We start from the raw sequence: 72,089 nt of genomic DNA on the forward strand, positions 1-72,089 counted from the left end.
TCCCCGAGCCGACTAGGTGAAAAATCTGCCGATGTGCCCTTGAGCATGGCACTTAACCCTAATTGCTCTGGATAAGAGCGTCTGCTAAATGACTAAAATGTAAATGAAGCCAAGCCAGTAAAAAATTGCCATATTACAACCTATGTGTTGTGATAATTGCATTGTTTGCTCAATAAATCCTTTTAGTTCATATGCCTTGCCACCGTGACATATACAGCGCATTCGGAAAGTATTCAGATTCAGACTCCTTGACTTTTTCCAAATTTTGTTACGTTACAGCCTTATTCTAAAATGGATTCAATTGTTTTTTTCCTTCATCAATCTACACACAGTACCCCATAATGACAAAGAAAAAAATGGTTTTTAGACATTTTAGCAAATGTATTAAAAACAAAAAACTGAAATATCACATTTACGTAAGTATTCAGACCCTTTACTCAGTACTTTGTTGAAGCACCTTTGGCAGCGATTACAGCTTCAAGTCTTCTTGGGTATGATGCTACAAGCTTGGCATACCTGTATTTGAGGAGTTTCTCCCATCCTTCATTGCAGTTCCTCTCAAGCTCTGCCAGGTTGGATGGGGAGCGTCACTGCACAGCTATTTTCAGGTCTCTCCAGAGATGCTCGATTGGGTTCAAGTCCAGGGCTCTGGCTGGGCCACTCAAGGACATTCAGAGACTTGTCCCGAAGCCACTCCTGCGTTGTCTTGGCTGTGTGCTTAGGGTCGGAGTCCTGTTGGAAGGTGAACCTTCGCCCCAGTCTGAGGTCCTGAGCAATCTGGAGTAGGTTTTCATCAAGGATCTCTCTGTACTTTGCTCCGTTCATCTTTCCCTCGATCCTGACTAGTCTCCCAGTCCCTGCTGCTGAAAAAAATCCCCACATGTTTAACAGTCAGAAGGCCGCAGGCCCAGACGGATTACCAGGACGCGTACTCCGAGCATGCGCTGACCAGCTGGCAAGTGTCTTCACTGACATTTTCAACCTCTCCCTGACCCAGTCTGTAATACCTACGTGTTTCAAGCAGACCACCATATTCCCTGTTCACAAGAACGCCAAGGTAACCTGTCTAAATGACTATCGCCCTGTAGCGCTCACATCTGTGGCCATGAAATGCTTTGAAAGGCTGGTCATGGCTCACATCAACACCATCATCCCAGACACCCTGAACCCACTCCAATTTTCATACCTCCCCAACAGATCCACAGATGACGCAATCTCTACTGTACTCCACACTGTCCTTTCCCACAAAAGGAACACCTATGTGAGAATACTGTTCATTGACTACAGCTCAGCGTTCAACACCATAGTGCCCTCCAAGCTTAACCACTAAGATAAGAACCCTGGGACTGAACATCTTCCTCTGCAACTGGATTCTGGACTTCATGACAGGCCGCCCCCAGGTAGTGAGGGTTGGCAACAAGACATCAGCCACACTGACCCTCAACACGGGGGCCTCTCTGGGGTGCTTGCTTAGTCCCCTCCTGTACCCCCTGTTCAACCACGACTGCGTAGCCGCGCACAACTCAAACACCATTAAGTTTGCCAATGGTGGTAGGCCTGATACCTGAAAGCACTGAGACAGCCTATAGGGATGAAGTCAGAGACCTGACAGTGTGGTGCCAGGACAACAACCTCACCCTCAACGTCAGCAAGACAAAGGAGCTGATCATGGACTATAGGAAATGGAGGGCCGATCACACTCACATTCACATCAACGAGGCTGTAGTGGAGTGGGTCGAGAACTTCAAGTTCCTCTGTGTCGACATCACTAAGGATCTATCATGGTCCAAACACACCAACACAGTCGTGAAGAGGGCACGACAATGACTCTTCCCTCGCCGGATGCTAAAGAGATTTGGCATGGACCCTCAGATCCTCAAAAGGTTATTCAGCCGCACCATTGAGAGCATATTGACTGGCTGCATCACCGCTTGGTAGGGCAACTGCTTGGCATCTGACTGCAAGGCGCTACAGAGGGTAGTGTGGATGGCCCAGTACATCACTGGTGCTAAACTACCTTCCATCCACGACCTCTATACCAGGTGGTGTCAGAAGAAGGCCCTAAAAAATGGCCAAAGACTCGAGCCACCCAAGTCATAGACTGTTCTTTCTGCTACCGCACGGCAAGTGCTACCGACGCACCAAGTCTGGAACCAACAGGACCCTTAAAAGCTTCTACCCCCAAGCCATAAGTCTGTTAAATAGTTTGTTAAATAGTTAACCAAATAGCTACCCGGACTACCTGCATTGACCGTTTTTGCACTAACTTTTTTGACTCATCACATACGCTGCTGCTATTGTTTACCATCTGTCACTTTATTCCTAGTTATGTATATGTACACTACCGGTCAAAAGTTTTAGAATGCCTACACATTCAATGGTTTTTCTTAATTTTTTACTATTTTCTACATTGTAGAATAATAGTGAAGACATCAAAACTATGAAACAACACATGAAATCATGTAGCAACCAAAAAAGTGTTAAACAAATCAACATATATTTTATATTCTCCAAATAGCCACCCTTTGCCTTGATGACAGCTTTGCACACTCTTGGCATTCTCTCAACCAGCTTAACCTGGAATCCTGTTCCAACAGTCTTGAAGGAGTTCCCACATATGCTTAGCACTTGTTTACATTTACATTTTACATTTTAGTCATTTAGCAGACGCTCTTATCCAGAGCGACTTACAGGAGCAATTAGGGTTAAGTGCCTTGCTCAAGGGCACATCGACAGATTTTTCACCTAGTCGGCTCGGGGATTAGAACCAGCGACTTTTCGGTTACTGGCACAATGCTCTTAACCACTAAGCTACCTGCCTCCCCACTTTTTGGCTGCTTTTCCTTCACTCTGTGGTCCGACTCATCCCAAACCATCTCAATTTGGTTGAGGTCGGGGGATTGTGGAGGCCAGGTCATCTGATGCAGCACTCCATCACTCTCCTTCTTGGTAAAATAGCCCTTCCATTGCCTGGAGGTGTGTTGGGTCATTGTCCTGTTGAAAAACAAATGATAGTCCCACTAAGCCCAAACCAGATGGGATGGCGTATCGCTGCAGAATGCTGTGGGACTACCATGCTGGTTAAGTGTGCCTTGAATTCTAAATAAATCACAGACCGTGTCACCAGCAAAGAACCCCCACACCATAACACCTCCTCCTCCATGCTTTACGGTGGGAAATACACATGCGGAGATTATCCGTTTACCCACACCGCGTCTAACAAAGACACAGCGGTTGGAACCAAAAATCTCCAATTTGGACTCCAGACCAAATGACACATTTCCACCGGTCTAATGTCCATTGCTCGTGTTTCTTGGCCCAAGCAAGTCTCTTCTTCTTATTGGTGTCCTTTAGTAGTGGTTTCTTTACAGCAATTCGACCAAGAAGGCCTGATTCACACAGTCTCCTCTGAACAGTTGATGTTGAGATGTTTCTGTTATTTGAACTCTGTGAAGCATTTATTTGGGCTGCAATTTCTGAGGCTGGTAACTCTAATGAACGTATCCTCTGCAGCAGAGGTAACTCTGGGTCTTCCATTCCTGTGGCGGTCCTCATGAGAGCCAGTTTCATCATAGCGCTTGATGGTTTTTGCGACTACACTTGAAGAAACTTTCAAAGTTCTTGACATTTTCCAGATTGACTGACCTTCATGCTTGTCTTAAAGTAATGATGGACTGTTGTTTCTCTTTGCTTATTTGAGCTGTTCTTGCCATAATATGGACTTGGTCTTTTACCAAATAGGGCTATCTTCTATATACCCCCCACTACTGTCACGCCCTGGCTCTGGGGACTCTAGTATGTTGAGCCAGGGTGTGAGTTTTCATTTGTTTTTCGTGTCTAGTTGTTGTATTTCTATGTTGGCCAGAATGGTTCTCAATCAGAGGCAACGAGTGTCAGCTGTGGCTGGTTGTCTCTGATTGGGAACCATATTTAGACAGCCTGTTTTCCCACAGTGGTTGTGGGATCTTGTTCCAGTGTGGTTTGTGTTTGACTGAGGACATCACGTTATCGTTTGTTGTTTTTGTTCGTGTTTTAATTATTTAATAAATATGTTCACCTTTCACGCTGCGCCTTGGTCCTCTGTACCCGACGATCGTGACAGAAGATCCCACCAACACTGGACCAAGCAGCGTGTCCAGGAGCCAGCGCCAGAGGTATCACTAAAGGACATCAACCTCGGCTGGGCCTGGCCCACGGGGAGGAGAGACCCCCAGAAAATGTTTAGGGGGGGGCTCACGCCGTGGACGACGGGGCAGCAGGAGGCCGCTATAGAGCGGTCCAGCGGGGTTGCAGAGGAGGCCGCCAGGTTAAGGGGGCCACTGGTCACAGAGGAGAGGGAAAGTGTAGAGGCACGGCGAGAGGTACTGGGGTGTGTTACCAGTCCGGTCCGGCCCGTTCCTGATCCCTGCGTAGGGCCAGTGGTGTGTGTCCCCAGTACGGTCCGGCCTGTTCCTGTTCCTCGCATCGAGCCTGTGGTGCGCGTCGTCAGCCCGGCCCGGCCTGTTCCTGCTCCACGCACCAAGCCTATGGTGCGCATCGTCAGCCCGGTCCGGCCCGCTCCTGCTCCCCGCACCAAGTCAGTGGTGCGCTTCGTCAGCCCGGTCTGGCCCGCTCCTGCTCCCCGCACCAAGTCAGTGGTGCGCTTCGTCAGCCCGGTCCGGCCCGCTCCTGCTCCCCGCACCAAGTCAGGGGTGCGTTTCGTCAGCCCGGCTCGGCCCGTTCCTGCTCCCCACACCAAGCCAGTGGTGTGCGTCGTCAGTCCGGCACAGCCCGTGCCTGTTCCACCGGTGCCTGGTTCGGCACGGGTCAGCTGCTTCACGCCGGAGCTAGAGCAATCCGCTCCACCAGTGTGCAGTCCAGCTCCGGTCAGCAGGGCCAGACCGGACCAGGGGTACTTTGGGGAGTTAGAGAGGGAGTGGGGATCATGCCCGGAGCCGGATCCGCCGCCAAGGCGGAGTGCCCACCCGGTCCCTCCACTGTGGTCTTTGGTTGGCGCAGTCGGAGTCCGCGCCTTTGGGGGGGGGGGGGTACTGTCACGCCCTGGCTCTGGGGACTCTAGTATGTTGAGCCAGGGTGTGAGTTTTCATTTGTTTTTCATGTCTAGTTGTTGTATTTCTATGTTGGCCAGAATGGTTCTCAATCAGAGGCAACGAGTGTCAGCTGTGGCTGGTTGTCTCTGATTGGGAACCATATTTAGACAGCCTGTTTTCCCACAGTGGTTGTGGGATCTTGTTCCAGTGTGGTTTGTGTTTGACTGAGGACGTCACGTTATCGTTTGTTGTTTTTGTTCGTGTTTTAATTATTTAATAAGTATGTTCACCTTTCACGCGGCGCCTTGGTCCTCTGTACCCGACGATCGTGACAACTACCTTGTCACAACACAACTGATTGTCTCAAACGCATTAAGAAGGAAAGAAATTCAGCAAATTAACTTCTATGAAGGCCCACCTGTTAATTGAAATGAATTCCAGGTGACTACCTAATGAAGCTGGTTGAGAGAATGCCAAAAGTGTGCAAAGCTGTCATCAAGGCAAAGGGTGGCTATTTGAAGAATCTCAAATATAACATATATTTTCATTTGTTTAACACTTGTTTGGTTACTACATGATTCCATATGTGTTATTTCATAGTTTTGATGTCTTCACTATGTAGAAAATAGTAAAAATAAAGAAAAACCCTTTGACCGTTAGTGTACATATCTACCTCAATTACCTCATACCCCTGCACATCGACTCAGTACTGGTACCCCGTGTATATAGCCAAGTTATCCTTACTCATTTTGTGTGTATTATTACGTGTTAAACTTTTTTATTATTTCTCTATTTTCTTTCTCACTGCATTGTTGGGAAGAGCTGGCTCGTAAGTAAGCATTTCACTGTTAGTCTACATCTGTTGTTTACGAAGCATGTGACAAATAACATTTGATTTTATACTACACTGAGTGTACAAAACAGTACGGACACCTACTCTTTCCATGACATAGACTGACCAGGTGAATCCAGGTGAAAGCTATGATCCCTTATTGATGTCACTTGTTAAATCCACTTCAATCAGTGTAGATGAGGAGGCAGGTTAAAGAAGGATTTTTAAGCCTTGAAACAATTGAGACATGGATTGTGTATGTGTGCCATTCAGAGTGTGAATGGGCAAGACAAAAGATTTAAGTGCCTTTAAACGGGGTATGGTATTAGGTGCTAAGCACACCGTTTTGTGTCAAGAACTGCAACGCTACTGGGTTTTTCACACTCAAAAGTTTCCCATGTGTATCAAGAATGGTCCACCACACAAACGACATCCAGCCAACTTGACACAAGTGTGCGGAAGCATTGGCGTCAACATGGGCCAGCATCCCTGTGGAACACTTTTGACACCTTGTAGATTCCATGCCCTGACGAATTGAGGCTGTTCTGAGGGCAAAAGAGGGCGGGTGCAATTTAATATTAGGAAGGTGTTCTTAATGTTTTGTATACTCAGTGCATATGCACACAATAACAATCCGCCCAAACCCCTTCACAAACATACACACACATAATTACACCCCCTTCCCCCAATATAGACACACACACACACTCCCCCCGCCCCATACATACACACCCTGCCCCCAACAACACACACACACACACACTAATATCCCAACCAGGCTGTTACTGTTACAATTATACAACGTTTTTCAGCCTTAATTACCATTTCAATTAGCACGGCTGTGAGAAGGAATAATCTGACAGCATATGGCTGAGGGCACAGAAACATAATCCCAATGACTGCTTTTATTTATTCCCTCTCTGTTCTGTCGCTGATGACAAGCTAGTCTAATTACTATTGTAGGGGGTTTGGGAGGGGGGCAAAACAATAGCAGTGCTAATGCTAGAAGATGCTAAGATAATTCTTCTCAGTGTTCATGTTGCCACTGGGGTGTTGTTCAATGGGCAGAAGTCATATTACAATACTCACTGAGGGAGACTAGCAGAGAGGGAACAGATGAACATGAGTGGCTACAACACAAAAGACAAGCTGAGAGACGTTTTTCTTGTATTTATTGAAAACTGAACTGAGACATCTGGTGTCTGTGGAGACTGATTATGCTCCATCTTTCTGCCATTCAGATAAGAGATTAAAACAAAACAAAATCCACACTTGTTTGTGGAGAAAGAGAGGAGACAGAGTCGTTAGCTTTCTTAAACAATGTTATTCTTTATTGCATGTGTCTATAAAGAATCAATACAGTCTAAAGCCATGGCAACTACACTAGGTTTAAATTATCATCTCTCAGTAGCATTTCAATAAGTAATGAGATATGAAGTATTTACAATGGAAGACACAGCAAGTTAAGCTAGGTCGTCATAGCATCGTAACCTTTAGACACTAAATAAAAACCCAACAGGAACGTTATCCAAATGCAAAAAAAACACTGGTCAAATCACCAATAGGCTCTATTAGCAAAAACAAACAGAACACTTTCCATTATATAAATTGGCAGAAAAAAAATTAAGAGCAAAAAAATAATGTTTTAAGGTTTAACAAACATTTAACATAGTAGTTATACATTTGGTACCGCTCTATAAACTAATTTCTTTAAAATGTAAATATTGCATGTGCCATTCGTGAAATGTACTTAAGTAGCAAGAATAAACTTGTACGTCAAGTATTAATTAATGATTTGTTCTCTTAAAGTATTTCTCGGAATTACAGCATTAGAAAAAGTCCTTGTAGAGGCAATCATTTCACAAGTCCATCCTGTAATAATAATTTAAAAATCCAGGCCAAACATTGTTGCTTGGTATATAACTTAATAATTAGTGCTTTCATTGTTTCCGGGAATTAACTCCAAACACATAAACAGTACAAACAGCATAATTTATCATCTTTAACTTAAAATTTCTCTCAAACAAAGGTTCAGCTTGCGCTCACTTCTATTCTCTGTATTTGTACATTTTTACAGTATATAGGTGAACGTTGAGTACCAATGAACTCATACAGACAAAGTAAGCAACACTCTTCGTCTTTACTCCGTTTTTCGTTCATTACGTTTCTGTCTGTTTCTTTTGTCTTATTCTGCATGTTGTAGCAGTAGTAGTAGATATTATTGTTGTGGTATTTCTTCTTGTTGTCAAGGTGGTTACATTCCCCAAGAGGAAAACATGGAATAGACTACATTCAAGTGTCTTGTGTTTACAATCTAGGGAGTTTGTAAGTGCAAGACCGTGCAGCGTTAGCTATGGTGTGTCTCCTCCTTACTTTCTGTCTCACAGCCCAAAGCTGCAGCCATGGCTTCAAGCATGTCAAAACCTTTCTGAAAAAACAGTCAAGTCTGCCCACCAGCACACCTCTGTGTCAAATAGCCTATCACAGCTAACCACAGGCTCCGTGCTGAGGCTTCAGGTGAGAAAAACATGTCACAGGTGGGTCGTTGTGAGTGAACTAGCTAATCTATTAAAGTATATAAAGGCTTTGTCTCTATTATGGTGTTCTAGGCATTAACAACAGACCACCAGCCCAGGTGAAGCTGGGACATGCGGATGTGTGTGTTTATGATGATGTGTGTCCTACTCCAGAAAACTCAACCTGGATCCCATACCTGGATCCCATACAGCTTCTTCTAGTAAACTTTGTATGCAATGATAAATATATTACTATGGCATATTAATATATAGTAGCTATATGTGAACGAACTGTAACAATCTCAAGAATCTTTGATAGCAGAGGGAAAGAGGTCAGACAGACATTTCTTCCTCTCCGGCTGTTCAGACAAACATTCTGTCTCCATGGCAAAGGATTTAAGTCTTTGATTTTCTGCGTGTTTATAGGTCCAAACTAAATGTCCGTCAGAAATGGCAGACAGGAGAGTAGTAAGGCTTTGGATTGGTGTTCATAAAAACATTCACCTCTGAAAATAAATAAATATATCTCCATATATATTTCTGGTGTGTAAATAAGTACTAACCTGGTTTGCTCTGAGGTAGGGGTTTTAAGCAACTGCTAACTCACTACGTTGTTGAATATATTCGTAAATGCCACCTCTCTTCAGTACAAATTCAGTGTACACATCCACACACACACACACACACACACACACACACACACACACACACACATATATACACCACTAAGTGCACATATATAAATAAATAAATATGTGATGTGTATGTATGTATAACGTGTGTTTCGCATATCTTGAGGTTTAGTTCAACGTGAGGTTAACTGGCCCTGTCTGCCAAAGCCAAAAGAAAACCAGTGGAATAATAATAATAATAATAATAAAAGTGATAATAATGATAATAATGATATAATTTTGCAGAAGTAACTTTGAATGTACATAGAACATCATTTTTAGTTGTCTAGATAGCAGCAGCGACAGCCCCTCAATGTTTGGGTGCCGAGAGGGGGGAGTGAGGACAGGAGACTTGGGGGGGCTGGGTCAAGTGTCCACGTTGCCGTGACGGCGGCGGTCCTGTTGACCCCTAGGGGAGGGGATGGTGGAGGTTAAAGGTCGTCTACTGCAGCACATGGTCCAGCTGTCGGCGTGGTGACCTCGTCACTAGGCTGCGGCGTTTTCCCTCGTTCACAGCCAGGAGAGACAGAGAGAGAGGGGAACAGGGGGTACAGGAGGGGGTGGTCCCATCAGAGTTCAGTCTGAATGGAGAGAAAGAGAAACGGAGAGGGTAGGGGTTTGATTAATTAGGTTGCCATATTATTTACAAGCAAATCACAAATAAAAATGCATTCCCACTATGCTCTCATTATCTCTTCCATTGAAAATTGTGTGTGTGTGCGTGAGTGTGTGTGTGTGTGTACTCGTCAGCTGGGAGACAATGAAGTGGCAGGGGAAAAACACAGCGACGTTTAGCACTATGCAGCTGATGGAGTACAGTCTCCAATGACGACAAACACTGACCCACACACACATTGAAAAACATATAGAAGCATACGCAGCAGCACAGAAAATAAAACACACCTAAGCATACAGCACTCCAAGAGGAACAGAAAACACTGAAAAACACTGAAATAAACAGCCTAGGCAAACAAACACACACAAAAACACACACACTGACAAACAAACACACACACACACACTTACAGTAAGTTTACACACACACAGTGTGTGTTTTTCCGGCCTTGTGTAAACACTGTGAGTAGAGTCTCTCTCTCTCTCAGAGGAACAGTGATGTGACCCTTGCTCCTGTGTACTTGTTTGTGCAGTGTGATTTGCATGCAGTGCTGGCATGGCAGTGGAAGTCTCAGCTAACAGCACACTGCACTTCCCCTCTATGTCTCCCTTTCTCCCTCTCCCGCTCACTCACTACCTCTTCTCCCTCTCTCTCTCTTTTTCCAGTGGTGGAAAAAGTACCCAATTGTCATACTTGAGTCAAAGTAAAGATACCTTAACAGAAAATGACTCAAGTAAAAGTGAAAGTCACCCAGTAAAATATTACTTGTAAAAGTCTAAAAGTATTTGATTTTAAATATATTTAAGTATAAAAAATAAATGTAATTTCAAAAATATACTTAAGTATCAAATGTAAAAGTATAAATCATTTCAAATTCCTTATATTAAGCAAACCAGATGGCACCATTTTCTTTTGTTTTCTTTTTCACAGATAGTCAGGGGCACGCTACAACACATCATTTACAAATGAAGCATTTGTGTTTAGTGAGTCCGCCAAATCAGAGGCAGTAGGGATGAGCAGGGATGTTCTCTTGATATGTGCATGAATTTGACAATTTTCCTGTCCTGTGAAGCATTCAAAATGTAACGAGTACTTTTGAATGTCAGGGAAAATGTATGGAGTAAAAAGTACATTCTTTTCTTTAGGAATGTAGTGAAGTAAAAGTTGTCAAAAATATAAACAGATACCCCAAAAAACGACTTCAGTAGTACTTTAAAATTTTACTTAAGTACTTTACACCACTGTCTTTTTCCAGCAGAGAACAAGAGGTGTTTTCACAGAGCTGGACGTGATCGCCACTCTTAAACAAACCCCTGATTCAGAACCCTCAGTGTTAGAAAAGAAACACACACACAGACACATAAATGACATAACACCAGAACTTGAAACAAAATGTCAGACCAAAACACTATAATACTGGTACTTTCCCAGACTACTGATCCTCTATACCCACCTACTAGGTGAAACCCCTAGTGATTCACCCTGCGCTACTCACAATCACTCACAGGAGGCTGATTAGAGTCTCTATTATCTTGCTAATCATATTAGAGGGGCTACCCACTTCCACAGACACAGTGTCACCCTGTGCCGTGCTCTGTCTGAGACAGACAACCAGGAACCAGGACCTAGGCTGGTAATGGGAACCATACCTCATGGCTGACCAACCTCACCATAAAACCACACCTAATGGCTGACCAACCTCACCATAAAACCACACCTCGTGGCTGACCAACCTCACCATAAAACCACACCTCGTGGCTGACCAACCTCACCATAAAACCACACCTCGTGGCTGACCAACCTCACCATAAAACCACACCTCATGGCTGACCAACCTCACCATAAAACCACACCTCATGGCTGACCAACCTCACCATAAAACCACACCTCGTGGCTGACCAACCTCACCATAAAACCACACCTCGTGGCTGACCAACCTCACCATAAAACCACACCTCGTGGCTGACCAACCTCACCATAAAACCACACCTCGTGGCTGACCAACCTCACCATAAAACCACACCTCATGGCTGACCAACCTCACCATAAAACCACACCTCGTGGCTGACCAACCTCACCATAAAACCACACCTCGTGGCTGACCAACCTCACCATAAAACCACACCTCGTGGCTGACCAACCTCACCATAAAACCACACCTCGTGGCTGACCAACCTCACCATAAAACCACACCTCATGGCTGACCAACCTCACCATAAAACCACACCTGATAAAATACCTTCTGACTTCTGTGTTCACACACACAATTGACCACTCAGAGTGGTGTGTGTGACGGCAGAGTTCACAGAAGTAGTTTGAATTTCACAGGGCCAATTACACCCAGGGTCCAGTCACTCCATTCAGGGAGAGGGTTGGACAACCAGAGTAACACAGTCAACCTGACATGGGAATGTGGTGAGGACATGGGACAGTCGTGTGTGTGTGTGTGTGTGTGTGTGTGTGTGTGGCCCAGCAGGGCCGGTCCAGACCAGTTGGTTGCAGACACAGGGGTGTGAGGGAGTGGGGATGAGGGAGAGTTGCCGAGAATCAGAGCTTAATCATCTCACACACACAGCCCAGTTTTCTAAACACACACCCCTGGTTACCAATCACACACTCCTGCCCAGCCATCACAATCCCCTTTTATCAGTGGAGACTGAACAAGCCCTGCTCAGTGTGTCAGCTGAGAGAGACTACCTCCCCTAATACAGCTAATCTTACACACGCTGATCACAGAGGGAGAGAGTGAGGGGGTAAAGGGAGGGATAAACAAACCCGTTACCCCCTACCCATCCCCCTTGCAGCCACGCCACACACACCCCTCTACCTCTCCCTGGAAGGTGCCCCTCCCCCCTTCCACACTGCTCTCCACATTATGTATTTATTTCTCACTGGCTATACATAGACCTGCTGCTCTCAGGCCAGGAACACTCTACATCACACTCACACTCCACAGGCATATACAAAAGAGAAGACATGCTACCGTAGTTTAAAGCACAAAGTATAAAGTTGTAGCAGTAGCATAGCTCAGACAACAGGTCTGTAGTTCTCCTAGCATAGCTCAGACTATCAACATTATTTTTTGTTGGGGCACAGGGTTGTGTTAATAAACCACATGTGAACATTTCAATTTGAATTTGAGAGAGGAAGAGGGAGGGAAAGAGAGTGAACCAAAGAAAAATGGAGCGAGATGAGAAGGAATGGGTGAGGCGACCTCGTATCAATGGCTTGGCTACGGCCCAATAAGCAGACAGCAGGGGGACTAAACGAGGTTGGACAATAACGATCACTACTATTACAGGCAATTCCTCTGATTGTAAGTCATATTTCATACTCACTCACACACGTTTCGGGACACAGATTAAACCTCATCACAAATGGCCAACATAACGTAACATAACACACTAATCTAACCATGTCTCAGAGGACTACTCACACACCTACAGCTGACTGACTGGCACACAGACATACACATTGTTCTGAGGCGAGGAGAGGAGTTATGAAAGCTGTGTTATGATGTAACTTTAGTATTTGGATGAGGTAGTGAAGCCTGTTCCCGAGAAGTCAGGAGAACATGAGCTCAATGAGGCTTAAGTGATCCTAACTGCAACTCACCTCAGTGTTTGGGAAACCTGTGTGTGTGTGTGTGTGTGTGTTCTCCCTTCCACTAAATCTAACTCAAAACAAAACAAAATACTCAACAATGTCTAATACTGAACAGAATGTAATACTCCTTAACTCCCAGCTAAATGGAGGGAACGTTAACAGAGTTTTTATCTATCCATGGAACATCCCGCCCTAGTTTCTGTATCAGACAGAGAAGAGGAGGGAGGGAGGTGAGGTGAGAGAGGGGTGAAAGACAGAGAGAGGGCAGGGAGTGAGGACAGGTCAGAGAGGGGTGAAAGACAGAGAGAGGGCAGGGAGTGAGGACAGGTGAGAGAGGGGTGAAAGACAGAGAGAGGCCAGGGAGTGAGGACAGGTGAGAGAGGGGTGAAAGACAGAGAGAGGCCAGGGAGTGAGGACAGGTGAGAGAGGGGTGAAAGACAGAGAGAGGCCAGGGAGTGAGGACAGGTGAGAGAGGGGTGAAAGACAGAGAGAGGCCAGGGAGTGAGGACAGGTGAGAGAGGGGTGAAAGACAGAGAGAGGCCAGGGAGTGAGGACAGGTGAGAGAGGGGTGAAAGACAGAGAGAGGGCAGGGAGTGAGGACAGGTGAAAGACAGAGAGAGGCCAGGGAGTGAGGACAGGTGAGAGAGGGGTGAAAGACAGAGAGAGGCCAGGGAGTGAGGACAGGTGAGAGAGGGGTGAAAGACAGAGAGAGGGCAGGGAGTGAGGACAGGTGAAAGACAGAGAGAGGCCAGGGAGTGAGGACAGGTGAGAGAGGGGTGAAAGACAGAGAGAGGCCAGGGAGTGAGGACAGGTGAGAGAGGGGTGAAAGACAGAGAGAGGCCAGGGAGTGAGGACAGGTGAGAGAGGGGTGAAAGACAGAGAGAGGCCAGGGAGTGAGGACAGGTGAGAGAGGGGTGAAAGACAGAGAGAGGCCAGGGAGTGAGGACAGGTGAGAGAGGGGTGAAAGACAGAGAGAGGGCAGGGAGTGAGGACAGGTGAGAGAGGGGTGAAAGACAGAGAGAGGGCAGGGAGTGAGGACAGGTGAGAGAGGGGTGAAAGACAGAGAGAGGGCAGGGAGTGAGGACAGGTGAGAGAGGGGTGAAAGACAGAGAGAGGCCAGGGAGTGAGGCCAGGGAGTGAGGACAGGTGAGAGAGGGGTGAAAGACAGAGAGAGGCCAGGGAGTGAGGACAGGTGAGAGAGGGGTGAAAGACAGAGAGAGGCCAGGGAGTGAGGACAGGTGAGAGAGGGGTGAAAGACAGAGAGAGGGCAGGGAGTGAGGACAGGTGAAAGACAGAGAGAGGCCAGGGAGTGAGGACAGGTGAGAGAGGGGTGAAAGACAGAGAGAGGCCAGGGAGTGAGGACAGGTGAGAGAGGGGTGAAAGACAGAGAGAGGGCAGGGAGTGAGGACAGGTGAAAGACAGAGCGAGGCCAGGGAGTGAGGACAGGTGAGAGAGGGGTGAAAGACAGAGAGAGGCCAGGGAGTGAGGACAGGTGAGAGAGGGGTGAAAGACAGAGAGAGGGCAGGGAGTGAGGACAGGTGAGAGAGGGGTGAAAGACAGAGAGAGGGCAGGGAGTGAGGACAGGTGAGAGAGGGGTGAAAGACAGAGAGAGGGCAGGGAGTGAGGACAGGTGAGAGAGGGGTGAAAGACAGAGAGAGGCCAGGGAGTGAGGACAGGTGAGAGAGGGGTGAAAGACAGAGAGAGGCCAGGGAGTGAGGACAGGTGAGAGAGGGGTGAAAGACAGAGAGAGGCCAGGGAGTGAGGACAGGTGAGAGAGGGGTGAAAGACAGAGAGAGGCCAGGGAGTGAGGACAGGTGAGAGAGGGGTGAAAGACAGAGAGAGGGCAGGGAGTGAGGACAGGTGAGAGAGGGGTGAAAGACAGAGAGAGGGCAGGGAGTGAGGACAGGTGAGAGAGGGGTGAAAGACAGAGAGAGGCCAGGGAGTGAGGACAGGTGAGAGAGGGGTGAAAGACAGAGAGAGGCCAGGGAGTGAGGACAGGTGAGAGAGGGGTGAAAGACAGAGAGAGGGCAGGGAGGGAGGACAGGTGAGAGAGGGGTGAAAGACAGAGAGAGGCCAGGGAGTGAGGACAGGTGAGAGAGGGGTGAAAGACAGAGAGAGGAAAGGGAGTGAGGACAGGTGAGAGAGGGGTGAAAGACAGAGAGAGGGCAGGGAGTGAGGACAGGTGAAAGACAGAGAGAGGGCAGGGAGTGAGGACAGGTGAGGACAAAAGTTATTCGAAATACGCCACTATGTCTAGGTATTATTATAGGATGTATCTATAATTAACCACACACAGCAGCTGACAAGTCAATCAGCCTTTTTTCAGCACTGCTATGCTATCCTCTCAAATCACACCACCTCAGTGAAGTTCATTTAGTTAACTAATTCAGTTAAAAAGTCCATAAAACAGGAGGCAATTCAAGGAATTCCTGTAATGGGGCTATTTAGCTATCTAATTTACAAATTGTTTAATTAGTTGTTAAACAAACCTCCATGGCCTGTTCTTAAAGCCAACCAGAGGCCCTCAGCTGGAACTAGGAGCTATAGACAGAGGGCTCTCTGGGAGGAGAGAGAGAGGAGGGCATAGACCAACTGACTGGGACACTCAATCACATGACTTACATAAACATAAACTAATGCTAGAAAGAGAGTGAGAGAAATAAAGAAAGAGGAGAGAGAGAGAAAGAGAGAGAGGGAGGGACAGAGAGAGCAAGAGAGAGAGAGAGAGAAAGAGAAAAAAGTGAGTGAGTGAAAGAGAGCGAGAGAAAAGAGAGAGATAGAGTGAGGGTAGGGGGTTAGAGTGATAGTTGGTCTCTCTCTCTCTCTCGCAGATGGTGCTCAGTCATTGCCTCTGAAGGGCCAGATAACCAGTGAGCACTGCTGGGAGGGGCAGGTGCAAGACCCCGGCCCCCACCATCTGCTAACATACACACACACACTGAGGTAGAGAGGGAAACAAAAGGGGGGAAGAGGTCAGAGCTCCCAAATAAAAACATGGATAGAATGAGTGTCTCTATCAAACACCTGACAGCCCAAAAGAGAGAGAGAGAGCTCTCCTAAAAAAGAGGAAGACGTGAAGAAAGAGGAGAGAGGAATGATAAGAAAGAGCTTCAGAGAAAAACACAGAGAGAGAGAGAGAGAGAGAAAGAGAGAGAGAGAGAGAGAGAGAGAGAGAGAGAGTGAGTCAGGTTCTTGTCCAGTTCTGGCATTTAAGTCGCCACAGACTAGTACATGTCCCTGGGCCTGGAAATGGTTGATCTCCCCCTCTAGGATGGAGAAGCGGTCATTGTTAAAGTAAAGGACTTTCATCTAATCAAAGAAATAGCTCAGCAGGAGAGGCTCTCCTTGAGAGCGGGTCAGACCAGAGCGGGTCAGACCAGACCTCTTCATTAAATAACCCCACAGAATAACCCCAAGCGGAATGTCAACTTCCCAGCACAGAGTACTACTCCCTCATTGAAATGAAGGACAAATTCACCCAGCTGGGGGTAAGGCAGGTGGAGCTGGAACAGCAGGGGAACACACTCCAGTCAGCACAGACCCAGACAACAGTCCAGCACAACAACACCCCCTTAACTAGACCTGGAGAGCTGGATGTAGAGAGAGACATATCTGCACTCTGGACTTTGGTGAGACAACATCAACAGGCGAAAGAGCAGGAGCAGGAGGAGAACAGAGCACTAGAGGAGAGGATCAGAGTGCTGGAGGAGAGGGTGAGAATGATGACGGGTGACAGAGAACAACCCATTAGTGAGCTGGCCACCCCCGCAGAGAAGCCAGCAGAACAGCCCACCTCAGATCCTGGCCAAAGTCTCGACACCGAACCAGAACAGTACACCCTAGACCCTGACCATAGCCTCGACATCACAGCAAGACAAACAAATGAAGAACCCCAAGCCCAGGGGATTCCAACCCCTCTGAGCATCCCCCCCTGTCAGCCACCCTGATAGCCCTCATGATGACCCCCCCACACTCACTGAGGACATACACAAGCCACAGATAGTACTCCTTATGGACTCTAACGGGAAATACATACAAGAAAATAAAAATAAATCCCAAACACACAGTGTCCAAACCCTCAGCGCGCCCTAGACCTTCTGTCTGAGGGCCAACTAGGATCACCCAGCCACATAATAATTCACACAGGCACAAACGACCTGAGAACACAGCAGGAAAGGGTGGCCACAGCACTCAAGGGAGTGATAGAAAAAGCTTATTCTACTTTCCCCAACGCACAAGTGGTTATCTCAACCCTGCTACCACGAAAATACTTCCACCCTGCTACCATACAGCAGGTAAACGCAAGTATTTCCCGTGACTGTGCATCAAAACCAAATGTCTACCTGAAGATTTCTGGCTCCCAGGTGTCTTTTATACAGGTAACTCTTAAAGGGAGTGCTCCTAATCTCAGCTTGTTACCTGTATAAAAGACACCTGTCCACAGAAGCAATCAATCAATCAGATTCCAAACTCTCCACCATGGCCAAGACCAAAGAGCTCTCCAAGGATGTCAGGGACAAGATTGTAGACCTACACAAGGCTGGAATGGACTACAAGACCATCGCCAAGCAGCTTGGTCAGAAGGTGACAACAGTTGGTGCGATTATTCGCAAATGGAAGAAACACAAAATAACTGTCAATCTCCCTCGGCCTGGGGCTCCATGCAAGATCTCACCTCGTGGAGTTGCAATTATCATGAGAACGGTGAGGAATCAGCCCAGAACTACACGGGAGGATCTTGTCAATGATCTCAAGGAAGCTGGGACCATAGTCACCAAGAAAACAATTGGTAACACACTACGCCGTGAAGGACTGAAATCCTGCAGCGCCCGCAAGGTCCCCCTGCTCAAGAAGCACATATACATGCCCGTCTGAAGTTTGCCAATGAACATCTGAATGATTCAGAGGAGAACTGGGTGAAAGTGTTGTGGTCAGATGAGACCAAAATCGAGCTCTTTGGCATCAACTCAACTCGCCGTGTTTGGAGGAGGAGGAATGCTGCCTATGATCCCAAGAACACCATCCCCACCATCAAACATGGAGGTGGAAACATTATGCTTTGGGGGTGTTTTTCTGCTAAGGGGACAGCACAACTTCACCGCATCAAAGGGACGATGGACGGGGCCATGTACCGTCAAATCTTGGGTGAGAACCTCCTTCCCTCAGCCAGGGCATTGAAAATGGGTCGTGTATGGGTATTCCAGCATGACAATGACCTAAAACACATGGCCAAGGCAACAAAGGAGAGGCTCAAGAAGAAGCACATTAAGGTCCTGGAGTGGCCTAGCCAGTCTCCAGACCTTAATACCATAGAAAATCTGTGGAGGGAGCTGAAGGTTCGAGTTGCCAAACGTCAGCCTCGAAACCTTAATGACTTGGAGAAGATCTACAAAGAGGAGTGGGACAAAATCCCTCCTGAGATGTGTGCAAACCTGGTGGCCAACTACAAGAAACATCTGACCTCTGTGATTGCCAACCAGGGTTTTGCCACCAAGTACTAAGTCATGTTTTGCAGAGGGGTCAAATACTTATTTCCCTCATTAAAATGCAAATCAATTCATAACATTTTTGACATGCGTTTTTCTGGATTTTGTTGTTGTTATTCTGTCTCTCACTGTTCAAATAAACCTACCATTAAAATTATAGACTGATCATGTCTTTGTCAGTGGGCAAACTTACAAAATCAGCAGGAGATCAAATACTTTTTTCCCTCACTGTATATCCCTCCACTAGAATCCCCATAATTTAATGAAGACAGCTTCTCCATCCTGTAGGGGGAAATCAATCATTTCCAGACCCAGGGACATGTACTAGTCTGTGGCGACCTAAATGCCAGAACTGGACAAGAACCTGACACCCTCAGCACACATGGGGACAAACACCTACCTGGAGGTGACAGCATTCCCTCCCCCATATGCCCCCCTAGGCACAACTATGACAACATAACCAACAAAAACGGGTCACAACTCCTGCAGCTCTGTCGCACACTGGGTATGTACATAGTCAATGGTAGGCTTTGAGGGGACTCCTATGGTAGGTACACCTATAGCTCATCTATTGGCAGTAGTACTGTAGACTATTTTATCACTGACCTCAACCCAGAGTCTCTCAGAGCATTCACAGTCAGCCCACTGACACCCCTATCAGACCACAGCAAAATCACAGTCTACTTGAACAGAGCAATACTCAATCATGAGGCATCAAAGCCAAAGGAACTGAATAATATTAAGAAATGCTATAGATGGAAGGAAAGTAGTGTCGAAACCTACCAAAAAACAATTAGGCAACAACAAATTCAATCCCTTTTAGACAACTTCCTGGACAAAACGTTCCACTGTAATAGTGAAGGTGTAAACTTGGCAGTAGAAAACATAAACAGTATATTTGACCTCTCAGCTTCTCTATGAAATCTAAAAATCTCTAACAGAAAACCGAAGAAAAGTAACAACAGTGAAAAATGGTTTGATGAAGAATGCAAAAACCTAAGAAAGAAATTGAGAAACCTATCCAACCAAAAACATAGAGACCCAGAAAACCTGAGCCTATGCCTTCACTATGGTGAATCACTAAAACAATACAGAAAAACACTTCGGAAAAAGAAGGAACAGCATATCAGAAATCAGCTCAATGTAATTGAAGAATCCATAGACTCTAACCACTTCTGGGAAAATTGGAAAACACTAAACAAACAACAACACAAAGAGATATCTATCCAAAATGGAGATGTATGGGTAAACCACTTCTCCAATCTTTTTGGCCCTATAACAAAGAACAAACAGCAAAAAAATCTATATGATCAAATGCAAATCTTAGAATCAACTATTAAAGACTACCAGAACCCACTGGATTCTCCAATTACATTGAATGAACTACAGGACAAAATACAAACCCTCCAACCCAAAAAGGCCTGTGGCGTTGATGTATCCTCAATGAAATGATAAAATATACAGACCACAAATTACAATTGGCTATACTTAAACTCTTTAACATCATCCTTAGCTCTGGCATCTTCCCCAATATTTGGAACAAAGGACTGATCACCCCAATCCACAAAAGTGGAGACAAATTTGACCCCAATAACTACCGTGGGATATACGTCAACAGCAACCTTGGGAAAATCCTCTGCATTATCATTAACAACAGACTAGTTCATTTCCTCAGTGAAAACAATGTACTGAGCAAAAGTCAAATTGTCTTTTTACTAAATTACCGTACGACAGACCACATATTCACCCTGCACACCCTAATTGACAAACAAACAAACCAAAACAAAGGCAAAGTCTTCTCATGCTTTGTTGATTTCAAAAAAGCTTTTGACTCAATTTGGCATGAGGGTCTGCTATACAAATTGATGGAAAGTGGGGTTGGGGGAAAAACATACGACATTATAAAATCCATGTACACAAACAACAAGTGTGCGGTTAAAATTGGCAAAAAACACACACATTTCTTTCCACAGGGCCGTGGGGTGAGACAGGGATGCAGTTTAAGCCCCACCCTCTTCAACATATATATCAACGAATTGGCGAGGGCACTAGAACAGTCTGCAGCACCCGGCCTCACCCTACTAGAATCTGAAGTCAAATGTCTTCTGTTTGCTGATGATCTGGTGCTTCTGTCACCAACCAAGGAGGGCCTACAGCAGCACCTAGATCTTCTGCACAGATTCTGTCAGACCTGGGCCCTGACAGTAAATCTCAGTAAGATAAAAATAATGGTGTTCCAAAAAAGGTCCAGTTGCCAGGACCACAAATACAAATTCCATCTAGACACCGTTGCCCTAGAGCACACAAAAAACTATACATACCTCGGCCTAAACATCAGCGCCACAGGTAACTTCCACAAAGCTGTGAACGATCTGAGAGACAAGGCAAGAAGGGCCTTCTATGCCATCAAAAGGAACATAAAATTTGACATACCAATTAGGATCTGGCTAAAAATACTTGAATCAGTTATAGAACCCATTGCCCTTTATGGTTGTGAGGTCTGGGGTCCGCTCACCAACCAAGAATTCACAAAATGGGACAAACACCAAATTGAGACTCTGCATGCAGAATTCTGCAAAAATATCCTCTGTGTACAACGAAAAACACCAAATAATGCATGCAGAGCAGAATTAGGCCGATACCCGCTAATAATCAAAATCCAGAAAAGAGCCGTTAAATTCTATAACCACTTAAAAGGAAGCGATTCCCAAACCTTCGATAACAAAGCCATCACCTACAGAGATATTAACTCGGAGAAGAGTCCCCTAAGTAAGCTGGTCCTGGGGCTCTGTTCACAAACACAAACAGACCCCCAGGAGAACAACAACAACACAATTAGACCCAACCAAATCATGAGAAAAAAGAAAGAGAATTACTTGACACATTGGAAAGAATTAACAAAAAAACAGAGCAAACTAGAATGCTATTTGGCTCTAAACAGAGAGTACACAGTGGCAGAATACCTGACCACTGTGACTGACCCACTCTTAAGGAAAGCTTTGACTATGTACAGACTCAGTGAGCATAGCCTTGCTATTGAGAAAGGCCGCCATAGGCAGACCTGGCTCACAAGAGAAGACAGGCTATGTGAAAACTGCCCACAAAATGAGGTGGAAACTGAGCTGCACTTCCTAACCTCCTGCCAAATGTATGACCATATTAGAGACACATTTTTCCATCAGATTACACAGATCCACAAAGAATTTGAAAACAAACCCAATTTTGATAAACTCCCTTATCTACTGGGTGAAAATCCACAGTGTGCCATCACAGCAGCAAGATTTGTGACCTGTTGCCACAAGAAAAGGGCAACCAGTGAAGAACAAACACCATTGTAAATACAACCCATATTTATGTTTATTTATTTTCCCATTTGTACTTTAACTATTTGCACATTGTTACAACATTGTGTATATATATATATATATATATATATATATATATATATATATATATATATATATATATATATATATATATATACACATAATATGACATTTGAAATGTCTTTATTCTTTTGGAACTTCTGAGTGTAATATTTACTGTTAATATTTATTGTTTATTTCACTTTTGTTTATTATCTACTTCACTTGCTTTGGCAATGTTAACATACGTTTCCCATGCCAATAAAGCCCTTAAATTGAAATTGAAATTGAGAGAGAGAGAGACAGAGACAGACTAGAGGCCATAGGAGAGCTGAATACTGTGCATGTTTCTTCTTCTTCTGTTTGCTAATAACTGGTGTTTGCTTGTTGCGTTCCCTTCCTCACTGCTAAACCAAGAGACCTCACACACCCAGGGCCAGTTCAAAGGTCAGAGGGGAGAGGGGCAGGGGTGGGCCATATGGGGGCATGCTTTGAAATTTAAACAGCCCCCAACCCACTCAGTGATCCCCCCCCCCCCTCTCAGTGAGTGCATGCCTACCTCCAAACCAAAACAACAACAATGCCAAAAACACTAGCTTTGGACGGGCCATCAGCTCAGTGAGTCAATTAACCAATAAACAAATACATCTCAAACACTGATATCTCATTCCCAAACACACAAGGCCAAAGCAACCTACAAATAGATACACACAGCAGCTGTCACACAGTAAACACTTTCTTCTTTCTCTCCGGCTGATCGTTTGTTTTTCAGGAATGCCATAAATAACCAAGCAAGCCGTCCACGGCCACCTCGTACCGGATCACCTCGTACTGGATCAACTCGGCTCCTTCTCGCTCTCTCCCCCCCCCCCCCCCGTCTCTGTTCTCCCCCCCCCCTCCTCCTCCTCCTCTGTTCTCCCCCCCCCCTCCTCTGTTCTCCCCCCCCTCCTCCTCCTCCTCTGTTCCCCCCCTCCTCCTCTGTTCCCCCCCTCCTCCTCTGTTCTCCCCCCCCCTCCTCCTCCTCCTCTGTTCCCCCCCTCCTCCTCCTCCTCTGTTCCCCCCCTCCTCCTCCTCCTCCTCCTCCTCTGTTCACCCTCCTCCTCTGTTCTCCCCGCCCCCCCCTCCTCCTCCTCTGTTCCCCCTCCCCTCCCCTCTCCTCTGTTCTTCCCCCCTCCCTCCCACTGTGGTCTGTTTTGTCCTGATTTTGAAAAACAAACTAATACATGTCACTCCTCTGTCTCCATTCCTCCTCCCCCATCTCCTCTCCTTCCGTAGCCTCGGGCCATGCTTTCATTCTGCTCAAGTTCGTGGAATAGTAGGAAAACAAACACTACTGTGGAAATGACAGCTATATCTACAAAACAACTCAGTCAGCAGACATGCTTAGGGTTGCAACATTTTCCAGAAATCCTAGTAGGAGGATTCCGGATTTCTTGCTGATCTCCAATCCCCCCAGTAGGTTAGAAAAACAAGTGAGCATTCACCTCTCCCAGCAGCCTTTGTACACTGCATTCCTAACATGAAACCCAATACCTGACAAGTGATAAACAACTGACTCACTTGTTTTTCTGGGGGACCCAGTGCACTGACTGAACCCAGCCCTACCGTTTACAGCCAGAGAGGGAGACAGAGGAAGAGTGAAAGTGGATGAGGAAAGGAGAGAGAGAGCACTCCCTTTACCAGGGCATTGCAGATCCCTGAATCAGTGGCCAGCCTCAACAACAACATTGTGTACCCACTGCCTATAGGCCTACAAGTAATTTATATTTCACCATCAATGTGCCAACCAAATTTATGGGGAGTCTGTTATTTACTGTTGTATAGCAGGCTACTGATGCTACAGTAGACATAAACCCGGAACGAGGTGAAAGGTAATGTTTTGGTTTCCCCAACCTCCCATCCCGTAAGGGGACGAATCAATATTTACGGACGGGGTTGAAGTGTGATTTGGTAGGTTAACGAACTTGTTCCCTAAATCGATTTATTTTCTGTGTTCATTTTGAACACAATCAGTTTTAGCCAACTTTCCACTATATTTGCTGACTCGTATCCTAATCCTCTCAGAGCACATATAACTGTGTTATATAAAGAAGAAAACCCCTGGCCCATATATTCCTTATGGATTGTTCTGGCATGCTGAGCAAAAAATCTTTAGCATCAGGTGAACCAACCCGTTGGGATGTTTTCTCCTGTCTCAGTAGGCAGCCTTCGTACATTTGCACTAGCGTAGTCTGGTCCAAAAGAACAACTGCGTCACAGGAAACGCTGGCTGGGGCTCGAGCGCACACATTGATCCAGAATACAAACAACTTCAATAATTTACATCACGACACCATGCGTATTTCCCGCAGCCTTTGCCTTGATGATGTACTGAATGGGTGTGACGGGCTACTCCAAATCCAATCCAAATATCACAGTTTATATACGCTGAATACCAGGGCTAGTAGCCTACATTTCTTATGGTGCTCCAACTTGGCAGGTCACTTATCATTGCTTCCGCCATGTTTGATAAATCATGTTTAGAGAAGGAAATAATATCTATGGTGTAGTTAGTAGTCACGCTATATTCAGTATGCACCAAATACATTTGTTTAAAACGGACTTGTAATAACAAAAATAAACACTAAACAGTTTGAAAAACATGTTTGTTTTTTCCTTGTTCCAATGTAAAGATTGATTTCCCATGAATATACAGCACATAAAACTGTCACGTAAAAAAGTGGGGTAATAGCCATTGCCGCGTTTCAATATATGACTGCGTCGCTTCCGCAAACATGTTTTTTAAAGATGTCTCTCATGAGTAGGTTGCTCAAAACCATAATGCCATCTCTCAAACTAATTACTAAGGGCGTGTGAAAAACCAACCCGACATTAAATATAGGATGCGTCAACAGTCCTATCAAATCCACAGCCTACATAGCTAGTGCCTATGTACTGCGCACCTCCGTTGTTTTTTTTCCAACCTGGTCTCAGAGCATTTCGTATTATTCTGTATGTAAATCCGAAACACGCCACTTAGTATGGTATGTTACATTTCGTATGGTATGTCTTCATTTTGGTTGTCCATCACCCATTTCGTATGATATGTTACAAATTACAATTCATATTATATTTAACGAATTTGCTAAACATACCATATGTTACGAATTTGTCAAACATACTATATGTTAAGAATTTGCTAAACTTAGATTATTTTACGAATTCTAGCTAGGTGGCTAACGTTAGCTAGGCTAGGGGTTAAGGTTTGGGTTAAGTTTAGGAGTTAGGGTAAAGGGTTAAGGTTAGGAGAAGGGGAAGTAGTTGCAAAGTATCTAAAAAGTAGTAAGTAGTTTGAACGTTGCTAACTAGCTAAAAATGCTAATGTTGTCCATGGTGCTATTCAAACTTGCAACCTTTGGGTTGCTAGACGTTTGCGTTATACTTATGCCTTAAGTATGTCTTATGTAACCAATACGAAACTTAACATATCACACTTAATGGAGAATCTCAGAATAATACGAAATACTTAGAGAACAAGTTGCTTTTTCCACTTGGGTAAAGTGACTGGGAGTTCCTAGCATGCAGCACTGGAGCAGAGCAGCAGAACTCACTTTCACTGCCAGTCGATACAGTCATGTACAGTAGGCTACAGTGGGTTGGTTTCAGACCATGAGGGAAAGAAAACTGGGGTCTGCGTGCCACACTGCTGCATCATCACAATCGCATGCAAGCAGGCAGCCGCTGTCAGTGCCACAAAGGCAGTCTAAATTATCTGGTATTATTAGAATTTTGGGTTTAGTAGGACGCAGTGAAAACAACATAGAAATAGAGTGAATAGAGGGGCATGGAACCTCTAACCCTGGCAATTTAACTTGAAAACTCATGGGTACACTCGCAATGGCTGCCTGGTAATTTGATGCAATAATTTCCATGGTATTTTGGAATGTTCTATCTGATGCTGGATTGCCATGGTAATGTAAAATGTTAATTCAAATGAAGCTAACGGATGTGGCTCATGCAATGGAATGTATTTTTTGTACTGTCAGATGAGTTGGCTCAACAAATCACAGCACACATTGAAGTGTACGCTTCCTGCTTCTACTTCCTGCCATGGGTACACTCAAAATGGCTAGTCCACCCATTATGCCATCATTGACTTAAATGGAGGTATCCTTTCTATTCATTCTATTTCTATGCCCTGACACACACTGACTGTCTGAATGAACGTATGGGCTCATGATAAGCATGTGAAAACACACACACACACAGAATCGGCAGTGGCTCACCTTTCACTGCTGTTGCAGTCTCCTTGAAGCCCATGGTGGCATAGGGGCTGGCGTTGAAACCGTTCATGCCCCCCTTGCATCCACACGCTGCCTTGAACCTCAGCAGTCCCTCACAGCCCCCCAGACTGCTGCAGCCCCCCTGGCTCCCTTCCATCAGGTTTAAGGCAATGTAGTTGAGTCCGTTTTGGTAGCCCGCCGACGTCTCCCGGCACATGGGGCTGTTGCTGTTCCCATACTCCTCGTCTGAGCCCTCCGAGCTCCGGACCAGCCGCGACACGTTTTCCACCGACGCCGAGCTGTGTCGCTTGTTGGCATCGTGGGCGAACGACGGAGACACTGGCGTTACCGTGGTGGTGGAGGAGAAGGTCTCGGAGCTGTGGCGCCTGCGCCCCTGGGGGTCGGCCCGGATCACCTTAGCCCCCCTGTCTGGGTTGACGGGCGGGATGGAGGGACCCCCCAGGAGGAAGGACTCCACAGGGACAGGGGGGACCACCACTACACCCTCTCCCCCTAGGGTGAGTCTCTGGATGCAGGACGAGGGGCTGGTAGGCAGGGGGGTGGTGGTGTCAGAGGGCCACAGGGTGGCAGGGAGAGAGGCAGAGGGGTTGGTAGGACTGAAGGTAATCTCAGTGTAGTCGTCTTTTACAGTGCCAACTGGGCACACAGGGCTCACAAGCTTTTGGAGAGGATATTCCACTACGACTCTCTCCTCCTTTCCCTTTCTCTCCTCCTCCTCTCTCTCCCTATGGTCCTCCTCTCTCTTCCTCTCCTCCTCTCTCTCCCTCTCCTCCTCTCTCTCCCTCTCCTCCTCTCTCTCCCTCTGTTCCTCTCTGTGAGGCTGGCTGGGACACATGAGGAGCACAGGACTCTGGTCCATGCGCCCTGTTGAAGAAGGGGAATCCCCATGTTTAAAAGAGCATGAGCTGATGTCCATGTTGACATAATCGGAGAGTGGCGGGGAACTCCTCATCGGCCCATCCACCGAGCCCAGCGATGAACCAGAGCTTTCAGTCGTGGCAGAGACAGGCGGGTATTGTGTGGTGTTGCCAAAGTCGATGTTGATGTACTCCCCGGGACTTCTGGGCTCAGAGGGGAGGGGGTGTTCACTCATACAGGGCAGTGTCCTCAGAGAGTCCAGGGCCAGCCGGGTAGGCCGACTCACCCTTCCCCTGTGGACAAGACCCCCCTCCTGGGTCACCCTTCCGGCTCTGAGGGGCGAGGGGGCTGAGGAGAGGGTGTTGGTGGGGGGCATACTGATGGAGACTGGTGAGATGGGACAGTAGTTGGACTCCTCCTCTATCCTCTGCCTCTGTAGACTCATCACCACGTACTGGTCTGTGTCTGTGACCCCGTTCTTCTGGGGCTGAGCTTTGAGAGAGCGGGGCAGGGAACTGATGGAGTAAGGCTGTCTGTGGTGAGGGTGAGGCTGGGGGGTAGTGTCTGTGAGGAAGTAGTCTGGGGGGGTGAAGGACACCAGAGGGTCCACAGGGGACATGTTGAGGTAATCCCCATTGGTGAGTTTCTCATCTGAGCTGTCCACAGACATCTTGGCCCCGCAGAACATCCTCATGTAGCCGCTGTCCTCCAGAGACACGCTGCCAGGGGAATCTGTACGGGGACCCATCCCAGCTGGAGAGGGGTGAGAGCGGGGATTGATGATCTGCTTGGGGGCTGACACACACATGTGGCTCATGGGCATGTAAGCATTACCTTTGACCCCCCTTGTCTGAGGGGCCACGCCCGGAGTCATGGGCATGTAGCCACTGTCACCTAGGTGACTGTTGGAGCCTATCTGGACATCGCCATAGTCCTCGGGATAGGTAACTTTTGGGGAAGCCATGTGAGAGCTGCGACCCGATTGGCCACCACTGGGGTAGGTGGCCCTCATGAGCGTATATTCGTCCAATGAGGCAGAGGAGACCTGGGGCAGTGCCCTGTGCTGGCGCGGGGTGGTGAGGGAGTATGTGCGTTTCCGGTATGCCTTGTCCAGCTCTGGTAACCGGCGGTAACCATTCTGTCTCTCCATCACCATGTAGCCGTGCAGGTCGCTGCTGTCCCGGGAGGGGGGTGTGTCTTCCCTCAGGGACTCTGGGGTGTTACTGCGGAGGGTGAGGTGCAGGCCTGCAGGGCTGGAGCCATACTCATCACAGGAGATGAAGCCCCCATCACTGGGGGAGACAGAGGCACTGCAGCTGGAGGGGCAAGGAGCACTGCTCTCCGAGCAGGAGGACAGGCTGACAGGGCTGGGGGTGGCTGTGGGTGGGGAGTGAGACAGAGGCATGGACATGGACTTACTGTGCTGGAGGGAGGAGGATTCAAATGTCAGGCAGGGCCGGGCTGTAATGGTGTTTGATCTCCCTAATAGGGTCCGTTGAATAACCGGGCTGAGGGGACTCCCATTGACAGACATTGGGCGCGCCATGGTGCCTTCTCCCTCGCTGGCAGTGCGTATCCGGCAGGAGGTAAATTTACTAACAGGGGAAGTCGTCGCCATGCTGTCAGTGCGCGACCGCCGCTGGAGCCCGGTCTGGCTCGGAGGAAGGTTGTTGAGGTGCCGCCGGGTGGGCACGGAGATGGGGTTAGTGCCCGACGACTGGCTCTTGCTGCGCGGCCGAAACTCTGACAGCTCCTTCATGGCTTTCATCGCCTCCAGGATAGTCTCGTGGATGTTTTGCGCCACCACTGAGTCGTCAGCCTGCATCCACAGCTCGCCTGGTCCCGTGGCTGCTGACCGTCCGACCTCGATGAAGAAAAAGCTCTCTGAGTGCCCGCATCTCCGAATGTTCATCAGCTGTAAACTGACGGAAGCGACATCCGAGTTGAGCTTTACGAAGCTGATAGTCCGACTGGATAAACACAGCCTGTACACCCCGGTCAGATTCCGGCTCTGCCCCAGCCCTTTGGATTTCAGGTTCACTTGCCATACCTCCTTATACGCGGCTGTTACCGGCGTAATCATCCCGTAGTTCGCCTCATCAAACCCCACCAGCGAAGACGCGGAATTGGAAGCAGAGCCGTCGGAGTACACTTTCCCCTCGCTCATTAAATCCGTTAAGACTCGGTACCAATTCTCCTGCTCCTTTTCATTCTCTGCCGCCACGGCAAAATACTCGTCCTTGGTATAGAGGGCGATAAGGTGTTTGTGTTTGGCGTCAGCTCTCTTGTTGATATTGAGACAGCAGTCAAGTGGAATAACCCTCTTTGCCGCTGACTTGTTTTTCCATTTCTTCTCGCTCTCGTAGTACTCCAGCCGGGCAGGGAAGCCCTCGTCCGGCTCCTTCAGAACGAAGAAGCGCTTGTGTCCGTGCTTCTGCTTCTTGAGGTATCCACATTTCTTAATCTTGTTGTTACTAATGTTCGCGTTGGATAACAAGTGTCCTCCGCCAGTATTTGGAGGACTCGCCATTCTATCGTGCTTTAAAAAACAAGTCTCACTTTCCTTAACCTGTTGTTATATCTCATTTATAGAAGGCTGGAGAGAAACTGTATCGTCCGTATTTCTGAGGCACTGTTTCACTCCAGGCGCCGGCTGTGCATTCGGCGTCTGTAGCAGTTTAACAGTAAATAACCCATATCGCTTAAGTGACCGGAGTGAAGAGGGAAACAATATGTGACGTTGTAGACATCCAGCTTTGGTTACTAAAAAAAGAGAAGGGGAGGAAAAAAATACACTGGGGCGATGCGAGCCGACGGGGCGTACCTGCAAATCCGCCTACTTATTGTGCTCATTGGTGGTGGAGAGGGCTGAATGATAGTGAAAAGAGTCCGTCAGACGTTAAAGCCCTCCCACTCAATTCAATTCAATGGGCTTTATTGGCATGGGAAACATTTGTTTACATTACCAAAGCAAGTGAAATAGACAAGAAACAAATGGGAAATAAACAAGGGAAATAAACAATAAAAAAAACAGTAAACATTACACTCACAAAAGTTTAAAAATAATATAGACATTTAAATTGTTACTGGCTATGTAGTGTTGTAACAATGCACTCACTCTCATACACACTCCTGCCCTCTTGCGACTCAATATGGGTACTATTGATGTTGTTCATGTGCAAATTGGAATGTCCGATTTGCTAACTAACTCTTTGTGGTTATACAAGTACCGAGTTCAACCAGTTAGCAAGTCGGAAATTTCCGAGTTTCCTAGTTCCGACTAGTACGTGAATGCGGCTTCCGACCGGTCATATATGTAGCCTATGATGCGTTTACTAGGCCTGTATGCATATTAAATGCGTACGTGTATCCTCGTCTCCCAGGACAACTCAGGCTATGTAGCCTATTATCAAATGATGTATGAAGAGGCGTATCACAGACCTTAGTGGCTATTTTGGGTTAAGTATTGATGTATTTATTAGGTTTGTGCGCAATATAGCATTGATGATGTCTTGTGTTGGGTTAGTGCGCAATAACAATTATGGAGGACAAGCTCAATTATATCCGCTTATTGATATGAAATAGGCTAAGGGCAGTATGTCAGAGGTTTCGGAGTGGATAAACTGATAGAAGTTTGTGGGAATGTACGCCTATGTTATACATAATGTTATTTTATTATGAGAAGTTGGAGATGTGCTGTCAATAAATAACAATGGCAATACTAGGCATGTAATACAAGGCGATATAAAGAATTAGGTCTATTCGCATTCTTCTTATTTTTTTACACAAGTTATAGCACAATTCTAAAAACACGCCATGATACATGATCTAGTAGATTCTTCAATGGATTATCCATGCTCGCAACGTCAATTGGCATCAACTGCGATTTACAACGTGATGAGGCGCATGCGAGGGGAGGGTGAGTGACTGTTCCCAGTCTGTACCCAGCCTCTGCCCTCCTACTTCAGAAGTAAACAAGCATCACGAGACTGCGGCTCTGTGACACAGCTAGGCTGGGAGGGAGAGTAGGAGAGCCACTGACGCAGGCAACACTCGATATTGCTCCTGCGTCCCCCGATAATACCCTACATTCATGCCTGCGCCATGGTGGCCTGAGAGCCCTCTCCCTCGTTTCCTCTCTTACCGAATTTGGCAAGAGCAGAATCATTAAACTGTGAAATTGTAAAAAAAAAAAAAAAAAAAAAAAAAAAACGTGTGAGAGTGAGAGAAATGCTGCGTTCAAAGCACTGGGAACTCGGTACTCGGAAATCTCAGACTTCCGAGCGTTCAAGACAACTGGGAACTCGGAAAAAACGAGCTTCTACTTTCCGACCTGAAGATCACTGACATCATGATTTGACCTCGTTGTTTGGGGGCAAAAAAGTAGGTTTAATCATGATGTCAGTGTTCTTCGGTCGGAAAGTCGGCGCTCTAGAAAGATCCCCAAATTTCTGACTTGGAATTCCGAGTTGGATGAACGTTCAAAAAAATTTCCCAGTCGAAGCTCGTTTTTTTCAGAGTTCCCAGTTGCTTTGAACGCACTGAAGTCGGATGTCAGAGAATTCCGAGTTCCCAGTTGCCTTGAAAGCAGCAAGATCCCACGGCGCGCTCTGTAGTTTGTTACATAAGGCGCGCGCGCCCACTGGCCTATTTTTACTGCGCCCAGGCTCCCAACCGTAATGCAAGACTACATTTGCCTTCACTGTGAGCAAAAGGGGAGAAGGCCCGTTGGATGCTTCCTGTATTCCGTATTTGAGCACAGATAGCCTACGTTTCACGCAGGGAGAGAGGAGAGAGCACCTCTCAACACAGAAAACAGAAAAATCATTACCCAAATATGGTTATATTATATATTTTTGTTTTTATAATGACGCAGAGTCATTGGTCCTGAATCTTGGTGCGTCAGCGGCAGGTGAAGACAAAGCTCTGCCCTGATGGCTATCGCGCTCCCTCCCGAACCTCAAATCCTGCCAGTCCCATCCCGGATTCTGGTCCCGTAGACTAGAGGGGAGGCGGTCTGTTGTGAAAAACAGCCTGTCTGTCTGCCAGACGAGGTGATGTAAGGTCATGTTTTTCTGTCTGGTGGTAGGCCTAGGCTACTACATTTGGCCGGTGAAGCAGATTTTCGTGGGTGATAGCTGATGGGAGGCTTTAGTCACCTATAAAAATTATGACCCCACTTTAATTAGAAAATGACGTTAACATCTTTATTATTTCATGTTGTATATGGAAATGCCATCTTGTAGTGGTTTAAAACGAAGATGCACTGCACCTGACAGATAGTCAAACATAGATATCTAGCCCTTATGCATTTTCAACTAAGATCCCTAAACAGTCAGTTCGCCCACCACATAAGTGGCCTATGTAAGTGGCATGAAGATGAAACCACTGAAAGTCACCCCCCCACTCCTCTTTATTCCTGTTAAAGACATTTCTGCTGACTCAGCAGCCAGTCAACTCTGTCCTCAGCACCAAGGTCATTTACACACTGCCCTGCACAGGTCAATTATGCCACCAATAGCACTGATTTGACTGGTGCAGCACTGGAAATGGAATCAAATCATGCAATGACATCAGCCTGACATGCTGACCACACCGCTCGCGTCACAAAGTAAATTTACACATGTTATACAATCATTGCAACCCCACTGCTCGCGCGCGTCAACGAGCATCTGCGTAGCAGGCGCTAAAATAGAACTTGGTTCTATTTGTGACACTTGATGCGATGCAAGTCCCATCTCCTCATTTGTTTTTAGGAGCATATACCCACGTGGGTGATTGAAAGATGAACTGAGGTACCACACTCCAGTCCAGTTGGTGGTGGTAATGCACCTTAAAGTTGTTTGCCAACCGCCATATAAAGTCCAAAGAAGAAGAAGAATCCTGAAGGAGGAGAGATTAATAGAAACGAACTCGGTTCACCCTTTTATCTGTGGATTCATTGTTGGAGTAGAGGATCTTGTGCATTTCAGGTAAAATAACAACCCCATTTTTATATCCCAGGACAAATTATCTAGCAACAGTAAGCTAGCTAGCTAAATTTACATACATGTTTAATGCTTTTTGACCTGGGCCCAAATTAATATATTTGGTTCAGAGTTAGTTTTGATATTTCCACCTGCGTGTCCTGATTGCGTCTGGTGTGGGTGGACAAAATCAACATGTGCGCAATGACGCACACGCGCGCCCGGTCTAGTCAGCATGTAACCCGCTCTCTCCCTCAGTTCCCCTACAGCTGTTGAATTGGTCAATTTAATAAATGCATGAGAGAGTCAGGACCTGATAGGGTAAAGGCCTGTATTTAATTTTGGTGCAGGCTTCACCACCTCCCACAACCGTGAAGTTTTGATAACCGTGTAAATCTCTCTAGGACAAGGTGACTTTTATCAATATATTCACCTGTATTTACCCCCCAAAAATGAAATGCTAATTAGCTGCTAATGTGGCTATTGTAAAGACCTACAAATGCCATGATGATGTGGATGAGACTGCCAAATCAAGGCAAATGTAAGAATCTCTGTATTAACTATCTAATGTTAGCTAAATGTAGTAATGAATAAATAGGCTACATTTCTTTAAATGGACAATTCTGTGAACTGTCTTGTGCAAGTTTTAAATTGACACAATACCTGTTAGCAAAGGTATCAGCTAGAGATGACGTGCAGGAGCTTGCAGGGATTTGTAGTTTTGCGTGATGTCTACTTTGATGCTAATTACAATTTTCAAATCTGAGAGTAAATAGAGCCTAATATATTGATAAAAGTCTTGTCCGAGAGAGATTTCTATGGTTATCAAAACGTCAGGGTAAGTCGACATTTTACACAGGCCTTATTATTATATATTTTTTAAAATCCCCTATGGGAAAAATGAATGGTGGAAAAATTATTGGAACATTTCCCTGTTTTACCGCTAGGTTTTATGGGTATTATGACACCTCCACTGTGGGGCTCTATTGACCTTACACTGTACCAGTCAGAGGGGGGTATCTGGTGTAGTTGTCTTCCACAGTACTTCTTAAAGAGAGATTTGAATCTAGATTCTCCCTTTACACTACAGAAGTATCTTTCTCTTAGACCTAGTTTGTGTTGTCAAAGTAGTGTATTGTAAAGAGGCCCTAAGACTCTTTAGTATAACATGATTCATTTATGAAGCGCGGGAGTGCTGATAAATCGAATGGGATTTTAATAGGTTGAGGATTTTACATATTCATCTTTAGACCATGTTGATGTGAAGGAGACGACCAGGGAAGACTGGAGACCATCTTGCATCTCCTCTACCTGGTTGGTTAACTCTAGCACCCAGAACTAACAGCCATTATACTACTGCAGCACCCTGTTATAAAACCTGTTTACCTATGTCATTATGGGGGAGTATGCAAGGCTGTATCATAGAGAATGCTCGTGATCTACAGGATGGTCAGGGTGGTTGCTATAACATTTTAATGATAGTCTATGGTAAGGATGGCTATAACATTGAGAGTGCCTCTGATAGGCTGATAGCGAGTGGAGCGAAGAGAGAGAAAGAGAGGAGCAGAATGGGAGATGAGGCGTGTGATAAGAGCTTGATACCTTAATCAAGAGAGAGGGAGAAAGAGAAGATGGAAAGGGTGGTTGGTGGGCTTTGGGGGGGGGGGCTCTATTTGCATTACCCATAAACCCCCTCCAGTATAAAATGCAAATGAGGAGTATTTAAAACTCCAATAAGGTGTGTGATAGGCCCATAGAGTGCCTTCCTTGCCTGGATGGCGTCAGTCCATAGCCGTGTACACACCCTGCTCCTCTTTCATGTCTTACATTTACATTTTAGTCATTTAGCAGACGCTCTTATCCAGAGCGACTTACAGTTAGTGAGTTCATACATTTTTTATACTGACCCCCCCCGTCTTCTCCACCCTCTTAGGTAACTATACTGAACAAAAATATAAACGCACCATGCAACAATTTCAAAGATTTTATTGAGTTACAGTTCATATAATGAAATCAGTCAATTAAAATAAATTCACTAGGCCCTAATCTATGGATTTCACATGACTGGGAATACAGATATGCATCTGTTGGTAACAGATACAGTACCATAAAAAAAAAAAGTAGGGGCGTGGATCAGAAAACCAGTCAGTATCTGGTGTGACCACCATTTGCCTCATGTAGCGCGACACATCTCCTTCGCATAGAGCTCATTAGGCTGTTGATTGCGATCGGTGGAATGCTGTCCCATTCCTCTTCAATGGCTGTGCGAAGTTGCTGGATATTGGCGGGAACTGGAACACGCTGTCGTAAACGTAGATCCAGAGCATCCCAAACATGCTCAATGGGTGACATGTCTGGTGAGAATGTAGGCCAGGGAAGAACTGGGACATTTTCAGCTTAAAGGAATTGTGTACAGATACTTGCGACATGGCGCCGACAGACATGGCAACTCTGCTTCCAGCTCCTAAGCAACTTTGCAGTATAAAAAAAAAGGTGTTATTTCTTACATTATTAGCCCAGAACGTTTTTTGTGTTATTACATACAGACAGAAATAACTTTTGGATATCAGAGCAGCGGTAACTCACCAGCATTCCGACCAGAAATACGACTTTCCTAAATTGGATCCTTTGTTCATACCCCCCAAGGCAATTTAACTTAACTCAGAGGCTGCTCCAAGACGCCACCGGCAGAGAAGAGGTATTTGGAGTGGATTTCTAGTCCAACTCAGGAGGCATTCACACCATCTACCGCTTCCGAGTATACAGTGCATTCGGAAAGTATTCAGACCCCTTCCCTTTTACCACATTGTGTTACGTTACAGCCTTATTCTAAAATGTATTACTTTTTTATTTCTCAACAATCTACACACAATACCCCATACTGACAAAGCAAAAACATGTTTTTAGACATTTTTGCAAATGTGTATATATACACTACCAGCCAAAAGTATGGACACACCTACTCATTCAAGGGTTTTTCTTTATTTTTTACTGTTTTTTACATTGTAGAATCATAGTGAAGATATCAAAACTATGAAAAACACATATGGAATCATGTAGTAACCAAAAAAAGTGTTAAACAAATCAACATATATTTTATATTTGAGATTTTTCAAATTGCCACCCTTTGCCTTGATGACAGCTTTCTACACTCTTGGCATTCTCTCAACCAGCTTCATGAGTTAGTCACCTGGAATCCATTTCAATTAACAGATGAGTCTTCTTAAAAGTGAATTTGTGGAATTTCTTTCCTTCTTAATGTGTTTGAGCCAATCAGTTGTGCTGTGACAAGGTAGGGGGGGTATACAGAAGATAACCCTATTTGGTAAAAGACCAAGTCCACATTATGGCAAGGACAGCTCAAATAAGCAGAGAAACAACAGTCCATTATTACTTTAAGACATCAAAGTCAGTCAATCTACAACATTTCAAGAACTTTGAACGAGTGCAGTCGCAAAAACCATCAAGCGCTATGATGAAACTGGCTCTCATGAGGACCGCCACAGGAAAGGAAGATCCAGAGTTACCTCTGCTGCAGAGGATACGTTCATTAGAGTTACCAGCCTCAGAAATTGCAGCCCAAATAAATGCTTCACAGAGTTCAAGTCACAGACACATCTCAACATCAACTGTTCAGAGGGGACTATGGAAATCAGGCCTTCATGGTCAAATTGCTACAAAGTAACCATTACTAAAGGAAACCAATAAGAAGAAGAGACCTGCTTGGGCCAAGAAACATGAGCAATGGACATTAGACCAGTGGAAATTTGTCCTTTGGTCTGGAGTCCAAATTGGAGATTTTTGGTTCCAACCGCCATGTCTTTGTGAGACGCGGTGTGGGTGAACGGATGATCTCTGCATGTGTACTTCCCACCGTAAAGCATGGAGGAGGAGGTGCTATGGTGTGGGGGTGCTTTGCTGGTGACACTGTCTGTGATTTATTTAGAATTCAAGGCACACTTAACCAGCATGGCTACCACAGCATTCTGCAGCGATACGCCATCCCATCTGGTTTGGGTTTAGTGGGAATATCATTTGTTTTTCAACAGGACAATGACCCAACACACTTCCAGGCTGTGGAAGGGCGATTTTACCAAGAAGGAGAGTGATGGAATGCTGCATCAGATGACCTGGCCTCCACAATCCCCCGACCTCAACCCAATTGAGATCGTTTGGGATGAGTCAGACAGCAGAGTGAAGGAAAATCAGCCCAAAAGTGCTCAGCATATGTGGGAACTCCTTCAAGACTGTTGAAAAAGCATTCCAGGTGAAGCTGGTTGAGAGAATGCCAAGAGTGTGCAAAGTTGTAATCAAGGCAAAGGGTGGCTATTTGAAGAATCTCAATTTGTTTAACCCTTTTTCTGGTTACTAGGAGATTCCATATGTGTTATTTCATAGTTTTGATGTCTTCACTATTATTCTACAATGTAGAAAATAGTAAAAATAAAGAAAAACCCTGGAATGAGTAGGAGTGTCTAAACTTTTGACTGGTACTATATATACACTACCGTCACTTAGAAATGTCCTTGGTTTCCATGAAAACATACATGAAATGAATTTGAACAGGAAATATAGCAAAATGCATTGGAAATGTAGTCATTGACAAGGTTAGAATTTATTATTTTTAATGGAAATAATAATTGTGTCCTTCAAACTTTGCTTTCGTCAAAGAATCCTCCATTTGCAGCAATTACAGCCTTGCAGACCTTTGGCATTCTAGTTGTCGATTTGTTGAGGTAATCTGAAGAGATTTCACCCCATGCTTCCTGAAGCACCTCCCACAAGTTGGATTGGCTTGATGGGCACTTCTTACGTACCATACGGTCAAGCTGCTCCCACAACAGCTCAATAGGGCTGAGATCCGGTGACTGTACTGGCCACTCCATTATAGACAGAATACCAGCTGACTGCTTCTAACCTAAATAGTTCTTGCATAGTTTGGAGCTGTGCTTTGGGTCATTGTCCTGTTGTAGGAGGAAATTGGCTCCAGTCAAGCGCCGTCCACAGGGTATAGGAATGGTGTTGCAAAATGGAGTGATAGCCTTCCTGCTTCAAGGTCCCTTTTACCCTGTATAAATCTCCAACTTTACCACCACCAAAGCACCCCCAGACCATCACATTGCCTCCACCATGCTTGACAGATGGCATCAAGCACTCCTCCAGCATCTTTTCATTTGATCTGCGTCTCACTAATGTTCTTCTTTGTGATCCGAACACCTCATACTTCGATTCGTCTGTCCATAACACTTTTTTCCAATCTTCCTCTGTCCAGTGTCTGTGTTCTTTTGCCCATCTTAATCTTTTATTTTTATTGACCAGTTTTTGATATGTATTTTTCTTTGCAACTCTGCCTAGAAGTTCAGCATCCCGGAGACGCATCGTCACTGTTGATGTTGAGACTGGTGTTTTGTAGGTACTATTGAATGAAGCTGCCAGTTGAGGACCTGTGAGGTGTCTGTTTCTCAAACTAGACACTCTAATGTATTTGTCCTCCCACTCCGCTTTCTATTCTGGTTAGAGCCAGATTGCGCTGTTCTGTGAAGGGAGTAGTACACAGAAGAAAGTTATTTGTTTCTGGCCATTTTGAGCCTGTAATCCAACCCACAATTGCTGATGCTCCAGATACTCAACTAGTCTCAAGAAGGCCAGTTTTATTGCTTCTTTAATCAGCACAACAGTTTTCAGCTGTGCTAACATAATTGCAAAAGGGGTTTCTAATGATCAATTAGCCTTTTAAAATGATAAACTTGGATTAGCAAACAGAACTTGCCATTGGAACACAGGACTGATGGTTGCTGATAATGGGCCTCTGTACGCCTATTTAGATATTCCATTAAAAATCAGCCATTTCCAGCTACAATATCCATTTACAACAATAACAATGTCTACCCTGTACTTCTGATCAATTTGATGTTATTTTAATGGACTATTTTTTTTTTCTTTCGAAAACAAGGACATTTCTAAATTACCCCAAACTTTTGAATGGTAGTGTGTGTGTGTGTGTGTGTGTGTGTGTGTGTGTGTGTGTGTGTGTGTGTGTGTGTGTGTGTGTGTATATATTACAGTGAGGGAAAAAAGTATTTGATCCCCTGGTGATTTTGTCCACTGACAAAGACATGATCAGTCTATAATTTTAATGTGAGGTTTATTTGAACAGTGAGAGACAGAATAACAACAAAAACATCTTATTTGACCCCTCTGCAAAACATGACTTAGTACTTGGTGGCAAAACCCTTGTTGGCAATCACAGAGGTCAGACGGATTTTGTCCCACTCCTCTTTGCAGATCTTCTCCAAGTCATTAAGGTTTCGAGGCTGACGTTTGGCAACTCGAACCTTCAGCTCCCTCCACAGATTTTCTATGGGATTAAGGTCTGGAGACTGGCTAGGCCACTCCAGGACCTTAATGTCCTTCTTCTTGAGCCACTCCTTTGTTGCCTTGGCCGTGTGTTTTGGGTCATTGTCATGCTGGAATACCCATCCACGACCCATTTTCAATGCCCTGCCTGAGGGAAGGAGGTTCTCACCCAAGATTTGATGGTACATGGCCCTGTCCATCGTCCCTTTGATGCGGTGAAGTTGTCCTGTCCCCTTAGCAGAAAAACACCCCCAAAGCATAATGTTTCCACCTCCATGTTTGACGGTGGGGATGGTGTTCTTGGGGTCAAAGACAGCATTCCTCCTCCTCCAAACACGGCGAATTGAGTTGATGCCAAAGAGATCGATTTTGGTCTCATCTGACCACAACACTTTCACCCAGTTCTCCTCTGAATCATTCAGATGTTCATTGGCAAACTTCAGACGGGCCTGTATATGTGCTTTCTTGAGCAGGGGGACCTTGCGGGCGATGCAGGATTTCAGTCCTTCACGGCGCAGTGTGTTACCAATTGTTTTCTTGGTGACTATGGTCCCAGCTGCCTTGAGATCATTGACAAGATCCTCCCGTGTAGTTCTGGGCTGATTCCTCACTGTTCTCATGATCATTGCAACTCCACGAGGTGAGATCTTGCATGGAGCCCCAGGCCGAGGGAGATTGACAGTCTTTTCTTCCATTTGCGAATAATCGCACCAACTGTTGTCACCTTCTCACCATGCTGCTTGGCGATGGTCTTGTAGCCCATTCCAGCCTTGTGTAGGTCTACAATCTTGTCCCTGACATCCTTGGAGAGCTCTTTGGTCTTGGCCATGGGTGGAGAGTTTGGAATCTGATTGATTGATTGCTTCTGTGGACAGGTGTCTTTTATACAGGTAACAAGCTGAGATTAGGAGCACTCCATTTAAGAGTGTGCTCCTAATCTCAGCTCGTTACCTGTATAAAAGACACCTGGGAGCCAGAAATCTTTCTGATTGAGAGGGGGTCAAATACTTATTTCCCTCATTAAAGTGCAAATCAATTTATAAAATTTTTGACATGCGTTCTTCTGGATTTTCTTGTTGTTATTATGTCTCTCACTGTTCAAATAAACATACCATTAAAATTATAGACTGATCATTTCTTTTTCAGTGGGCAAACGTACAAAATCAGCAGGGGATCAAATACTTTTTTCCCTCACTGTATATATATATATACAATATATGCCTTTTTTTACATAAGTATTCAGACCCTTTGCTATGAGACTCAGGTGCATCCTGTTTCCATTGATTATCCTTGAGATGTTTCTACAACTTGATTGGAGTCCACCTGTGTTGTATGTAATTGATTGGATATGATTTGGAAACTGTCTATATAAGGTCCCACAGTTGACAGTGCATGTCAGAGCAAAAATCCATCCATGAGGTCGAAAGAATTGTCCGTAGAGCTCCGAGACAAGATTGTGTTGAGGCACAGATCTCGGGAAGGGTACCAACAAATTCTGCAGCATTGAAGGTCCCCAAGAACACAGTGGCCTCCATCATTCTTAAATGGAAGAAGTTTGGAACCACCAAGACTCTTCCTATAGCTGGCCGCCCGGCCAAACTGAGCAATCAGGGGAAAAGGGCCTTGGTCAGGAAGGTGACCAAGAACCTTCCAGAAGGACAACCATCTCTGCAGCACTCCACCAATCAGGCCTTTATTGAGAGTGGCCAGACGGAAGCCACTCCACAGTAAAAGGCACATGACAGCCCTCTTGGAGTTTGCCAAAAGGCACCTAAAGGACTCTCAGACCATGAGAAACAAGATTCTCTGGTCTGATGAAACCAAGATTGAACTCTTTGGCCTGAATTCCTAGCGTCACGTCTGGAGGAACCCTGGACCATCCCTACGGTGAAGCATGGTGGTGGCAGCATCATGCTGTGGGGATGTTTATTAGCGACAGGTACTGGGAGACTAGTCATGATCAAGGTAAAGATGAACTGAGCAAAGTACAGAGAGATCCTTGATGAAAACCTGCTCCAGAGCGATCACGACCTCAGACTGGGGCAAAGGTTCACCCTCCAACAGGACAACAACCCTAAGCACACAGCCAAGACAGCGCAGGAGTGGCTCGGGACAAGCCTCTGAATGTCCTTGAGGGTCCCAGCCAGAGCCCGGACTTGAACCCGATCTAACATCTCTGGAGAGACCTGAAAAATGCTGTGCAGCGACGCTACCCATCCAACCTGACAGAGCTTGAGAGGATCTGCAGAGAAGAATGGGAGAAAATTCCAAAATACAGGTGTGCCAAGCTTGTAGTGTCATACCCAAGAAGACTCGAGGCTGTAATCGCTGCCGAAGGTGCTTCAACAAAGTACTGAGGAAAGGGTCTGAATACTTATGTAAATGTCATATTTCAGTTTTTTATCTTTAATAAAGGGCTCCGACATTGCTCATCCTAATATTTATATATTTCTTAATTCCAATACTTTACTTCTAGATCTGTGTGTATTGTTGTGAATTGTTAGATATTACTTCACTGCTGGAGCTAGGAACACAAGCATTTCGCTACACCCGCAAAAACATCTGCTAAATATGTGTATTTGACCAATACAATTTGATTTATCATGCTGAAACATGAGGTGATGGCAGCGGATGAATGGCACGACAATGGGCCTCTGGCTCTCGTCACGGTATCTCTGTGAATTCAAATTGCAATCGATAAAATGCAATTGTGTTCATTGTCCATAGCTTTTGCCTGCCCATACCATAACCCAACCGCCACCTTGGGGCACTGTGTTCACAATGTTGTCATCAGCAAACCGCTCGCCCACATGATGCAATACACGCTGTCTGCCATCTGCCCGGTACAATTGAAACCAGTGAAGAGCACACTTCTGCAGCGTGCCAGTGGCCATTGAAGGTGAGCATTTGCCCACTGAAGTCGGTTATGATGTCGAATTGCAGTCAGGTCAAAACCATGGTGAGGGCGACGATCACGCAGATAAGCTTCCCTGAGATGGTTTCTGACAGTTTGTGCAGAAATTCTTCAGTTGTGCAAATCCACAGTTTCATCAGCTGTCCGGGTGGCTGGTCTCAGATGATCCTGCAGGTGAAGAAGCCGGATGTGGAGGTCCTGGGCTGGCGTGGTTAGATATGGTCTGCGGTTGTGAGGCCAGATGGACGTACTGCTAAATTCTCTAAAATGACATTGGCTTATGGTAGAGAAATTAACATTCAATTCTCTGGCAACAGCTCTAGTGGCAATTACTGCAGTCAGCATGTCAATTGCCCGCTCCCTCAAAACTTGAGTCATATGTGGCATTGTGTTGTGTGACAAAACTGCACATTTTAGAGTGGCCTTTTATTGTCCCCAGCACAAGGTGCACCTGTGTAATGATCATGCTGTTTAATCAGTTAATTGAAATGCCACATCTGTCAGGTGGATGGACTATCTTGGCAATGGAGAAATGCTCACTAACAGGGATGTAAACTAATTTGTGCACAACATTTGAGAGAAATAAGGTTTTTGTGCTAACTGAACATTTCTGGGATCTTTTATTTCAGCGTTTATATTTTTGTTCAGTGTATTATCAAGACACCTGCTGCTAACTCTTAACTGGTTAGGACAGCTCACAAGGTCTCATAAATATCGGTTGACTAGGTGGGAGTTATGACTAAAGAGGCTTCATGCATATCTTTTATTTTTACCCATGAGAGTAAAATGTCTCAATTTTCAGCACTGACGACCAATTTCCTACTCTGAGACGCTTAGTGGATACTGGCCCAGGTAAGACTATCTAACACACACACACATGCCACACAAACACCCCCCCCACCCCACATACAGTGAGGGAAAAAAGTATTTGATCCCCTGCTGATTTTGTACGTTTGCCCACTGACAAAGAAATTATCAGTCTATAATTTTAATGGTAGGTTTATTTGAACAGTGAGAGACAGAATAACAACAACAAAAATCCAGAAACGCATGTCAAAAATGTTATAAATTTATTTGCATTTTAATGAGGGAAATAAGTATTTGACCCCCTCTCAATCAGAAAGATTTCTGGCTCCCAGGTGTCTTTTATACAGGTAACGAGCTGAGATTAGGAGCACACTCTTAAAGGGAGTGCTCCTAATCTCAGTTTGTTACCTGTATAAAAGACACCTGTCCACAGAAGCAATCAATCAATCAGATTCCAAACTCTCCACCATGGCCAAGACCAAAGAGCTCTTCAAGGATGTCAGGGACAAGTTTGTAGACCTACACAAGGCTGGAATGGGCTACAAGACCATCGCCAAGCAGCTTGGTGAGAAGGTGACAACAGTTGGTGCGATTATTCGCAAATGGAAGAAACACAAAATAACAGTCAATCTCCCTCGGCCTGGGGCTCCATGCAAGATCTCACCTCGTGGAGTTGCAATGATCATGAGAAGGGTGAGGAATCAGCCCAGAACTACATGGGAGGATCTTGTCAATGATCTCAAGGCAGCTGGGACCATAGTCACCAAGAAAACAATTGGTAACACACTGCGCTGTGAAGGACTGAAATCCTGCAGCGCCCGCAAGGTCCCCCGGCTCAAGAAAGCACATATACAGGGCCGTCTGAAGTTTGCCAATGAACATCTGAATGATTCAGAGGAGAACTGGGTGAAAGTGTTGTGGTCAGATGAGACCAAAATCGAGCTCTTTGGCATCAACTTAACTCGCCGTGTTTGGAGGAGGAGGAATGCTGCCTATGACCCCAAGAACACCATCCCCACGTCAAACATGGAGGTGGAAACATTATGCTTTGGGGGTGTTTTTCTGCTAAGGGGACAGGACAACTTCATCGCATCAAAGGGACGATGGACCGTCAAATCTTGGGTGAGAACCTCCTTCCCTCAGCCAGGGCATTGAAAATAGGTCGTAGATGGGTATTCCAGCATGACAATGACCCAAAACACACGGCCAAGGCAACAAAGGAGTGGCTCAAGAAGAAGCACATTAAGGTCCTGGAGTGGCCTAGCCAGTCTCCAGACCTTAATCCCATAGAAAATCTGTGGAAGGAGCTGAAGGTTTGAGTTGCCAAACGTCAGCCTCGAACCCTTAATGACTTGGAGAAGATCTGCAAAGATGAGTGGGACAAAATCCCTCCTGAGATGTGTGCAAACCTGGTGGCCAACTACAAAAAATGTCTGACCTCTGTGATTGCCAACAAGGGTTTTGCCACCAAGTACTAAGTCATGTTTTGCAGAGGGGTCAAATACTTATTTCCCTCATTAAAATGCAAATCAATTTATAACATTTTTGACATGAGTTTTTCTGGATTTTCTTGTTGTTATTATGTATCTCACTGTTCAAATATACCTACCATTAAAATTATAGACTGATCATTTATTTTTCAGTGGGCAAACGTACAAAATCAGCAGGGGATCAAATAATTTTTTCCATCACTGTATATAGCCACTGGATCCTACAGTATACTACAATAGCTGAGTAACAAACCCCCAGAGTCCCCAGCCTCTCCATCCCATGCAGTGTCGCCACTACACTGCTGATCACGATTGGTTTCATAATCTGTCATGAAGCAGATTAGTTGATCCTGTGTGATGAGATAAGATTAGGGTCGGGGCTAGAGGGGGGCCATGGGGGATCAGACTTACTCCTCTCATTTTAACACAAGCCCCATGCCTCAAATGAACAGCAGCCTATTGCGGCATTTGTAGCCCCCCTCTGCTCTCTCACACACACACACACACACACCAGTCCTCACCCAATCCTCATCTCCTTGTTCAGTTGCAAAACAGATTATATCCTGAGCCCTGGGGTGTCTGAAGCCTATTGTTTTCACGTTGTCGATCTGATTGTGATCCTGTTGTTGTTATTTATTTTCATTAGCTGTCCCTGGCCATATTTCGGTGTTTTTCCTAAAGTTGTCATGTTCAGGAGCTTAGCCATACAGATTAGCATTTGTTTTCAGGGTTAGCATTAGACTTCACAGTAGTTTAAAACAATGACAACTCGGTGGCCTTGTGGTTAGTGTGTCCGTCCTGAGATTGGAAGGTTGTGAGTTCAATCCCTGGCCGAGTGATACCAAAGACTGTAAAAATGGGACATGATGTGGCTCTGCTTGGCACGCAGCATTAAGGAGATCTGGGGTAAGGTTCTGTGATAGATTAGCGCCCAGGGGGTGTGCTTGTATATTAAGCTGCCTCACTCTACAGAAATAGGAGATAGGCTCCTGCCTTTCCAGCCCGTGCAAGGCTACTTATGACATAACTTTAAAAACAAGTCCAGCGGCGTAGGGGACAATAATCTCCAGTTAAGCTACTCAGAGTCACTCAGATGTTCAATCTGAGCCAAATGGCTACTCACTCCTCTGTTAGGTAAATAACCAAAGATTATATGGGGATCAACAAAACCACAGAGAGAAGCCACCCTGTATGTCTCCAACTTGTGGTATCTGCCCTTAGAGTGTATGTTTGTCTTGTGACTTTTCAAGACTTGACCAGAGAAAAGGAGAATCTCAGTTTGAATATGGACTATAAAAAAGTTTTTGATTTGCTATGGAATGTTAACCCGTAACCTGTGAACCTGTGTGTGAACGGAGGAGGGTCTGGATGGGACATACTGTATATACATATATATATATATATCTCCGTTACTCTGATGATGTCAGCTTTAATTGACTCAATTCCCTAATTAATACAGTAAATGACAGATTTACATTTCTCTTCTAGTTAATTTCCCCTGTGATTGATATCGCAGACGGAGTGACCTAGAAGAAAGGCAGCATGTGTCGCTTGAGATCTCCTGTGTTTTTGGACATGACTGCCTGCTGCCCTATCGATCCGGCGCACCAATGATTACACTTTTGATTAATTCAGTCAACTAAATCATTGGAATGGACATAATCTATTTTAAATTAATCTCCATATTTGACACTAGGTATATGCGGGGATGTGTGGGGTTGTATTAACATGGAGAAATGAGAGGTTAGGAGTAAAGTAGCTCGTTACCTGTATAAAAGACACCTGGGAGCCAGAAATCTTTCTGATTGAGAGGGGGTCAAATACTTATTTCCCTCATTAAAATGCAAATCATGCGTTTTTCTGGATTATTTTGTTGTTATTCTGTCTCTCACTGTTCAAATAAACCTACCATTAAAATTATAGACTGATCATGTCTTTGTCAGTGGGCAAACGTACAAAATCAGCAAGGGATCAAATACTTTTTCCCCCCATTGTAGATCAGCATACATTTCAAGGGCTCACATCAACACCATTATCCCAGAAACCCTAGACCCACTCAATTTGCATACCGCCCCAACAGATCCACAGATGATGCAATCTCTATTGCGCTCCACACTGCCCTTTCACACCTGGACAAAAGGAACACCTATGTGAGAATGCTATTCATTGACTACAGCTCAACGTTCAACACCATAGTGCCCTCAAAGCTCATCACTAAGCTAAGGACCCTGGGACTAAACACCTCCCTCTGTAACCGGATCCTGGACTTCCTGATGGACCGCCCCCAGGTGGTAAGGGTAGGTAACAACACATCCGCCACGCTGATCCTCAACACGGGGGCCCCTCAGGGGTGCGTGCTCAGTCCCCTCCTGTACTCCCTGTTCACTCATGACTGCATGGCCAGGCACGACTCCAACACCATCATTAAGTTTGCCGATGACACAACAGTGGTAGGCCTGATCACCGATAACAACGAGACAGCCTATAGGGAGGAGGTCAGCGACCTGGCGGTGTGGTGCCAGGACAACAACCTCTCCCTCAACGTGATCAAGACAAAGGAGATGATTGTGGACTACAGGAAAAGAAGAGGACCGAGCATGCCCCCATTCTCAATGATGGGGCTGTAGTGGAGCAGGTTGAGAGCTTAAAGTTCCTTGGTGTCCACATCACCAACAAACTAACATGGTCCAAGCACACCAAGACAGTCGTGAAGAGGGCACGACAAAACCTATTCCCCCTAAGGAGACTGAAAAGATTTGGCATGGGTCCTCAGGTCCTCAAAAAGTTATGCAGCTGCACCATCGAGAGCATCCTGACTGGTTGCATCACTGCCTGGTATGGCAACTGCTTGGCCTCCGATTGCAAGGCACTAGAGAGGGTAGTGCGTACGGCCCAGTGCATCACTGGGTCCAAGCTTCCTGCCATCCAGGATCTCTATACCAGGCGGTGTCAGAGGAAGGTCCTAAAAATTGTCAAAGACTCCAGCCACCCTAGTCATAGACTGTTCTCTCTGCTACCGCACGGCAAGCGGTACCAGAGCGCCAAGTCTAGGTCCAAAAGGCTTCTAAACAGCTTCTACCCCCAAGCCATAAGACTACTGAACATCTAATCAAATGGCTACCCAGACTTTTACGCTGCTGCTACTCTGTTTATTATCTATGCTTAGTCACTTTAATAACTCTACCTACATGTACAGTGAAGGAAAAAAGTATTTGATCCCCTGCTGATTTTGTGCGTTTGCCCACTGACAAAGACATGATCAGTCTATAATTTTAATGGTAGGTTTATTTGAACAGTGAGAGACATAATAACAACAAAAACATCCAGAAAAACGCATGTCAAAAATGTTATGAATTTATTTGCATTTTAATGAGGGAAATAAGTATTTGACCCCTCTGCAAAACATGACTTAGTACTTGGTGGCAAAACCCTTGTTGGCAATCACAGAGGTCAGACGTTTCTTGTAGTTGGCCACCAGGTTTGCACACATCTCAGGAGGGATATTGTCCCACTCCTCTTTGCAGATCTTCTCCAAGTAATTAAGGTTTCGAGCCTGACATTTGGCAACTGGAACGTTCAGCTCCCTCCACAGATTTTCTATGGGATTAAAGTCTGGAGACTGGCTAGGCCACTCCAGGACCTTAATGTGCTTCTTCTTGAGCCACTCCTTTGTTGCCTTGGCCGTGTGTTTTGGGTCATTGTCATGCTGGAATACCCATCCACGATCCATTTTCAATGCCCTGGCTGAGGGAAGGAGGTTCTCACCCAAGATTTGTTGTCCTGTCCCCTTAGCAGAAAAACACCCACAAAGTATAATGTTTCCACCTCCATGTTTGACGTTGGGGATGGTGTTCTTGGGGTCATAGGCAGCATTCCTCCTCCTCCAAACACGGCGAGTTGAGTTGATGCCAAAGAGCTCGATTTTGGTCTCATCTGACCACAACACTTTCACCCAGTTCTCCTCTGAATCATTCAGATGTTCATTGGCAAACTTCATACGGCCCTGTATATGTGCTTTCTTGAGCATGGGGACCTTGCGGGCGCTGCAGGATTTCAGTCCTTCATGGCGTAGTGTGTTACCAATAGTTTTCTTGGTGACTATGGTCCCAGCTGCCTTGAGATCATTGACAAGATCCTCCCGTGTAGTTCTGGGCTGATTCTTCACCATTCTCATGATCATTGCAACTCCAGGAGGTGAGATCTTGCATGGAGCCCCAGGCCGAGGGAGATTGACTGTTATTTTGTGTTTCTTCCATTTGCGAATAATCGCACCAACTGTTGTCACCCTCTCAGCAAGCTGCTTGGCGATGGTCTTGTAGCCCATTCCAGCCTTGTGTAGGTCTACAATCTTGTCCCTGACATCCTTGGAGAGCTCTTTGGTCTTGGCCATGGTGGAGAGTTTGGAATCTGATTGATTGATTGCTTCTGTGGACAGGTGTCTTTTATACAGGTAACAAGCTGAGATTATTATTATTATTATTATTATTATTTTTCACCTTTATTTAACCAGGTAAGCCAGTTGAGAACAGGTTCTCATTTACAACTGCGACCTGGCCAAGATAAAGCAAAGCAGTGCAATAAAAACAACACAGAGTTACATATGGGGTAAAAAACATAAAGTCAAAAATACAACAGAAAATATATATACAGTGTGTGCAAATGTAGCAAGTTATGGAGGTAAGGCAATAAATAGGCTATAGTGCAAAATAATTACAATAGTATTAACACTGGAATGATAGATGTGCAAGAGATTATGTGCAAATAGAGATACTGGGGTGCAAAAGAGCAAAATAAATAACAATATAGGGATGAGGTAGTTGGGTGGGCTAATTTCAGATGGGCTGTGTACAGGTGCAGTGATCGGTAAGGTGCTCTGACAACTGATGCTTAAAGTTATTGAGGGAGATAAGAGTCTCCAGCTTCAGAGATTTTTGCAATTCGTTCCAGTCATTGGCAGCAGAGAACTGGAAGGAATGGCGGCCAAAGGAGGTGTTGGCTTTGGGAATGACCAGTGAGATATACCTGCTGGAGCGCAGACTACGGGTGGGTGCTGCTATGGTGACCAATGAGCTAAGATAAGGCGGGGATTTGCCTAGCAGTGATTTATAGATGGCCTGGAGCCAGTGGGTTTGACGACGAACATGTAGTGAGGACCAGCCAACAAGAGCGTACAGGTCACAGTGGTGGGTAGTGTATGGGGCTTTGGAGACAAAACGGATGGCACTGTGATAGACTTCATCCAATTTGCTGAGTAGAGTGTTGGATGCTATTTTGTAAATGACATCGCCGAAGTCAAGGATCGGTAGGATAGTCAGTTTTACGAGGGCATGTTTGGCAGCATGAGTGAAGGAGGCTTTGTTGCGAAATAGGAAGCCGATTCTAGATTTAACTTTGGATTGGAGATTCTTTATGTGAGTCTGGAAGTTGAGTTTACAGTCTAACCAGACACCTAGGTATTTGTAGTTGTCCACATACTCTAGGTCAGACCCGTCGAGAGTGGTGATTCTAGTCGGGTGGGCGGGTGCCAGCAGCGTTCGATTGAAAAGCATGCATTTAGTTTTACTAGTGTTTAAGAGCAGTTGGAGGCTACTGAAGGAGTGTTGTATGGCATTGAAGCTCGTTTGGAGGTTTGTTAACACAGTGTCCAATGAAGGGCCAGATGTATACAAAATGGTGTCGTCTGCGTAGAGGTGGATCTGAGAGTCACCAGCAGCAAGAGCGACATCATTGATATACACGGAGAAAAGTGTCGGCCCAAGAATTGAACCCTGTGGCACCCCCATAGAGACTGCCATAGGTCCAGACAACAGGCCCTCCGATTTGACACTCTGAACTCTATCTGAGAAGTAGTTGGTGAACCAGGCGAGGCAGTCATTTGAGAAACCAAGGCTATTTAGTCTGCCAATAAGAATGCGGTGGTTGACAGAGTCGAAAGCCTTGGCCAGGTCGATGAAGACGGCTGCACAGTACTGTCTATTATCAATCGCGGTTATAATATCGTTTAGGACCTTGAGCGTGGCTGAAGTGCACCCATGACCAGCTCGGAAACCGGATTGCATAGCGGAGAAGGTACGGTGGTATTCGAAATGGTCGGTGATCTGTTTGTTAACTTGGCTTTCAAATACTTTCGAAAGGCAGGGCAGGATGGATATAGGTCTGTAGCAGTTTGGATCTAGAGTGTCACCCCCTTTGAAGAGGGGGATGACCGCGGCAGCTTTCCAATCTCTGGGGATCTCAGACGTTATGAAAGAGAGGTTGAACAGACTAGTAATAGGGGTTGCGACAATTTCGGCGGCTAGTTTTAGAAAGAAAGGGTCCAGATTGTCTAGCCCAGCTGATTTGTAGGGGTCCAGATTTTGCAGCGCTTTCAAAACATCAGCTGTCTGAATTTGTGTGAAGGAGAAGCGGGGGGGGGGCATGGGCAAGTTGCAGCAGAGGGTGCAGAGTTGGTGGCCGGGGTAGTGGTAGCCAGATGGAAAGCATGGCCAGCTGTAGCAAAATGCTTGTTGAAATTCTCGATTATTGTAGATTTATCGGTGGTGATAGTGTTTCCTACTCTCAGTGCAGTGGGCAGCTGGGAGGAAGTGCTCTTATTCTCCATGGACTTTACAGTGTCCCAAAACTTTTTGGAGTTAGTGCTACAGGATGCAAATTTCTGTTTGAAAAAGTTAGCCTTTGCTTTCCTGACTGCTTGTGTATATTGGTTCCTAACTTCCCTGAAAAGTTGCATATCGCGGGGGCTATTTGATGCTAATGCTGTACGCCACAGGATGTTTTTGTGCTGGTCAAGGGCAGTCAAGTCTGAGGAGAACCAGGGGCTATATCGGTTCTTAGTTCTGTATTTTTTGAATGGGGCATGTTTATTTAAGATTGAGAGGAAATTACTTTTAAGGAACAACCAGGCATCCTCTACTGACGGAATGAGATCTATATCCATCCAGGATACCTGGGCCAGGTCAATTAGGAAGGCCTGCTTATTAAAGTGTTTTAGGGAGCGTTTGACAGTGATGAGGGGTGGTCGTTTGACCGCGGACCCGTTACGGACGCAGGCAATAAGGCAGTGATCGCTGAGATCCTGGTTGAAGACAGCTGAGGTGTATTTAAAGGGTATGTTAGTCAGGATGATATCTATGAGGGTACCCATGTTTACGGATTTAGGGTTGTACCTGGTAGGTTCGTTGATAATTTGCGTGAGGTTGAGGGCATCTAGTTTGGATTGTAGGATGGCTGGGGGATTAAGCATATCCCAATTTAGGTCACCAAGCAGTACGAACTCTGAGGATAAATGGGGGGCAATCAATTCACATATGGTGTCCAGGGCACAGCTGGGGGCTGAGGGGGGTCTGTAGCAAGCGGCAACAGTGAGAGACTTATTTCTGGAAAGGTGGATTTTTAGAAGTAGAAACTCAAACTGTTTGGGCACAGACCTGGATAGTATGATAGAGCTCTGCAGGCTATCTCTACAGTAGATTGCAACTCCACCCCCTTTGGCAGTTCTATCTAGACGGAAAATGTTATAGTTGGGGATGGACATTTCAGAATTTTTGGTGGCCTTCCTGAGCCAGGATTCAGACACTGCTAGAACATCAGGGTTGGCGGAGTGTGCTAACGCAGTGAATAACTCAAACTTAGGAAGTAGACTTCTGATATTTATGTGCAAGAAACCAAGACTTTTGCGATTACAGAAGTCAGCAAATGATAGCGCCTGGGGAGTAGGAGTGATACTGAGGGCTGCAGGGCCTGGGTTAGCCTCTACATCACCAGAGGAACAGAGGAGGACTAGAATAAGGATACGGCTAAAGGCTTTAAGAACTGGTCTTCTAGTGCGTTGGGTACATAGAATAAAGGGGGCAGATTTCCGGGTGTTATAGAAAAGATGCAGGGCATTATGTACAGACAAGGATATGGAAGGATATGAGTAAAGTGGAGGTAAACCTAAGCGTTGGGTAACAATGAAAGAGATAGCATCGCTGGAGGCATCAATTGAGTCGGTCTCCGCGTGTATAGGGGGTGGGACAAAGGAGCTATCTAAGGCAGGTTTAGCTGGGCTGGGGGGTCTACAGTGAAATAGTACAATTAGAAATAACCGAAACAACAATAAGCTAACCATGTTTGGGCTGAGGCTAAACATACACAGGATGTAGTACCGTAAAAAGGAACAGTCCAGCAGACATCAGCTGTATAGCTGAGTTATCATAAGGTCCGGTGAACAGCAATAGGATAGTTCGAGTAAGAGGCCACGGCTAGCGTGTGCTAGCAGGCCGGGGCTAGCAGATGGAATCTTCGTGGTTAACGTCGTAACCACATCAGACGATTTCGTCGGCAGACCAGTCGTGTAGGATTGGCGGGGCTCTGTGTCAACACTAGGTGGTCCCGTCCAGTTGACAGAGAGGTAGATAGCCGGGAGATGGGCCTAGCTCAGGATGATTAGCCAGACCACAGCGTCCATTCCGTTGCAGCTAGCTGGTAGCGATGAATCTGGAGTTAAAGGTCCAGTGATTCCGGCGGAAAAACCGATATGTTCTGGGTCGACAACGCGCTGTGCAGACTGGCCGAATATCCGGTGATTAATGTCCAGTGACCAAATCAATCCCGCAGAAAAAAAAATCCAATGCTCTGGGTGAAATACCGCCAGCTGTGGCTAATAGCAAGTAGCCAGTCAGATGGCTAGCTAGTTTCAACTGGAGACTCCAGATAAAGGTAAGTCAATAATAGAATCCGTTCCACATTGAGTGAGGCGGGTTGCAGGAAAGTATATTTTGTAGAAGGATGAAAAGTCTGATAGGGAAATATGTACGAAAAATACAAAAAAACAGGGTATTTACAGGCTATTTACAGACACACGACAAAAACAGAACTGCACTACTACCCATCCCTTTAAGAGTGTGCTCCTAATCTCAGCTCGTTACCTGTATAAAAGATACCTGGGAGCCAGAAATCTTTCTGATTGAGAGGGGGTCAAGTACTTATTTCCCTCATTAAAATGCAAATCAATTTCTAACATTTTTGACATGCGTTTTTCTGGATTTTTTTGTTGTTATTCTGTCTCTCACTGTTCAAATAAACCTACCATTAAAATTATAGACTGATCATTTCTTTGTCAGTGGGCAAACGTACAAAATCAGCAGGGGATCAAATACTTTTTTCCCTCACTGTACATATTACCTCAAAAACCTTGACCAACCGGTGCCCTCGCACATTGACTCGGTACCGGTACCCCCTGTATATAGCCTCGCTATTGTTATTTTTACTGCTGCTCTTTAAATATTTGTTACTTTTATTTCATATTATTTTATATTGTATTTTTTGTGTGATTTCTTTTTTGGGGTATTCTTTCTTAAAACTGCATTGTTGGTTAAGGGCTTGTAAGTAAGCATTTCAGGTGTACACCTGTTGTATTCGGTGCATGTGACAAATACAATTTGATTTGATATTTGCTGGTCCATGCAGGTCTATGCTAGTCAGTGCTGGTTGGATGCTGGTCATGCTTGTCTGACGAGTATGGTCTAGCTGGTTATGCTGGTTTACCATCATGGTCTAGATGTTTTTGCTGGTGACTAGGCTTTGCGGTGTTTTGGACACTGGTGACTTGCCTTCATTGTGTTTTGGACACATACCAGCTTAGGCTGGTGATACTGATATGCTGGTGACCAAGCTGGTCCATGCTGATCCAGCATGGTCAAGCTGGTCTGACCATGCCCATCATTATCATATTTCACAGCATGCTCCATTGCTGTTGATTTTTAGAATTGTTTGTTTCAATATCTTTTTGTTGTTGTGTTTTTGCATGTACATTGATTGATTCATTAATATTATGCTACACAAAGATAAATAACATGTAATCCGATCTGTTAGTTGGATTTATTGCATCTGTTACTGAGATTGTTGTTCCAGTTGAGATGGTTTGGGTAGTCTGATTTATTAATCTTTCTAACCACAGCGAAGGCTGCTCACCGGCAAAGATACAGCGAAGGCTGATCACCACAAAAATACAGCGAAGGCTGGTTACCAGCAAAACCAGCATCTATGCTGGTCCATGCTGGGGGTTTTTCAGCAGGGCCTGCACAGACATTTACCTCGGCACACTTATATCATTGACATTTGAGGATTATTTACCTTTTTGCAAGACCAGAAAAATCTCATGGAAATCATAAAAGATTGCCCCCTCCCCTACCTCGCCAGCTCCATCTCCCTCCTCTCTCTCCCTCTCTCTATCCCTTTCCATATCTTTCTTTCCCTCTCTCACTCTATCTCTTCCCTCACTCTCCCTCCCCCCTTTTCTCTTTGTTTTACCTTGTTTTCTCATTTCATGGGTAAGTGTCACGCTCTGGCTCCGGGACTCTGTATAGTGAGCCAGGGTGTGTTCATTATTTGGGTGTATTTCTATGTTTGTATTTCTGTTGGGTGCATTTCTATGTTTGGTCAATGACTCCCAATCGGAGGTAACGAGTGTCAGCTGTCGGCTCGTTATCTCTGATTGGGAGCCATATTTAATCTGTATGTTTTCCTGTGGGTGTTGTGGGTTTTTGTTCGTGTTTGGTTGTGTATTGACCGTCGACTGTCACGTCGTTGTTTTGATCGGGTGATCATTCAAATAAATAATATGTTCACATTCAACGCTGCGCCTTGGTCCTCCTCCTCTATGTATGACGATCGTGACGGAAAAACCCACCAAGATGGGACCAAGCAGCGTGTCCAGGAGCCGTCGCCAGGGAGATCCCTCACAGATCTCCTTCGCCTCCTGGACTGGGTCAAGCCGAGTGAGGAGGAGAAGGGCTTGACGCTATGGCAGAAGGGCGAGAGGCTGGCGAGGTCTATGGAGACCTGGTCCACGGGTAGGAGAGACGCCCCGAAAATTTTTAGGGGGGGGCTCGAGACGTCGGACCAGCAGGAGGCCGCGATAGAGCGGCCCAGTGGGTTGCTGGAGAAGGCCGCCGGGTTACGGGGGCCACTGGTCAAAGAGGGGATGGAGGAAGTGGAGGCACGGCGAGAGGTACTGGCGTGTGTTGCCAGTCCGGTCCGGCCCGTTCCAGATCCCGGTGTGGGGCCAGTGGTGTGTGTCCCCAGTACAGTCCGGCCCATCCAAGCTTCCCGCACCAAGTCTGTGGTGCGCGTCGCCAGCCCAGTCCGGCCCATTCCTGCTCCCCGCATCAAGTCTGTGGTGCGTCTCGTCAGCCCGGCTCTGCCCGTTCCTGCTCTCCGCACCAGGTCTGTGGTGCGCGTCGCCAGCCCGGCTCGTCCCGTTCCTGCTCCCCGCACCAAGTCAGGGGTGCGCTTCGACAGCCCGGCTCGGTCCGCTCCTGCTCCCCACACCAAGCCAGTGGGGTGCGGCGTCAGTCCGGCACGGCCCGTGCCTGTTCTCCGCACCAAGTCTGTGGTGCGTTTCGTCAGCCCTGTCCGGCCCGTTCCTGCTCTCCACACCAAGTCTGTGGTGCGCGTCGCCAGCCCAGTTCGGCCCATCCAAGCTCCCCGCACCAGGTCAGTGGTGCGCGTCGTCAGCCCGGTCCGGCCCGTTCCTCCTCCACGCATCAGGCCAGGTTCGCGTGTCGTCGGTCCGGCTCCGGCCAGCGGGGCTGGACAGGACCAGGGGTACTTTGGGGGGTTGGAGAGGAGGTGGGGATCAAGGACGGAGCCAGAGCCACCGCCGAGGAGGTGTGCCCACCCAGCCCTCCCTTGTTTAGCCCGTATTGAGGCGCGGTCGCAGTCCGCGCCTTTAGGGGGGGGTACTGTCACGCTCTGGCTCCGGGACTCTGTATAGTGAGCCAGGGTGTGTTCATTATTTGGGTGTATTTCTATGTTTGTATTTCTGTTGGGTGCATTTCTATGTTTGGTCAATGACTCCCAATCGGAGGTAACGAGTGTCAGCTGTCGGCTCGTTATCTCTGATTGGGAGCCATATTTAATCTGTATGTTTTCCTGTGGGTGTTGTGGGTTTTTGTTCGTGTTTGGTTGTGTATTGACCGTCGACTGTCACGTCGTTGTTTTGTTGTTTTGATCGGGTGATCATTCAAATAAATAATATGTTCACATTCAACGCTGCGCCTTGGTCCTCCTCCTCTATGTATGACGATCGTGACAGTAAGTGAGACAGATATTTATTTAATATGCTCATAAGAGGAGGAAGGAGATCTATTTATTGGAGCAAAGCTGGTGGGATAGAACATGTTTATTTTACCAGATATAGAAGCCAGATAGAACATGTTTATTTTACCAGATATAGAAGCCAGATAGAACATGTTTATTTGACCAGATGTGGAAGCCAGATAGAACATGTTTATTTTACCAGATGTGGAAGCCAGATAGAACATGTTTATTTGACCAGATATAGAAGCCAGATAGAACATGTTTATTTTACCAGATATAGAAGCCAGATAGAACATGTTTATTTTACCAGATATAGAAGCCAGATAGAACATGTTAATTTTACCAGATGTGGAAGCCAGATAGAACATGTTTATTTGACCAGATATAGAAGCCAGATAGAACATGTTTATTTTACCAGATATAGAAGCCAGATAGAACATGTTTATTTTACCAGATATAGAAGCCAGATAGAACATGTTTATTTTACCAGATGTGGAAGCCAGATAGAACATGTTTATTTTACCAGATGTGGAAGCCAGATAGAACATGTTTATTTTACCAGATGTGGAAGCCAGATAGAACATGTTTATTTTACCAGATATAGAAGCCAGATAGAACATGTTTATTTTACCAGATATAGAAGCCAGATAGAACATGTTTATTTGACCAGATATAGAAGCCAGATAGAACATGTTTATTTGACCAGATATAGAAGCCAGATAGAACATGTTTATTTGACCAGATGTGGAAGCCAGATAGAACATGTTTATTTTACCAGATATAGAAGCCAGATAGAACATGTTTATTTGACCAGATGTGGAAGCCAGATAGAACATGTTTATTTTACCAGATGTGTAAGCCAGATAGAACATGTTTATTTGACCAGATGTGGAAGCCAGATAGAACATGTTTATTTGACCAGATGTAGAAGCCAGATAGCATGTTTATTTTACCAGATGTAGAAGCCTGTTTATATAAAGACGCACACAGATAGCAGTATATTTATTCATGAGCATTTCCTACACAACACATTTACTTTAAGCCGACCACACACTCATACATACACGCATAAGCGTGTGAACACACACACACAAATGCACCGGCACACACAGACACACACACAAAAAGTACACATTTGCGTGGATACACACACACACGTGCACACACACACACACACACAAACTTAGCCTAGATGTACAGTGGCTTGCAAAAGTATTCACGCCCCCTGGCATTTTTCCTATTTTGTTGCCTTACAACCTATAATATAATAATAATATAATAATAATACCTGGAATTTAAATGGGTTTTTGGGGGGTTTCTATCATTTGATTTACACAACATGCCTACCACTTTGAAGATGCAAAATATTTTTTAAACAAGAAATAAGACAAATAAACAGAACACTTGAGCGTCAAGTCAAAGTCAATACTTTGTAGAGCCACCTTTTGCAGCAATTACAGCTGCAAGTCTCTTGGGGGTATGTCTCTATAAGCTTGGCACATCTAGCCACTGGGATTTTTGCCCATTCTTCAAGGAAAAACTGCTCCAGCTCCTTCAATTTGGATGGGTTCCGCTGGTGTACAGCAATCTTTAAGGCATACCACAGATTATCAATTGGATTGAGGTCTGGGCTTTGACTAGGCCATTTCAAGACATTTAAATGTTTCCCCTTAAACCACTCAAGTGTTGCTTTAGCAGTATGCTTAGGGTCATTGTCCTGCTGGAAGGTGAACCTCCATCCCGGTCTCAAATCTCTGGAAGACTGAAACAGGTTTCCCTCAATACTTTCCCTGTATTTAGCGGCATCCATCATTCCTTACATTTTACATTTTAGTCATTTAGCAGACACTCTTATCCAGAGCGACTTACAGTTAGTGAGTGCATACATTATTTTCTTTTTCATACTGGCCCCCCGTGGGAAATGAAACCACAACCCTGGCGTTGCAAACGCCATGCTCTACCAACTGAGCTGCATCCCTGCTGGCCATTCCCTCCCCTACCCTGGACGACGCTGGGTCAATTGTGCGCCGCCCCATGGGTCTCCCAGTTCGCGGCCGGCTACGACAGAGCCTGGATTCGAACCAGGGTCTCTAGTGGCACAGCTAGCAATTCTGACCAGTTTCCCAGTCCCTGCCAATGAAAAACATCCCCACAGCATGATGCTGCCACCACCATGCTTCACTGTGGGGATGGTGTTCTCGGGGTGATGAGAGGTGTTGGGTTTGCGCCAGACATAGCGTTTTCCTAGATGGCCAAAAAGCTCAATTTTAGTCTCATCTGACCAGAGTACCTTCTTCCGTATGCTTGGGGAGTCTCCCACATGCCTTTTGGTGAACACCAAACGTGTTTGCTTATTTTTGTCTTTAAGCAATGGCTTTCTTCTGGCCACTTCCGTAAATCCCAGCTCTGTGGCGTGTACGGCTTAAAGTGGTCCTATGGACAGATACTCAATCTCCGCTGTGGAGCTATGCAGCTCCTTCAGGGTTACCTTTGGTCTCTTTGTTGCCTCTCTGATTAATGCCCTCCTTGCCTGCTCTGTGAGTTTTGGTGGGTGGCCCTCTCTTGCCAGGTTTGTTGTGGTGCCATATTCTTTCAATTTTTTAATAATGGATTTAATGGTGCTCCATGGGATGTTCAAAGTTTCTGATATTTTTTTATAACCCAACCCTGATCTGTACTTCTCCACAACTTTGTCCCTGACCTGTTTGGAGAGCTCCTTGGTCTTCATGGTGCCGCTTGCTTGTTGGTGCCCCTTGCTTAGTGGTGTTGCAGACTCTGGGGCCTTTCAGAACAGGTGTGTGTGTATATATATACAGTGCCCTCCACAATTATTGGCACCCCTGTTTAAGATGTGGTCGAGGACTTCCAAAAATTCTCATTTTTTTTAAACAACATAGAACCCAAATGCAAAAAAAGAGAAAAATCCAACCTTTTATTTAAGTACATTACTTTGGTGTAAAAAAAAAAATCACACATTTAGAAAAAAAATAACTTGAAATCATGTGTCCCACAATTATTGGCACCCCTGATGTTAATACTTTGTACAACCCCCTTTTGCCAACAAGACAGCACTTAATCTCCTCCTATAACATTTCACAAGATTGGAGAACATAGAGAGAGGAATCTTTGACCATTCTTCTTTGCACAATCTTTCTAGATCATCCAGTGTCCTGGGTCCTCTCTTATGCACTCTCCTCTTTAGCTCGCCCCACAGGTTTTCGAGGTCTGGGGACTGAGATGGCCATGGGAGGACCTTGAGTTTGTGACTGCTGAACCATTTTTGTGTAGATTTTGCCACATGTTTTGGATCATTATCCTGCTGAAAGACCCAATGACGACCCATCTTCAGCTTTCTGGCAGAGGCCATCAGGTTTTTATTTAAAATGTCCTGGTAGTTCAAAGCGTTCATAATGCCATGCACCCTAACAAGGTTCCCAGGGCCTTTGGAAGAGAAACAGGCCCACAGCATCACAGATCCTCCACCATACTTCACGGTGGGCATGAGGTGCTTTTCGGCATGCTCATCTTTTGTTTTACGCCAGACCCACTTAGAGTGTTTGTTGCCAAAAAGCTCAATCTTAGTCTCATCTGACCAAAGCACACGATCCCAGTTGAAGTCCCAGTGCCGCTTAGCAAACTCCAGACGTTTACGTTTGTGAGTGTTAGTGAGAAAAGGCTTTTTCCTTGCATGCCTCCCAAACAGCTTATTGGCATGTAGAGAGCGTCTGATGGTTGTTTTGGAGACTTTGTGACCCCAAGATGCCACTCTTTGATGCAATTCTGTGACAGTGAGCTTAGGACTTTTTTTTACTTCTCTTACCATCCTCCTCACTGTGCGTTGTGGCAAGATAAACTTGGGACCTCTTCCAGCCTTGTTTGTCACTGTTCCAGTTGTTTTAAACTTCTTAATGATTCCTCTGACTGTAGATACGGGCAAGTTAAGGCGAGTGGCTATTTTCTTGTAGCCATTGCCTGACTTATGAAGGTCGACACAAATCTGCCTTACTTGAATGGTGTGTTCTCTTGTCTTTGCCATGTTGACAAATGGGTAAGAGAATTAGGCCTCTGTGTCACGTCATATTTATACCCCAGGAAAACAGGAAGTCATGAATTACTAATTAAAAGTTCCTAGATACCCTGACCAACTTTAGCAACTACAGAAAAATATATTTTAAAAAGATTCTATTAAAATTTTCAGCGGAATTGTTAGGGGTGCCAATAATTGTGGGACACATGATTTCAAGTTTTATTTTTTCTAAATGTGTGATTTTTTTTTTTACCACCAAAGTAATGTACTTAAATAAAAGGTTGGATTTTTCTCTTTTTTTGCATTTGGGTTCTATGTTGTTTAAAAAAAAAAGGATAATTTTTGGAAGTCCTCGACCACATCTTAAACAGGGGTGCCAATAATAGTGGACGGCACTGTATGTATATATATATATATATATATATATATATATATATATATATATACTGAGATCATGTGACAGATCATGTGACACTTAGATTGCACACAGGTGGACTTTATTTAACTAATTATGTGACTACTGAAGGTAATTGGTTGCACCAGATCTTATTTAGGGGCTTCATAGCAAAGGAGGTGAATATATATGCACGCACCACTTTTCCGTTATTTTATTTTTTTTGCATTTTTTTTAACAAGTTATTTTTTTCATTCCACTTCACCAATTTGAACTATTTTGTGTATGTCCATTACATGAAATCCAAATAAAAATCTATTTAAATTACAGGTTGTAATGCAACAAAATAGGAAAAATGCCAAGGGGGATGAATACTTTTGCAAGGCACTGTATATGTGTGAAACCGACGCACTCCCCAGCTTTGATCAAACAGATATGAATGCACACAATATGCAGGCTCCATAATGGCTTAATTTGTCATTTGTCATAATTATGCATTGTCTGGGGTCACATGACTATGATATGGGACTGCTCTACATAGGCAGACAAATCTGGTGAAACAGGAGATGGCTACAGTGGGGAAAAAAAGTATTTAGTCAGTCACCAATTGTGCAAGTTCTCCCACTTAAAAAGATGAGAGAGGCCTGTAATTTTCATAACAGGTACACGTCAGCTATGACAGACAAAATGAGATTTGTTTTCTCCAGAAAGTCACATTGTAGGATTTGTAATGAATTTATTTGCAAATTATGGTGGAAAATAAGTATTTGGTCAATAACAAAAGTTTCTCAATACTTTGTTATATACCCTTTGTTGGCAATGACACAGGTCAAACGTTTTCTGTAAGTCTTCACAAGGTTTTCACACACTGTTGCTGGTATTTTGGCCCATTCCTCCATGCAGATCTCCTCTAGACCAGTGATGTTTTGGGGCTGTCGCTGGGCAACACGGACTTTCAACTCCCTCCAAAGATTTACTATGGGGTTGAGATCTGGAGTCTGGCTAGGCCACTCCAGGACCTTGAAATGCTTCTTACAAAGCCACTCCTTCGTTGCCCGGGCGGTGTGTTTGGGATCATTGTCATGCTGAAAGACCCAGCCACGTTTCATCTTCAATGCCCTTGCTGATGGAAGGAGGTTTTCACTCAAAATCTCACGATACATGGCCCCATTCATTCTTTCCTTTACACGGATCAGTCGTCCTGGTCCCTTTGCAGAAAAACAGCCCCAAAGCATGATGTTTCCACCCCCATGCTTCACAGTAGGTATGGTGTTCTTTGGATGCAACTCAGCATTCTTTGTCCCCCAAACACGACGAGTTGAGTTTTTACCAAAAAGTTCTATTTTGGTTTCATCTGACCATATGACATTCTCCCAATCCTCTTCTGGATCATCCAAATGCACTCTAGCAAACTTCAGACGGGCCTGGACATGTACTGGCTTAAGCAGGGGGACACGTCTGGCACTGCAGGATTTGAGTCCCTGGCGGCGTAGTATGTTACTGATGGTAGGCTTTGTTACTTTGGTCCCAGCTCTCTGCAGGTCATTCACTAGGTCCCCCTGTGTGATTCTGGGATTTTTGCTCACCGTTCTTGTGATCATTTTGACCCCACGGGGTGAGATCTTGCGTGGAGCCCCAGATCGAGGGAGATTATCAGTGGTCTTGTATGTCTTCCATTTCCTAATAATTGCTCCCACAGTTGATTTCTTCAAACCAAGCTGCTTACCTATTGCAGATTCAGTCTTCCCAGCCTGGTGCAGGTCTACAATTTTGTTTCTGGTGTCCTTTGACAGCTCTTTGGTCTTGGCCATAGTGGAGTTTGGAGTGTGACTGTTTGAGGTTGTGGACAGGTGTCTTTTATACTGATAACAAGTTCAAACAGGTGCCATTAATACAGGTAACGAGTGGAGGACAGAGGAGCCTATTAAAGAAGTTGTTACAGGTCTGTGAGAGCCAGAAATCTTGCTTGTTTGTAGGTGACCAAATACTTATTTTCCACCATAATTTGCAAATAAATTCATTAAAAATCCTACAATGTGATTTTCTGGATTTTTTTTCCTCAATTTGTCTGTCATAGTTGACGTGTACCTATGATGAAAATTACAGGCCTCTCTCATCTTTTTAAGTGGGAGAACTTGCACAATTGGTGGCTGACTAAATACTTTTTTTCCCCACTGTATATGAGGGATTAAATGCAGACGGAAGGTGAGACACTCTCCCCGTAGAAAGACTATACAAAAGACTTGATTTAGATAAAGATTGAAATAGTTTTGGTCACAACGAGAGAGTGGAGAGACCTTCAGTTCTACTGTTTGGGCACAACCTCTGTCACGCACACATGCACGCACACACACACACACACACACACACCCTGATCCCTGATCCACTCTCTGAGGGTGTCTCAGGGGGAGTGGGGTATGCAAAAAAAATAACATTTCCATTTCACACCACACACTTGTACATGTATGAAACAGAACTAATATAAGCACCCTCTATTGGATCCTTTGGCACACACACAGTGCAGCAGTGCTGACAGGAATAAATCAATGCTTACATGATGTTCTGAAGTGACTGAGTGACTGAGTGACTGAGTGAGTGAGTGGAGAGAGGAAGAAGGGAGAGAGGGATGAAGAGAGGGGGTGCTCAGTTTGTCCTGAATTGATCCGAATAGGATTTCGTAGACACACTGAGTAGGAGGCTATGTGTACCGGGGTTGATGATCAGAACTAGGGTTGCAAAGTTCTGGGAACTTTCAAGAAATTACCTGTTTTTCCAGAAATACCGCAGGATTGCCAGAATCTTCCAACCAGGATTTCTGGAAAATCAAGGAATTTATTGAAAGTTCCTGGAATTTTGCAACCCTAATCAGAACTCTTTCTCACACACTAGCTCACTCGATTGTTCTCTCTGCTTACCCTCTCGCGCGCGCGTGTGCACACACACACACACACACACACACACACACACACACACACACACACACACACACACACACACTCTGTTCACTCATGTTCTCGATAGGGATATTCTGGTGAGTGGATTCCATATGTATGTCAGTGTGTCTATTACGAACCACATAAACAAGTGGTATAAACAGTTATATGGTATGTTCTAGAGAATGGGAGGTACGCACTCACATGGTAATACTGGAGTGTGACACAGGGAGGTAGGGGACAGAGTAGGGGACATGGTGTGGGGTCTGAGAAATGGAATCCAAAGAGGTAGGGGACAAGGAGCCAGAAAGGGAGGGGAAAAGGAGACGGACATAGAAAGGCAAGACAGAAGAAGAGAGAGACAGAAAAGTAGGAGAGAAAGACAGAAATAGGAGAGAAGACAGAAAAGGGAGGGAACTAGGAGACAGAGACGTAAAAGCAGGACGGAAGGAGACAGGAAGTGAGGTTAAGGAACCAGATAAGTAGAGGACGAGGAGGCGGTTCCAGAGAGGCAGAGCCAACATCTTTTGAGAGATTCGTTCACCTCTGCCTGCTGGCAGCTCTAAGAGAAAGATAAAGGATACTGTATATATTTAGTCTTCCCACCACACCCCCGTCATATGCCAGACGACGTAAATCAGACACACACACAGACACAAAAACATTGTAAAACATGACACCTCATTGTTGCTGAGAGGTTTTGGACTCAGCTCTGATTGGACACTATATCTGCCTCTAACTGTGCATCTTGACGCATATGGTTCTGCAAGTCAAGCAATAAAAGAATATGACACAAAATGATTCACTAAGTATAGGAGTGTAGCCACAGGCACAACTGAAATCGACTGCATGCAGTAAATCTCTGTTGCCTTGGTTTTTTGCTTTTGCCACAGAATGTTATGTTATGCAACACAGAACTCCGCATTTTGGTGACACTGCAAGACAGAATGGCTTCTGCTTGAATCAGAAGACTTGGTGACCTTGTTGGTTAAAAACAACAGCAGCAGAGGGTCAATGGCCCTTGGGTCGTGGGTTCATAGGGTCATGGTCTCTTAAAGGTCAAAGTTCATTATGTTAGCGGCACACAGATGGAGGGTTGGATGGCGTGGGTCAAAGGGGTAGAGACTGACTCTTGTTTATGTGTCCCTGCCTTTTCATAGCAACACAACTGACCCATGGAGGGACGGCTGGAGGAACGGATGGAAAGATGATCAGATGGATGTACCTTCTGGAATTGGTTAGTGGAAAGTATACAATTAAAAGATGGAGACATGGTAAGGGTTATAGGGGAGAAATAGGGATGGATACAGATTATAGAGGAGAGACAGAGGTCTAGAACAGGAGAGAGAATGAGAAGGTGGTTAGATTGGACTGTTGGATGAAGAAGGCACCACTTTGGCAAAACATGTAATCTTGGGCTCCCTGGCAGCCATGAGCCTCTCTGCATACTGTTAAGCCATAAGCCTACTTCTCCCTGTGTTACTGCTCAACAACATAATCATCAGTGGTGTGAGAGTTATACTTTATAGGGGGCTCCTCTGATTTCCACATCACACACTTACACAACTAGAGACAGACTTTGAACAGTCACACATACATAAACCAATGGCCTTATACATTAATTTTGTTTCTCTGTTTGGTTGATATGTGACTGTTGCTCCTATAGTCTTGTGTGCTAGAGATCTAGTCTTTGCAGCTAGTGAACAAGACTATCTCAACAGTAGCCTGCACAAGCTTTTTTCCGGATTGTTGTCCCTTTTAACAGCAATTTCCCTTTAAATATACAAATGAGTCTTGATTGCATTCATCATTGCCACAGCATTGATTAAAACCAATACATCTCTGGGACTGCCCCCTCCCCAGGGTCATACATATTCATGAAATGGAGGTTGTAATCCGTTCTGAATTTAGGGGATGGGGTGGATAGGTTGTATTTTTTGGAAACAAACTAAAGACCATTGTAATTTAATTAAGTTCAACCTTTCAGCAAGAACAAATTGAATATTTCATTTTGGGTTCAGGATAATGCACAGGGTCCCTGTAGAATAGAATATAAACTGTTTTTGTATGCCCCTTAGGTTAAGTTGTGTTATGTTGTTGTTGTTGTTGTTGTTGCCATGTACTACCGTGACTAGCCTACTAAAGTAATGGTATTCCTATTGCGAGGTTCCATATTGAGTATTATTTTACCTTCACCCAGGGTGATTATGGTAAATCAGAATTAGTTTTAGGGCGACAAATTCATCTTATGTTAAGTGTGCTTTCTGTAGTTCCCTGGAGAGAGTTCAGGATAAAGAATACAATAATAGGAGTGAGGGGTATTTAAAGACTACCTCCAGTGGAAATAGAAAAATGCTCCTTAGAATAACCTTAACATTAATTTGTTCTTCATAGTAAAGATATTGAGATATAAATATAAAAAATTTATTCAGGGGAAGACTGTGTGACAGAGAACTTTGCTTCAGACAAAACACATTTCTAAATCTCTTCTATATTCATTTTTACATTTACATTTACATTACATTTTAGTCATTTAGCAGACGCTCTTATCCAGAGCGACTTACAGGAGCAATTAGGGTTAAGAGCCTTGCTCAAGGGCACATTTACGTCATTTAGCAGACGCTCTTATCCAGAGCGACTCACCAATTGGTGCGTTCACCCTATAGCCAGTGGGATAACCACTTTACAATTTTTTTTGGGGGGGGAGGGGGTAGAATGATTACTTTATCCTATCCCAGGTATTCCTTAAAGAGGTGGGGTTTCAAATGTCTCCGGAAGGTGGTGAGTGACTCTGCTGTCCTGGCGTCGTGAGGGAGCTTGTTCCACCATTGGGGTGCCAGAGCAGCGAACAGTTTTGACTGGGCTGAGCGGGAACTATGCTTCCGCAGAGGAAGGGGAGCCAGCAGGCCAGAGGTGGATGAACGCAATGCCCTCGTTTGGGTGTAGGGACTGATCAGAGCCCGAAGGTACAGAGGTGCCGTTCCCCTCACTGCTCCATAGGCAAGCACCATGGTCTTGTAGCGGATGCGAGCTTCAACTGGAAGCCAGTGGAGTGTGCGGAGGAGGGGGGTGACGTGAGAGAACTTGGGAAGGTTGAACACCAGACGGGCTGCGGCATTCTGGATGAGTTGTAGGGGTTTAATGGCACAGGCAGGGAGGCCAGCCAACAGCGAGTTGCAGTAGTCCAGACGGGAGATGACAAGTGCCTGGATTAGGACCTGTGCCGCTTCCTGTGTAAGGCAGGGTCGTACTCTCCGAATGTTGTAGAGCATGAACCTGCAGGAGCGGGTCACCGCCTTGATGTTGGCGGAGAACGACAGGGTGTTGTCCAGGGTCACGCCTAGGCTCTTCGCACTCTGGGAGGAGGACACAGCGGAGTTGTCAACCGTGATGGCGAGATCATGGAACGGGCAGTCCTTTTCCGGGAGGAAGAGCAGCTCCGTCTTGCCAGGGTTCAGCTTGAGGTGGTGATCCGTCATCCATACTGATATGTCTGCCAGACATGCAGAGATGCGATTCGCCACCTGGTTATCAGAAGGGGGAAAGGAGAAGATTAGTTGTGTATCGTCAGCGTAGCAATGATAGGAGAGGCCATGTGAGGATATGACAGAGCCAAGTGACTTGGTGTATAGGGAGAAAAGGAGAGGGCCTAGAACTGAGCCCTGGGGGACACCAGTGGTGAGAGCACGTGGTGCGGAGACAGCTTCTCGCCACGCCACTTGGTAGGAGCGACCGGTCAGGTAGGACGCAATCCAGGAGTGAGCCGCGCCGGAGATGCCCAGCTCGGAGAGGGTGGAGAGGAGGATCTGATGGTTCACAGTATCAAAGGCAGCAGACAGGTCTAGAAGGACAAGAGCAGAGGAGAGAGAGTTAGCTTTAGCAGTGCGGAGAGCCTCCGTGACACAGAGAAGAGCAGTCTCAGTTGAATGACCAGTCCTGAAACCTGACTGGTTTGGATCAAGAAGGTCATTCTGAGAGAGATAGCAAGAGAGTTGGCTAAAGACGGCACGCTCAATAGTTTTGGAAAGAAAAGAAAGAAGGGATACTGGTCTGTAGTTGTTGACATCAGTGGGATCGAGTGTTGGTTTCTTGAGAAGGGGAGCAACTCTCGCTCTCTTGAAGACGGAAGGGACATGGCCAGCGGTCAAGGATGAGTTGATCAGCGAGGTGAGGTAGGGGAGAAGGTCACCGGAGATGGTCTGGAGAAGAGAGGAGGGGATGGGATCAAGCGGGCAGGTTGTTGGGCGGCCTGCAGTCACAAGTCGCAGGATTTTATCTGGAGAGAGAGGGGAGAAAGAAGTCAAAGCATAGGGTAGGGCAGTGTGAGTAGGACCAGCAGTGTCATTAGACTTAACAAACGAGGATCGAATGTCGTCAACCTTCTTTTCAAAGTGGTTTACGAAGTCATCCACAGAGAGAGAGGAGGGGGGGTCGGGGGGGGAGGATTCAGGAGGGAGGAAAATGTGGCAAAGAGCTTCCTAGGGTTAGAGGCAGATGCTTGGAATTTAGAGTGGTAGAAAGTGGCCTTAGCAGCAGAAACAGATGAAGAAAATGTAGAGAGGAGGGAGTGAAAAGATGCCAGGTCGGCAGGGAGTTTAGTTTTCTTCCATTTCCGCTCCGCTGCCCGGAGCTCTGTTCTGTGAGCTCGCAATGAGTCATCAAGCCACGGAGCTGGAGGGGAGGACCGAGCCGGCCGGGGGGATAGGGGACACAGAGAGTCAAAGGATACAGAAAGGGAGGAGAGGAGGGTTGAGGAGGCAGAATCAGGAGATTGGAGGGAGAAGGATTGAGCAGAGGGAAGAGATGATAGGATGGAAGAGGAGAGAGTAGTGGGAGAGAGAGAGCGAAGGTTGCGGCGGCGCATTACCATCTGTGTAGGGGCAGAGTGAGTAGTGTGGGAGGAGAGCGAGAGAGAAAAGGAAACAAAGTAGTGGTCGGAGACATGGAGGGGAGTTGCAGTGAGATTAGTAGAGGAGCAGCATCTAGTAAAGATGAGGTCAAGCGTATTGCCTGCCTTGTGAGTAGGGGGGGACGGTGAGAGGGTGAGGTCAAAAGAGGAGAGAAGTGGAAAGAAGGAGGCAGAGAGAAATGAGTCAAATGTGGACATAGGGAGGTTGAAATCCCCCAAAACTGTGAGGGGTGAGCCATCCTCAGGAAAGGAACTTATCAAGGCGTCAAGCTCATTGATGAACTCTCCAAGGGAACCTGGAGGGCGATAGATGACAAGGATATTAAGCTTAAATGGGCTAGTGACTGTGACAGCATGGAATTCAAATGAGGAGATAGACAGATGGGTTAGGGGAAAAATTGAGAATGTCCACTTGGGAGAGATGAGGATTCCTGTGCCACCACCCCTCTGACCAGATGCTTTCGGGGTATGCGAGAACACATGGTCAGACGAGGAGAGAGCAGTAGGAGTAGCAGTGTTTTCAGTGGTAATCCATGTTTCCGTCAGCGCCAGGAAGTCGAGGGACTGGAGATTAGCATAGGCTGGGATGAAGTCAGCTTTGTTGGCAGCAGAACGGCAGTTCCAGAGGCTGCCTGCGACCTGGAACTCCAGGTGTGGGGTGCGTGCAGGGACCACCAGGTTAGAGAGGCAGCAGCCACGCGGTGTGGGGCGTTTGTGTAGCCTGTGCAGAGAGGAGAGAACAGGGATAGGCAGAGGCATAGTTGACAGGCTGTAGCAAATGGCTACAATAATGCAGAGGAGATCGGAATGAAATGAACTAAACATCTGGGACAGTAGAGAGCAGGGCCTCCCTCACCAAAAACTTCTACTTCTAACAACTATAATTGTTTCACTGAACCACCCGAACAAAAACTCTACCAACTTCCACCTTTAGAAATCAGAATTGTTGTGAACCACAGCGGTTCAATGTTTAAAGGAATAGACTCAACCCACTTTATTCAGCTAGCTAACTATGACACCATAGCTAACTAGCATGCTAGCATCCAAAAACACACAGTTTAGCACCAACACTTGCATCCAAAAACACACAGTTTAGCGCCAACACTTGGTCACAACAAACCACCAATAGTGTGTTAACACACTAAGCAGATAATTCGTGTCCGTGTCTGTTGGCTAGCTAGCAATGGCCACTGTGTTGACCTTGTTTGAAGAACGGCTAGCTAGCTAGCTAGCTTCGTGCTACCCCCGGCACCGCCGAACAACAATGCCAACCCACAGTAACTAACCACAACAGCCCACGATGCCTAGCTATGACGCCATAGCTAACTAGCATGCTAGCATCCAATAACACACAGTTTAGCACCAATACTTGGTTACAACAAACCACCAAGAGTGTGTTAACACACTAAACAGATAATTCATGTCCGTGTCTAGTTTCTTTCGTAACGCAGCAAAAAATTAAGCGTTGGTTAGCTAGCACATTAACATTGGAAACAACTCTCCACCGTTGCACTAAACAGATAATTACCAATAAACGTTACCAGTAGCTACCCGCTAGCTAGCTAGCATACCAAGAGTGTGTTAACACACAAAACAGATCATTCATGTCCGTGTCAAGTTCCTTTCATAACGCAGCAAAAAAATTAAACGTTGGCTAGCTAGCTAGCACATTAGCCAGCACATTAACATTGGAAACCACTCTCCACCATTGCACTAAACAGATAATAACCAATAAACGTTACCAGTAGCTACCCGCTAGCTAGCTAGCCTCGTGCTTCGCCGGGCTCCGCCGTAACAATACTTAAACAATACGTAAACAATACTACCTACAATAATTGCCTACGGAAACCTACAAAAACTACCTAAATAAACTACCTACCTACGATCTAAATGCATGGTTTAAGCTTTACTCAACACCATATGAGAAGCCAAGCTTACCTCCTGCTAGAGAAAAACACAACCTCTCCCGACGAAGTCCATATTCAATGCGTGACTTTAAATCTCTAGAGAACCTGGTTCGAATCCAGGCTCTGTTGTAGCCGGAAACCTACAATAACTACCTAAATAAACTACCTACCTACGATCTAAATACATGGTTTAAGCTTTACTCAACACCATATGAGAAGCCAAGCTTACCTCCTGCTAGAGAAAAACACAACCTCTCCCGACGAAGTCCATATTCAATGCGTGACTTTAAATCTCTAGAGAACCTGGTTCGAATCCAGGCTCTGTTGTAGCCGGCCGCGACCGGGAGACCCATGGGGTGGCGGACAATTGGCCCAGCGTTGTCCAGGGTAGGGGAGGGAATGGCCGGCAGGGATGTAGCTCAGTTGGTAGAGCATGGCGTTTGCAACGCCAGGGTTGTGGGTTCAATTCCCACGGGGGGCCAGTATGAAAAAATAAAAATAATAATAATAATGAAAATAAAAATAAATTATGTATGTACTCACTAACTGTAAGTCGTTCTGGATAAGAGCGCCTGCTAAATGACTAAAATGTAAATGTAAATGCCAAAAATAAGCGGTTAATTACATGGAAAAAATATTATTATATAATTTTTCCTGATCTTTCTTATATCTCCTAGATATAGGACAGACACTTCAGAACAAACTTCCTTAAGATTTTTTTGGGGGACTATCTGTGGTTCCATGTAGTGAATCTATTATTCAATGCATTTGTATGGGCTAGTAACACAAAGGCCAAATACATTTTTTCATCAAATAATGTTTTATATATTTTTATACTTCAAGGGGTCTTAAAATTCAAAATCCCCCCCTTAGACAGGGCTTAGACTCTTATGGGTTAAGCTCATAACTATGTGTGTGAGGTGTATAATTTGTTTCAAAGTATATTTGTTAAAGACTACCAATAATCACGCTGTGTTACCCTGATTTAGCCCACTGCAGTAAACAAAAGTAGGGTGACTGGTTGGGGTAGATGGGTAG

General features: G+C 45.5%; 1 protein-coding gene across 1 annotated transcript; it reads right to left on the bottom strand.

Moving 5' to 3' along the window:
- Positions 1 to 7,171: 7,171 nt before the first annotated feature.
- On the bottom strand, positions 7,172 to 30,072 carry LOC311144017 (insulin receptor substrate 2-like). The gene is made up of 2 exons (XM_084179931.1): positions 26,388 to 30,072; positions 7,172 to 9,630 (listed from the first exon to the last, which is right to left on the bottom strand). Exons 1-2 carry the CDS (start codon positions 29,791 to 29,793, stop codon positions 9,626 to 9,628), a joined length of 3,411 nt encoding a protein of 1,136 aa, XP_084036057.1. The 5' UTR covers positions 29,794 to 30,072; the 3' UTR covers positions 7,172 to 9,625.
- Between the last annotated feature and the right edge of the window lie 42,017 nt (positions 30,073 to 72,089).

Source organism: Coregonus lavaretus (assembly GCF_964263955.1).
Source record: "Coregonus lavaretus genome assembly, chromosome: 16".
Classification (NCBI taxonomy): domain Eukaryota; kingdom Metazoa; phylum Chordata; class Actinopteri; order Salmoniformes; family Salmonidae; genus Coregonus; species Coregonus lavaretus.

What these genes read in the sequence shown, in the direction of transcription:
- LOC311144017 (XM_084179931.1), bottom strand. Translation starts at nt 29,793, where the DNA reads ATGGCGAGTCCTCCAAATACTGGCGGAGGACACTTGTTATCCAACGCG.